At 36.0% G+C, this 68,211-nt stretch overlaps 7 protein-coding genes across 8 annotated transcripts; 6 read left to right on the top strand and 1 right to left on the bottom strand.

Annotated features, from left to right (window-relative positions):
* Positions 1-13,934: 13,934 nt before the first annotated feature.
* LOC144551513 (cytochrome B5-like) lies at positions 13,935-15,784 on the bottom strand. The gene is made up of 3 exons (XM_078299491.1): positions 15,583-15,784; positions 15,409-15,475; positions 13,935-14,395 (listed from the first exon to the last, which is right to left on the bottom strand). The coding sequence occupies exons 1-3, from the start codon at positions 15,664-15,666 to the stop codon at positions 14,124-14,126; spliced, it is 423 nt and encodes a 140-aa protein (XP_078155617.1). The 5' UTR covers positions 15,667-15,784; the 3' UTR covers positions 13,935-14,123.
* Positions 15,785-19,709: 3,925 nt separating this feature from the next.
* LOC144551505 (adenine DNA glycosylase-like) lies at positions 19,710-23,397 on the top strand. Its single transcript, XM_078299481.1, has 7 exons — positions 19,710-20,262; positions 20,628-20,687; positions 20,902-21,018; positions 21,311-21,408; positions 21,922-22,466; positions 22,673-22,779; positions 23,162-23,397. Exons 1-7 carry the CDS (start codon positions 19,840-19,842, stop codon positions 23,249-23,251), a joined length of 1,440 nt encoding a protein of 479 aa, XP_078155607.1. The 5' UTR covers positions 19,710-19,839; the 3' UTR covers positions 23,252-23,397.
* A 3,454-nt stretch (positions 23,398-26,851) lies between these two features.
* LOC144564345 (PAN domain-containing protein At5g03700-like) lies at positions 26,852-28,309 on the top strand. The gene has a single exon (XM_078313951.1). It carries the CDS (start codon positions 26,852-26,854, stop codon positions 28,307-28,309), a length of 1,458 nt encoding a protein of 485 aa, XP_078170077.1.
* A 6,955-nt stretch (positions 28,310-35,264) lies between these two features.
* LOC144564334 (PAN domain-containing protein At5g03700-like) lies at positions 35,265-36,695 on the top strand. Its single transcript, XM_078313942.1, has one exon. It carries the CDS (start codon positions 35,265-35,267, stop codon positions 36,693-36,695), a length of 1,431 nt encoding a protein of 476 aa, XP_078170068.1.
* Positions 36,696-43,252: 6,557 nt separating this feature from the next.
* Positions 43,253-44,662, top strand: LOC144564325 (PAN domain-containing protein At5g03700-like). Its single transcript, XM_078313930.1, has one exon. It carries the CDS (start codon positions 43,253-43,255, stop codon positions 44,660-44,662), a length of 1,410 nt encoding a protein of 469 aa, XP_078170056.1.
* A 2,312-nt stretch (positions 44,663-46,974) lies between these two features.
* LOC144564315 (uncharacterized) lies at positions 46,975-48,393 on the top strand. The gene has a single exon (XM_078313919.1). It carries the CDS (start codon positions 46,975-46,977, stop codon positions 48,391-48,393), a length of 1,419 nt encoding a protein of 472 aa, XP_078170045.1.
* A 7,171-nt stretch (positions 48,394-55,564) lies between these two features.
* Positions 55,565-61,006, top strand: LOC144551489 (phosphoglycerate/bisphosphoglycerate mutase family protein). Of its 2 annotated transcripts, none has more exons than XM_078299469.1 (9): positions 55,565-55,982; positions 56,263-56,368; positions 56,838-57,054; positions 57,573-57,691; positions 58,072-58,173; positions 58,646-58,699; positions 59,175-59,273; positions 59,749-59,856; positions 60,369-61,006. In XM_078299469.1, exons 1-9 carry the CDS (start codon positions 55,687-55,689, stop codon positions 60,729-60,731), a joined length of 1,464 nt encoding a protein of 487 aa, XP_078155595.1. In that variant the 5' UTR covers positions 55,565-55,686; the 3' UTR covers positions 60,732-61,006. The 2 variants fall into 2 exon arrangements, with proteins under 2 accessions (XP_078155595.1, XP_078155587.1); XM_078299461.1 differs by having other exon boundaries at positions 55,566-55,982; positions 60,366-61,006.
* Positions 61,007-68,211: the final 7,205 nt, after the last annotated feature.

The raw sequence follows: 68,211 nt of genomic DNA, 5'->3' as shown, positions 1-68,211 counted from the left end.
CATGTCGGCATCTGTTAATTTTGTTCAGCCAACTGTCAAATTAAATCATTGTTCAAAGCATTAATCCGAACAACTTAATTAAATTGATATTTCGATCACCAGATATTTCATTCAATACAGAAAATAATAATAATTAATGATATTTGATATACCAATTATATTTTCATTCTTATTATCATCACCAGAGTTGTGATTTAATTAAAAAAAAATCATCTAATTTTAATAGCTCATCATCAATTGTTGAATTAAAAAAATATATATACTAAAATGATACAAGAGAGACTATTGGGAAAAAAAGAGGAATGAAGCTAGGCGATCTCAAGGCGACTCAAGGGGAATGGCAAACCGTATCCAGAAGACGCTCCCCCGGCAGCCAACCACCCTCCCCAACCAACGAGCCACGCACCTTCATGCCATTCCTAACTCAGCCTACATATGCAGATGCTCTCAGACGCACCATCCAAGCCCCCCTGCCCACACAGAAGACACCATCCCCCCCGGCCAAGACCCCTTCACCACCACGCACTCTAACCAGTGCATCCTTTTATGTATCTCCTCACAGCCCATCTAACCTCCGCTTTCCACCATCTCCTCACTTTCCCGAATGGAGAGGGAGGTGTTTTCAATGCTGTAGGCAAGGTCACACAGCCGCCACTTGTCGGAACCCTAGGCGGTGTGGGAGGTGCTGGGGGGAAGGGCACACGGGTTTCAAGTGCAACAAACCAAGACCGCCGTGTGCACAGATAGAGGTTACCACGCCACCTTCCTCACCCAAGATACATAAGAAAGAACCTAACTTTGAGGATCTCATGCGAGACCCATTGGTAAGGAAGCCGATGCCGGAGGGCAGGCCTGCGGAGGTTGATTGTTATGTAGAGAGAGATGAGCAGTACTATGATGAGATAGCCAAGCTAGAGGGAATGATTGTCATGTACAATCCGGACCTTGAGGTTGATCTGGAGGTAGAGGAAGTGGCCAAGTATGTGGAGAAGACAGGCTTAGTATTGGCTAAGGAGATCTCAGTAGGTATACTGACGCGATCACGTTATGCTATTCTGCTACCGCATGGCCTGGCAGCTGAGACTTTCATCAAGGCGGTGCCGAGGGAGGTGTGGGATGAGGGCTTCTCATTCACACAATGGAGTCCCCTGGACGACGCGGTGGTCGACAATCCACAATACAAGGTCCTCATAGATCTCATTGGTATACCACCGGACCTGTACCGAGAGAGGGAGGTGATACGTGCTGTGAGTAGTTTTGGCATGTTCCTTGGAACAGTGCCGCAGAGTACACCAGGGGACTTAGCAGTATGGACGGTGGCAGTGGCAACATCTGATCTCGCTAAAGTGCCACATAGAGTAACATATCGAGTGGGTGGTCTCAAACGGGTGGTGGAGGTGGTTCCGAGAAATTGGATACACTCCCCACTCTTCAACAGAGAAGAGATACCCAGGCCGAAACCTAAGATCAGACCGCCACCACCTAAAGTAGAAGAGATTGTGCCGCTACCTAGAAGTGTGCTAAGAGAATTGTGCATGGGAAGAGCCGTAGATACATTGCCGGCGGTCGTGAGAGAAGTACTGGAAGGGGATACAAGGCCGGCAAGTAGGCAGGCCGGAGCTGTGGTAGCGGCGGAGATGCAACCAGTAGAGAGGCAAGGTACACCACTGGTTATACGGCTGCTGAGAAGAGCGGCCACAAAGAATCCTTCAAGCTCTGCTCATACTGCCTCTAACGACAAAGAAGCCCAGGTGCTGCCAACCGTAGGAGCACAGGCGAATGATCTTGGAAGGATGGGGGAACAAGAAGATGGTGTAGCGGGTCACCAGACTCAGGAAAATGACTCATTTCCTATCGGGACTGTCAGGCTGGGGGAAGACACGATCCTAGATAATGGTCATCGGGATCCCCCTCTGTGCATGCAAGACAAGGAAAAGGAGAATAGAAGTTTCCCTGATCCACCTCGAGACAATGGAAAGGGATCTGGGGAGACCAGCTGTCATCGCGCAGCCACTCGTTCGCGGGCGCGGCCTTCAAGGCGGAAAGGACAGATGTCATCGCCCATCCACTCGACACACGTGAGGAATAGGCCTGGTAGGCCCAAAAGGAAAGGGGTGGTGCATGAGGATCTGGACCTGAGTGAATCCTCAAGGAAGGCCCAGCAAAGAAAGCCTGCGGTCCAATTCCAACAAAATAATGAAGGCCTAGTAGAAGTTCAAGTGGAGTATCAGCACTGTGTCAACATGGCAAGGGAGACGGGCTTTCGAACAGCCCAGATTTTAAAAGCATTACAAGAGGACAATCAGGAGAGAAGAAATAAACAGCTTCAGCCCGAGGCCGACCTAGAAGGGAATTCAGATCAATCAAATGAAATGGACCAAGGGGAGGGCCTCTCTGACTTTGACCCAGACTTGGAGGAGGAGGGGGACTCCGACATGGAGTAAGCGGACCTGAGTCCGTTTAGGCAGAAGGAGTAGAGGTAGGCCATTGTTTAAAATGAATTTTACAAAAATCAAACTGTTGTCGTGGAATTGCAGAGGACTTGGGAAGTTGGAGAAGTGCTCGGTGGTTAGGAATGTCATTAGAGCATCGCGATGTGACATTGTGTGTCTTCAAGAGACGAAACTGAGCACGTTGGAGTTTGAACATGTTGCGGCGGTGCTACCGTCATATTTTCAAAGGGAGTGTGTATACTTAGGAGCTAAAGGCTCGGCAGGAGGCTGTATAATAGCGTGGAAACATGAGTTCTCATTAGTGTCCTCTTGGGCCTCAAACCACTCTGTCTCGGCCTTGCTGCAACAACGTTCGGGCCGGCGACTAGTGGTAACCACTGTTTACGGCCCAGTTTTGGATGAGCATAAATTGGGTTTTATGGAAGAATTGAGAAGTATGAGCACACTGGTGACGCAACCTTGGCTCTTGGTAGGAGATTTTAATCTCGTTAGATGGCTCATAGACCGCTCCGGGGAGATGAGAAATTTTGGGTTCATGAGAGAATTCAATGACCTCATAAGCGATCTCGCACTAATGGAAGTCCCACTGAATAATCGGCGCTTTACTTGGTCAAGCAAGCGTCCTTCCCCCTCTTTCTCAAGGCTAGATAGGGTGTTTGCCTCTTCAGAATGGTCAGCTAGCTTTCCACATATCTCACTGGCAGCAATGGAGGTCATAGTCTCGGATCACTCACCGTTGCTCTTAACCTGCAAGCAATTACAACCAAAGCGGAAACCTTTCAAACTGGAGCGCTTCTGGTTTGGTTTTCCCAAGGTAAAGGAATGTGTTAAGGCAATTTGGGCTGAACAATCGGAGTCAAGTGAGGCAGGTTTTCAAGAGAAATCAGATACCTTGCATAAAGAACTACGAAGTTGGCATCTGGTAAATTTCAGCAAATTAGGGGCTGAATTGGAAAATTGCAAGAAGGAGATTTTGGAGCTGGACCTATTAGAGGAAAGCAGAGACCTACATAGGGAGGAATTTGCAATCAGACAACAACTAAGGGAGAAAGCGTACAAACTGTCTTCCATGATTGAGTCCAGATGGTTCCAAAGATCTAGATGTAGATGGCTTGCACTCGGCGATCACAACACCAGATACTTTCACAATTTTGCCTCATCTCGACTGAGGCAGAATATGGTGTTGGAGATTCAAACTGAAGAGGGGAGAATTAGAGACACTGAGCAAATACAGAATGTCTTCTTAGATCATATGAGGCTACTGCTCGGGTCGGATTCGGATGTAGAGGATTTTGACCTTACAACACTATATGCCACGGGTCTGAACCTTCAAAGCTTGGCAGCCCCAATTCTGGTGGAGGAGATTGAGATGACAGTGAGAAGCTTAGCCAAGAACAAAGCATCGGGCCCGGACGGCCTCCCAAATGAATTCGCACAGTTATATTGGGAAGAAATTGGGGCGGACATAGCAGCCCTGGTTGGGAGCTTCTTTAGAGGGGATTTGGATTTCCGTCAACTGAAAAAAGCTGACATTCTAATGATCCCTAAGAGAGTGGGGGCAGAAGAGGTGAAGGACTTTCGCCCGATAAGTATCATCAACCTAATACCGAAAATCATATCCAAACTGCTTGCGTCAAGGTTGGCAAAACATTTACCAGTGCTAGTGTCCCCTAACCAAACCGCTTTCGTTAAAGGTCGACAAATATCGGAGAATTTCCTGGCTACTAGGGAGGTACTGCAGCACATCACCTTTTCGAAGGAGAAAGCGGTTTTCTTAAAAATCGATTTCGCGAAGGCGTTTGATTCAATTAGCTGGGATTTCTTATTCAACATCATGAAGGTCAGAGGTTTTCCTGATGAGTGGCTACAATGGATCAGAAGGATGCTCACGACATCATCATCTAGAATCATTATGAATGGAGGGGCGTCGGCCTTCTTTACCCACAAGCGAGGGCTACGGCAGGGGGATCCCTTGTCGCCCATGCTGTTCATAATTGCCGTCGATGCCTTGCAGAGGATAATAGGGGCAGTAAACAACACCCTCAACTCAAGAATCTCTGCAAAGATTGCACAACCAATACTAGCATTCCAGTATGCTGACGATACTGCCATTATCTCTAACTCAGACACGACTACTCTAATGTCATTAAAGCTAATGCTTAGACTGTTCACTAAAGTCTCCGGTTTGAAGATTAACTATGAGAAAAGCTCATACCTCCCTATTAATCTCTCATCTGAGGAAATCGAGACAGTGCAAATGGTTCTGGGGTGTGGGAGAACGAATCTGCCAATTTCCTACCTTGGTATGCCATTGACAGTCAAGAAACCAAGCAGGCGGGATTTTTTTCCGTTAATTGAAAAATTGGAACATAGATTGCAAGGATGGCAGGCAAAATTCTTATCAAGGGGAGGGCGTATTCAATTGATAAACTCAGTCCTTATGGCAATCCCAATCTACCACATGGCCTGCTTTGCACTCCCAAAGTGGTTGCTGAGTTGGATTGAGAAGATATGCAGAGGTTTCCTGTGGGGGAGTCGAGATAACAACAAGGCAGGCATTGCATTAATCAACTGGGACACAGTAATGTTACCCAAGAGATGGGGGGGAATTGGAATACCAAATGTGGAGTTTCGAAATTGTTCGCTACTGCTCCGATGGTGGTGGCGAGTGTATAGAGAACCACAGTGCCTTTGGAGTATCACAGTAAGGAATATCAGAGGGATAACACATAATGCGCCATTCATTTGGAGCATTAAAGGGTCCTTTTTTTGGAATAGCCTCATCAAAATTAAACATCTCTTTCACTGGTCTGCCATCTGGGAGGTAGGCAATGGGTACTCAATATCGTACTGGTACGATACATGGAGTGATCAACCTTTAAGAGAATGCAGGGATAAGTTGCCGCGCCCATACCAGCAGTTAATGTCTGTCAGAGCAGCGGCGGCTTCTCAGACCCAATCACCTCAAACAAAGGAGATGTCAACTCTCAGATTTACAAGAGAAGAGGATCAGATATGGTGGCGATGGTCACAACAGGGAGAATACTCAGCAGCGTCGTTTTACAAAATGATGGTCTCAGGTGGTAAGGTTAGATGGCACTATATGGAAATCTGGAGTAAAAGAGCACCACCGAAGGTACAGTTTTTTACATATCTCCTGCTACAAGATCGCATTTTAACTCAAGGGGTGATGTTGAGGAGGGGGTTCTCTTGCCAATCAAGGTGTGTCATGTGTAATTCGGGTGAATTGGAGACATCGGTGCATCTTATGTACCAATGCCGTTATGCAGGAAAGGTGTGGACGAGTTTAGAACAGAATTGGGGCCTAAAATTAGCAAAAGTTGCTGATTCCATTCAGGAGTCGTGGGAGCAATCGTAGTTGTACGCAAAAAATGAAGGTGGATTGAAGAAGGAGGAGTGGGTGGTACGATGCATGGCAGTTTTTTGGATTCTGTGGAAGCAAAGAAATGAGGTGATTTTCAGGGGGAAGAGAGTGCCAACTAAGGTGGTTACTGACAAGGCATGGGGGGAGGGACAATTGTGGCTGAGATGCTGTGGGGTGCGCCAAAATGGATAAGCAGTGAGATAAATAGCTGCTTTACCTTGATGCTAGTGTTTAATTGTAATATGGCACTAGAGATGTAAAACAACTTTAAGTTAATGCAAAACTGATAGCTCCTATTAGTATTTTCAAAAAAAAACTAAAATGATACAAAATGAGAACTAGTTTTTGATCTAGTATCAAAAAAAATGTTTTTCGCATAGAAGGTTGCAGATTCAAAATTCGTAAAAAATAATCATATGTAAATATTAAATAGTTGGATTGTTTAACCTCCAACCTTTATTAAAAAAATAATGCAAAATCCAGAATATTCACATTACTAAGGTTGTACCCGTGCGGCTGCGCTTCCCTGCAACTCTATTTTTCTAATATATCATTTGTAAAAATCATATAATTATATACTTATTGGTTAATTGTTTAAATATATTCATATGTTGTGCAAAAATTGAAAATTTAGAAATTAGACAACCAGGTAACTTTAAAAGTTTACTATTTTGATACTTTCAAAATTTATCATTCAATACATAAAGTTAATTAATGTGTCAAGAATAATTTTGCTTATTTGTTTAGTCTCACTTATACTTATTGAAATTTATAGTTGCATACAATATCCAATCTTTTATGTCATATTCATATAGCATAGGTTCTTGAATTTTAAATTCTTGAGCAACACATAATGAATGCTTTAACTACAAATGAAGAGAGTGGCAAAAATAATATTCTTTATGTAAAAGATCGTATGTTCAAAATCTAAATACAAAGTTTCTTAAGAATATATTAAACTAGTTGGATGACTTTATTCTTTCACAAATAAAACGCTAGTAGTATAGTAAAGTATCAGCAAAATATTTTCCTGAACAAGCTATATATACGTCAAGTTTCATTAATTTGACTATTTTATTTTGGTTTCAATTGAACCAACCGTTTGAACATCCCAAATTTCTACATCAATTAGGTTTTGCAAACTTTAATGCTTGAAGTCCTTCAAGTATTCTGAATTTGGTTAATTTAAATATGAAGGACCAAAACAGGGGATAATTAGATTGAAACAATGTAACCCAAAAGATTAATTATTGCGCTACATGTGCAGATATATGTGATTATAAAAAATATATATCAAATAATTCGGTGCATGTTAGCACATCGTGACAGAATTTGTTAAATATTTTTTTCTCTCGTTAGTTCTGCAAATCAGGAGGCATGACAGATTAATAGAGCTTTCATGTTGATCTCCAATGAGACCGAATCCTCTGCCCTCCGGGGGGCAAGAAATTCCTGCCCCCAGAGTCACTGCGGGTGGGCCCTCATTTAAAAACAGTATCAGTAGTTAAACTCTTAAACAGTAACCGGTCCCACCCCGCAGTGACCCTGGGGACAGGAATTTCCTGCACCCCGGAGGACAGGAAATCCGGTTCCGATCTCCAATCCACTTCTCTTAACAGTAGTGTGCAGATGGGTTGTACATTTTTGTGCGGCCACACATATTTGCAAACACTGACCGATTAAAATTATAAATTTTAATATGTGATGAGGATTAAAAAAGTTTGAATTACTCACAGTCACAATTAAATTGAATTTAAAATCATCAATCTCTCAAAAAGAAAATTATCTTAATTTCTCACTAACTTAAGCTGCAAAAAGTAGAAACAATATTTTAGAAAAGAAACATGAATAGGTGTCCGTTAGCAAAATGCAGCCAAGCATTCTCAAAGAAGTTTCCAAAGTTACTGCTTTTAGTGTTTGGTTCCATTTAAAGCATATATTCTTTCATGTCATTAATAGACAGCTAGCTCTTGCATGTTCATTAGCTACAAGCAGGGGCGGAATCAGAATTTGAATTTGGAGGGGTCGAGCCGCCGAAAGACAAAAGAACAACCGCAAATATAAAAGTTAATTAAACAATAACCATCTTAACAACAATATTAAATATTAAATATATTCAAAATTATAACATCTCTATAACAAAAAGTATGTTGTATGTATAACAATTGTTTTTTTGAAATAAAAATTAAATCCTACATTTCTATTAATTTCAATTTAGCCCTACGACTTCCTAACAAATCATACATATTAATAATTTATGTGTTCGCCCGAGACTCAGATTGGGAACTTGTACCAGTTTCGATCGGTTAGAAAAAAATTTCTATTGTTTTTCACTTCATTATTGAAAGTTTTAAATCTGTAAAACAGAAAAAAAAAAAACATACAAATCATAAATTACATGCTTTAATTTATCAAGAACATGAACAAATCAGAAATTAAAATCACTAGTATACATATTTAAAATCTTATGCTTCAAATAGACACGCGATTACGCGAATATGAATTGATTTTGATCGGCCTTGTATTCATATTTAAAATCTTCTATGAAATTTAAAAATGGGCCTCCCTTCATAGAAGATTTTAAAATGGGCCTTCGTTGTATTCAAAAATTTAAAATTAATTATTTGGGGGTGTCAAGTATCCTGGTCCTAAGCAAATTCTGAATTTTATGGGGGGTGCCTGCCCCTGCTCGCACCCCCTTGGTTCCGCCACTGGCTACAAGTTTGTTTTTCTCTTTCTTTGACGGAAGCGGAGCGCTTATGATAGGCATCATACTCAAATCAGACTGATGTTTATTAGGAACCGGTCAATTTACTTCACGAATCATGTATACTGCTTTAATATTCATGTACATTGTTTTAATATTCGTGCATATAAAATACACAATTAAGAGCGGACCGAACCTACTTGGGTCCGATGGCTATTAAACACCCGCTTGCTACAATTGCACTAATTATTGCATTTTTAATTTTCGAGATATTCTTGCTTACGTGATACAGTAAATTAAGGTTTAGATTGTGAGAAAAAAAAAAATAACGAGGCGCAATTCTCATGTCATCATGCGAGAATAATAATAAAAAAAAATGTATATATGAACCGTGACAAAGTTTCACATAAAATAAGTGTCCTTCCAATCAGAAGCAAAAACTGCATTGCAACATGAATAACCATTAAAATAATTATTTGTTCGCCCCAATACAAGTACATGAAAATATCCAATTTGATTAATAGTACTATGATAATGCTTAGCAACTTGATTACTCCAGATTTTCTTAGGACTTAATAGCATCAGATATTATGACTTTTTTTTCACAATCTCAGAGAGGAAAAAGGGCAGGTCCGATGTCTATTATTTGGGATTGATGGGAATCACTTATATTTGATTCGCTTCAAAATTTGTACATATTTGACCCGTATGTATATTAAAGCGGTAGATATATATTTTGAAGTAAATTGAAATGAAGTGTTGTTCATCGAATTCAAATTGAGTCCGATGAGCATTGAATTTACTCGGCTCCCTCTCAAAGGATATTGCACTAATTTAATCTAGTTTAGGGACAATTAAATAAGTTTTGGATAACTGAGGAATGGAGGGGATAAAAGAGAAACTCAGAAAATCTCGTTCAATTGCTTGAACTGTTCCAGTTACAAGGATTTAATTGAATACTTGCATCATCTTCATTAAATTCGAACAAAATCGTAAATCAACAAGAACTTAGGGCATCAATCCACGTCAGCTCTTAGCTTTCGTCGTTAGCATAATGAATCTCGTCAATCCCATTGAGAGATGCCTCCAGTTCAACCTTTTCCAGTTTCTGTCTACGTTTCTTATTCTACAGAATCTGTTGTCACTTGTCAGTGTGTAGCATATAGTTTCTTGACTGGATCCATCGGTCGTAATCTCATAGGTTAGGATTCTTGAGTAAGGCTACGGTGCTATGGGTTGCATAGAGAGTTACGGTGTTACGGCTCAATATTCGAGTTTTTAAAATTCTAACGGTTGATCCGAACCGTTCATCTTGTTCTCCATATTAATATGTGCTTGAAGACCAAACTTTACAATTTTTAGAAATTTTTTTAGATAGATAGAAAATCAAATATTTGAATAGTGTAGAATTTTTTAGATCAAGTAATTTTTTATCTATCTAAAAAAATAGTAAATTTTTTTTTTTTAATTGTAAAATCTGGCTTCCAAATACATATTAATATGAAGAACAAGATGAACGATTCAGATCAACCATTAGAATTTTAAAAACTCGAATATTGAGCCGTAACACCGTAGCCCTCTATGCAACCCATAGCACCGTAGCCTGACTCTAGGATTCTTTTGCTACTGTGGTAGCACAGTTGGTAGTGACATAACTAGCCTTTCAAATGAAAGAATATATGATTGAATTTCACTTGTGAAATGAAAAAATATGATAGTTACAAAATCTATCAATACAACATTTTCTTTTTCATTTTGGTTTTCATTTTTGAGAGGAGAATTTCTCTCTTTTCTTTGGCAAAAAAACCTTTGTAAATATCACTATTTTTATTAATACCAATCAAGCTGTTGGCGACACTTCGCCGCCAACCATCAAAAAAAAAAAGAAAAAAAGAAATTGTATGTATCGTACCTATGGCATTTACTAAAAAATAAATAAAAATAAGAATCCAGGGGGAGTGGTAACGTCTTCCGTTAGTTTCTTAAACCCGACAACTTTGATCCAGTGACCGTGATTCTCTTGCTCGTGACAGTTTCAAATTTGGCTCGCATAAAATAATCAAATCCATATTTTCACCCCTACAACACGAATGAATGTGGTCTAAATTGGACCGAGAAATAATGTTTTAATCTCTTTTAGATATTTTGACATGACATGAGGTATTAATAGGTTATAACCTTGTCATGTAACGTGAAGCGATGTGACGTGTTAAAATGTTAAAAAGAAGACACATTGTATTTAATTATACCGTGAAGTGTCAATTTGTCATGGGGTGTTAAATATTACGTGACAATCATGCTTAACTTTTTTTTTCCAGATTTTAAATTATTTGTTTGTTTTTTTTTAATGTCAAAAGTTATAAAAAAAATTGTAAAATGAAGAGAAAATGTTGAAATATTTTGTCATGCTAATTTTTTTTTTCTAAATTTCAAATTTGACGTGTTACGTGTTGTGGTGTTACATATCAAGATTAGTTTACATGATTTTATGTGATGCGTCAATATAGGTCAGAGAGAAATCACATCACCCAATTATGTCATTTGAGAGTCACGTGTGTTGTGACACTGGTCAAGACGTGCCATTTTAGAATTCAGATCCGTTGAAATTCCAAAGGAAATTTCAGGACCTGCAATCATCTCCTCTCCCTATCTCTCTCCTCTCTCTTCTCTCTCTCTCTCATTAACTCTTTGATGAGAGAGAAAGAAGAGAGAGGAGAGAGATATGGAGAGGAGAGGATTGCAGGTCCCTGAAATTTCCTTTGGAATTTCAGCAGATCCGGATCCGCCATTTTAAGCTTCGTACTTAGAAATATAAATAAATCTAGATCCATACCAATAGTTATTGAACAATAACATATCTAGTTTATTTTGTCACAATCAAATCGAGAACAGATGATCAAGTAAAAATAGTACTTCCAGTTTGGCACATATTAATGTTGATTTTAGAAAACAAAATAGGAATTTCTTGACATGAAATTAGAAAGTAAAATGAGAAGGATACATCAGAAGTCTAAGCTTTGTAATGTTTTAGATATTTATCTTGAGACGAGTGGCAGCCCACTAAAGTTAAATCCAATTGTCAGCCCAAGGATACAAATAATGGTAGGCTTTAAATTTATATATAACCTTAGTTGGGATAGGCCTAGTTCATTCAAAATGTACTTCTGTTATTTTTCTTATGATATACTCACTATCTTTTTCTGAAACAAAAAAATTGGTACTCCTATCAAGAGACCAGTCAACTTATTTAAAATTTTATAGTGTTGTTGTTCAGCAAAAGTGAACTAACAAACTGGTATGAGGTTCTCTACGTAAATTTTGATGTTCCTTGTTCAAACATGTTTTTACATATATAAAACACAGTAAAATCAGGAAAATTATAATAAAGTTAGCTTGATATCGATCAAGACCCACCGAAATTTAAAAACAATCATAGCTATAGACTTCTACTACTTAAATTTTGTTAGCGTCTTTTTTAAATTTCTCCTTGGAATATGTCACATTCATATTCATTTTATTACCAGATTTCATTGTAACCAACTGAAACACTATACCCTTGCAGAATTTGGTTAACTATAGAAAAGGATGTAATTTAACAGTTGTTACTTGCCATTTTTGGTTAACTATATAAAAGATGCCAACTAATTGCGTGCAGGAAACAATAATTAAAAGCTGTTACAAATGTCAACCAACAAATTAAATTAAATGTTATTTCATTGTATTCATACTTTTTTGTTAAAAATCATTTTAGAAAACAAAACAAAAAAGAGAAAGAAAGAAAATTAGCATTTAACCAGTACAACTTGCTCTTACGCAACTGGTGTTTTTACATGCACACAAATCCAAAAACCACAAATCAATACAACCAACTACTATGCACTAAATGAAATTAAGATATCACATATGGATCCCCTCTGTCGAGCGCGAACCCTTCTTATAGGTTAAACCCATTGACTTTCTTTCTCGGCGAAAGAGGTTCTCTCGGAAGCGGTGGCAGGTGTTCATTGACATGCTTTTTTGTGCCACGATTCTCCCTTTGTGGGGTATAGTAGAACCTCTCTTGGTATTGCACTGTCTCATTTCTTGATTTGTAGTCCTCTGGTTGAGGTGACATGAAAAATCGATCAGTTGTAGTTGCACTGGTTTCTGGTTCGGTATCAGTATATAGTTTTGAACCAGATGAAAGATTGGAGTAGTACTTCATTTTTTTCTTTTTCTTCATGGAGTTGAACACCATTGGAATTAGCCCATCCATGAGGAAGAAAGAGAGAGAGAGAAAAGTAAGGAGAGAGAGATAGAGAGAGAGAAAGAATGAAGTTTTCTGGAGGTTAGAAGGGAATAATTTCCGACTTAGTCAAGGAAATGATGTTTTTTCTTAATATTATCATAATTGGGACTATTTCGTGGTTGACCTTCAGAATCAAAATATAAATGAAACACAGTTTTGTATTTTCCGGCAAAAGTAGCGATGACTGAAATTCTTTTTTGGGAAAATTTTCAGTGTGCCCATCTAAATGTTTGAAATAGCCAATTTTCTCAAAAAATCATCTTAATATCCAATATACCCATAAAAAAATTAACCTTATTCCTTCTATTCCCTTTTATTCATTTAATCTTTTATTTTATTATTAAAAAAACTAATCTGACCACTTTGAATTTAAACTGGAGGGTCCATTACCTCTAATTGTTTCTTCCTCTTTTAGACGAAGTACCTCGCGTGGCTCTCTACTAAGATCTGCACTGTGCTCCCCATGGTACTAAGATCTGCCCCTAGGGTTGACTTAGCATTTGTTTTATTTGAGGTCCTCTTCTAATCCAGGAAAACCCTATTCAAGCTTATCATGGAACACCTGTGGAATGTATATGCATGACTTATTGCCCTCGTGAGTACATTGCATCCATAAAAGCTGCAACTATCTACAGACCTTTTAAAAACAAACAGTGGCATACCAATATCAAGTAACCAGTAAACATTATCACACATATCTGAAAGAGAGGTAAAGGCAGAAGATCCCCATTGCCTACTATGTCATATGACCCTAAGCATCATAGCATACTCAGGAAAAAAAAAATACAATGCCCAACAGAGGACTCAAAGTTCAGCGTCAATACAGCAAGTAAAATAAATTGGGATTCCAGTGTTGCAAGCTAAATGTCAAATAAAGGTTGTGGCATTTGGTGTCACTGGAATCCTCCTTGGTAAAATAATTGATACACAGATAGTTATCACAATATGAAACAACAAAATGCATCATGAAAACAACTAGGACCAGGTGCAGACTCAGATCTCCACCTCATTAGAAGATTTATCAGACCCAATTAAACTATCTATCAAAATTCAAAGTAGAAAATTACTAGATACCAGAAGTTCAAACAGTAAAACTCGAGATGAAGTAACTCAAAACCAAAAAATTTGTGAATATTGTCATAAATCGATAATACAAAAGTAAAACTCGAGATGCAGTAACTTACAAAGACGATTATTTTAAAATGACAATTAAAAGGAGAAACTATTGCTCAAATCTACAAGCCTTCCATCTTTCAATAGTACACAAGTACCACCACACAATAAATCTATTCATTTCTCTTCATCCTTGATAATAAAAGTAAGATAATACCAGGCCACAAATGCAAAAATAAGAACGAGCACCGGCAAAAGATAATCAACAAAGGTGGCCTGCTTCTCCTTGTTGGCTTCAGCATAGGAAGTGGGTCTTGATGATGCTTCACCACTGGCCACATAGGGGGGCACATAACCCTCTACCGATCCAATCAGGTAGCTCTCCATCATGCTAACTGCTGCTGTGCTGTGGCCTACATTTTCAAATGCATCTGTGGCATCTCCAGAGGCTTTTTGGTGGATCCAATGTGGCACCAAACAAATAGCATATACATGTAGTTAATACATGCACTCGTGGGAAGTTTATTTTCATAAGAAAAAAAAAGAAGCCCGACTAACAGCAATAGGTAGTAACTACTTGATAAAATAGACCCTTACATTGGGGTCTATTGTTGATGATACCTGAGGTCCTAGGCACAATTGATGCTGGCATATCTGGTACAGCAAAGATCTAGCATGGCATAACAAGCATTGGCTTTGGTTCTACTTTGCTGTTGTTTACTAATTTTGTGACAGGAGTTTCATGCCAAAACACTTGAATGATAATTATGGACCGAAAAAAAAGGGGACACAAATCAGGTTCATACCAGGCATGCACGTGTGGACCAATAGTCATACAGTGCTGAAATATCAGACCAGAATGTAAGGTCGAAGTATATTGAACGTTTGAAATTCACCAATTAATATTTGTCACTTATCACCCGTGAGTACTAGGAAAGTCAAGGTATAGCTTATAAGTGATAGTCAGATGGTAAATGCTGTATAGAACTATAATATAGATGCTAACTCAATAGAGGTAAACTTAGTTCAGTATTGAATAAAATGGAAAAACTACTGTATAACCTATTATTTTTAGGTTCGCAGGAGGGCATAAGATGAATAAGTTATTTATCTATAGAAGAGCCACTGAGTTCGGCAACAATTCCATAGAAGAATCACTGTGTTGAGTGAACCGATGTGGTTTCAATTGAAATTCAATTCAAAATTAAGAAATTAAGGTAGAATGTTGCTGTTAAAATAATGTTAGCCACGGATTAAAACCTCAAGCTTCCGTTACTATAGAATGATTAAGGGCACAAATGGCACAATTTCTCATGATATATCTTATCAAGCCTAAAACTTGAAGCTTCTCTGACCACAAAACTTTTGGGACTCAAAGAACGAGAAATAAAGGACCAAATCTTTTTTAATCTCGTGTTATTATAAGCTAATAGTGCAAAAATAATAGAAGAAAAACAAAAACCTGAAGCATGGAGAAGAACCTCATCCCCTCCAGGGTGATCCTCTAAGAACTTGGTCACATCATAGACCTAAAAGATTTAACAAATAATAAATATCAAATTTTGAAAGCAATAATTTTTAGATAAAGAACAAGAAAGAAGGGAGCAGGGACAAGGATGAGATCTCAGATTTCTACCTTGCCATTGATGAGTAGCCAGCAATCATCCCTTGAGGTGTGGAGTGAAACCTCAGATGCGGGGAATATCTTCAAATCTCCCATATTTTGTTTGCTCGGAGAGATCTAAGAGGAATTGAGGGTTCGTGCGCTTTATGTGCGCGTGTTTGCGCTAATGAGTAGAAGCGAGAAGAGCAGCTTGGGGAGGAGGAGAGTGGAGAAATGGGAGGGTGACCGGAATGCGTTGAAATAATTCATCCTAAGGTAGCAGAATATTTTTGTTTATATATGGACCATCCGATCAGAATCCGCACGATATTAAAGGGGCCCTGGCATTTCACCTCGGACCGGATTATGATCGGACGGTGCAGATATAAGCCGAAATATTATGTTACCTCAGAGGATATGATTGACTGGATCCCAATCAGGTTGGTGTTAGTTGACTGGGAGATCCCTGTTATTCAGTCTGGACCGTTCGATTTGACCAGATGATGCAGATCACGTAGAGGTCGTTCGGCAACAAGGATTAAGAGTGAAGGATTAAGAGCTTAAGGAGCGCTAAGGAACCGATGTTTGGTTGTCTTAATCTGTGAATTTTGCTGAGAAAACTAAAGGAAGGGGTATGTGTGCCTTAAAGTCCGGGTAGATGATTAAGATCTGGGCAAAAGGAAGCTAAAGGAGGTATTTTTAATCCGCGCTTAAGAACAGGGGCGGATCTTAAGTCAAGCTGGGGGGTGCTAAGCCACCCCAAGATTTTACAATTTGTTTACCAAGTACTTGTAAATTTAACTAACTTCTTTTTTATATATGGATTAGCCCCCTTATAAATAATATAATAAATTTGAAGGGCTTACAAGTAACACGTAGAAATTAGAATAGCTGACGGTTGCTCATTCATTTCCAATTAAACGCTTTGATTTCCCAATCCAGCACAGTGAAAATAGGAAAGACATCCATTCCAAATTCCAACGTTTCCCTTTCCAACTTGGAAAGGTCAAATATAGTAGAAAATAAAATAAAGAAAGTGCCCAATGAGATGGAAAAAGAACAATCTATGTAACTCTATTCTCTAGCAAATAGCCAGTGAGAAAAAATGTAACACAAAAGAAAGAAAAAATATCTTCACCGTTCATAGCAAACAGGAAAAAAACAAATGTCCAAAGACAAAAAAAATTTACATTCAAAATTTCTATCTCTATTGCAGCAATGCGAAATGTACGACCTCACTTTTAAAATTGATTTACGTTTTGAATTGAGGTTTTGGTATCTATCTGCAAATTGTTAATTAATACTATTCATTATAATTTTTTGATAAAAGTTGATTTCACTATCATGCCAGATTCAAAAGGGTTTATTTCACTTTCATGCTAAATTGTTAATATGTTATTTTTTTTTATTCATGATTAAAATTTTAGTTTAATTTTGATAGATATGTGTGTTATTGGTGTTAGTAATTTATTGTATATTTTTATGAAATTAAAACGTGAAATATCTAATTATCTTGGGTTATATTATATCATATATTTGTTTTTTTTTTTAATAATTGTTTAGCCCCCCTATACTCAAATTCTAGTTCCGCCCCTGCTAAAGAACCGGTGCTCGGTAAGATTAAGCGGCTAAGGAAGCTAAAGAAAGCAGATTAAGTCTTAAGGAGGCTTAATCCTTTGTTGCCGAACGGCCCCATAAGATGTAGAAGCGGTCCGTCTGTTTTGAATAGCTCCTGGAAAGGATGCAGCGTCCGGATTACTCAAATTTTGAGTTTGGATCCGGACCGTCTGATCTACCATGGCAAGGAACTATGTGCATTTCACTTTTAATTAGATTAATTCAAATTTAAGCTCAAAATTTGATTTATTTTAGGGCGTGTTTGGCGGACGGAGGAGAATAAAAATAGAAATTAGATTGCAAAATTTTTAAATTAATTTTTATTGTTCATGTGGGCAAAAATAATTCAATCTGAGTGAATTTTTTTAGAGAATCCGGACCGTCTTGGAAATACAAACAGGATAGATTCTTTGTCAACAGATGGATCTCGTATTCTCGTGTGAGTTAGAGTGTAATTTTGTAAGGATTGTTTGGCAATAATTTTTTTTTGTGAAAATATGAAAATATATATATATATAAGAATGAGAATATTAATTTGTAAATTCTTAAGATTATTTTCATTTATAGAAAAATTTAAAATATGAGTGTCCGGCGAATACGTTAGATTTGAAATTATTTAATCCTATGTCAATATGGTTATTTTAACTCTTGAAAAAAAAAATTAAAATATGAAACGGTCAATAACCCATTTAACCCTTTGCAAAGAGACATAAAAGTCACAAAACAACCGGCCCATTAATGGTCCAGATAAATCATTGTGAGTGGTGATTATTAACGAGTATGGTTAATATAATATCTGTGTCATTTCAGTGTATATAACACAAATTCTAAAACATATCAAATCGAGTTTAAATGGTGAATCTAAACCGTTCAAACCAATTTACTTTATGAGTGATGCGTTTATATGCAAACTTTTTATATTTTCAAGTTATTTTAGTATCAAATCAAGTGGCGAAAAAATTGAAAAATGAATGTATTAAAATTAACTTAAAAACTTAAACATTTGACCACTTGACTTGATATAAAATAAACTAAAAAACTTATAAATTTTACATGTAAACGCACAACTAATGAAGTAGATCGGTTTGAACGGTTTGGATTCACCATTTGAAATCGATTTGATAGGTTTTGAAATTTGTGTTATGTAGACTAAAATGACACTGATGTTATATTAGCCATACTCATTATTAACAGTCCACATATTATTACATCAATGGTCTATCTGTCTAGAGCAAAATGAATTGATGGTCAAAATCATGGATCTTCAATTCATTCATATAAAAGATGATAACCCATAAATCATCTAATTTATTTATTTCGTTTAAAAAGTTTGAATCATCTAATTTAACTTGAAACTATTTTTAAAATAATATTTTATTTTTCTAAAAAAAAATTATAACAACTAACAACATGTAAGAAGGTCTGTTGCAAATATGAATAAGAAGGTTTGCTGCTACAATTTTTGTGTTATTCATGGTATTTGGTTCTTTAACCAATTCAATACCGGTACGCTGCTGCCCTACCCGATCAATTGCTACCGTACCGATACACTGCCGTTCGAGAAAAGGGGTTGTTGCCCTTACGCATAGTGGATTGAATTCGGGTAGGGTACGGGTACCTCGGGTACGGGTAGGGCGGGTAGTCGGGTAGGGCGGGTACGGGTAGGGCGGGTAGTCGGGTAGGCGGGTACGGGTAGGTCGGGTAGGGTTTTAAAAAAGTGTACCCTACCCGTTTCAAACCCGTGCCCGTCCCGGGTAACGGGTACCTCGGGTACGGGTAGTCGGGTAGGGCGGGTAGGGTACGGGTATTTTATTTATTTATTTATTTTTTTTTAATACTGTTTTTTAGTTTTTTTTTCTGTTTTTAATATTATTTTTTTCGGCGGCAAAATAATTTTGAATTTTGAATTTAAAAAAAACGGGTAAAGGGTAATGGGTAAACGGGTAAAAGTACACGGGTAAAAGGGTAAAGTAGGTCGGGTAAACGGGTGCGGGTACGGGTAAAACGGGTGCGGGTAGACGGGTTTCAGGTACGGGTAAAACGGGTACGGGTTGGGCGGGTTTTTTCCCGAATCATTGAGTCCGGTCCGTCTCAAACCCGTACCCGTGTACCCGTTTACCCACCTATACCCGGACACGGGTACGGGTACCTCGGGTAACGGGTACGGGTCGGGTAAAACGGGTCATACCCGTTCGGGTAAAAGCAAACCACTACTTACGCACTATAATCAGGCCTACCGCATACCGAATCCGTACTTTTGGATATCTTCAAAGAACTTCCAAAATATCAAAGGAGTACAATATAATCGTTTTAATTCAGACAAGCATCCGTTAAGTGTATTTGTAATAGTTTGATATTTGACAACTATTAACGATTAAACAATCATTAAGACCGTTTTTTTACAACACTGACTCCAATTCAATTTATATGTGGTCGAATTTACTGACTTATTACAACAAATTATTTACAATATTATTTATAAAAATCAGGAGACTATATGAAAAAAATATCAATATTTAATATATTAGACTTGAGCGGGACTAGCAATTACTTCAAATTTCGCCGTCGTCTCCGCCACCATTCCCCAGTTACCACCACTCGCCAAAACCCTCCTCCCAAACTAAAATCCCAACCAAAATCCGAATTTAATCTCTTTTTCTCCCTTTTATTTCCATGGAATCCCAATCAAATCCGCAAACCACCATGCAACTGAGGAGGAGCACCCGCTTAACCTCCAAGAGCATCCCGACCTCCAGTCTTCCCTCCCAACCTGTCCCAAAGATAACCCAAAACCACAACCGCCTTCCCCAGACCAAAACAAGAGACATCGAAGACTATTTCTCGCAAGACGAAGACAACTGCGTTCGCGCGCATCTTCTCAGGTGGTACGACCACAAACAGAGAGAGCTTCCTTGGCGAAGGAAGCATGGCGGGGCCTGGGACGATGACGGGGACGCGATGGAAAAACGGGCATATGAGGTGTGGGTGAGTGAAGTCATGCTCCAGCAAACCAGGGTTTCTTCTGTGGTTGCGTATTATAACCGCTGGATGGAGCGCTGGCCCACTGTGCACAGCCTCGCCAAAGCTTCTCAGGAGGTTTGTCATTTTTTTTTTGTTCTGGTTTCTTGCTTGATGGTAGCAAATGTATACTACAATTTTCTCCATTTCCAACCTTGTTTTTGTATACTCCAATTTTCTCCATTTCCAACCTTGTTTTTATGTTTTTAATAAATTGCAAGATAGATCATAGGTAGGACAATGAGGATAACTTGCACTGACCAAAGAAAAAAATACACAGATTGAATGCCAAATGTTGGTAAGAATTGTTAAATCTAGATACTAGTACACAACAGATGGTTAATTGGAGCTAGACGGGCTTAATTTGGACTAACTTCCGGGTCTCATTGTAGTGCTGTATCAATAATGGTAATTTGTCCATATATCCTTCCACACTGTTGCAGGAAGTGAATGAGATGTGGGCTGGCTTGGGATACTACCGAAGGGCTCGATTTCTGCTAGAGGTGTAATGTCTATTAAACCCAAACTCAAAAAGGCTTTTCTGGCAACCTATGTCAAATTTTTCCTATAAGAAATGAGTTTCACTTTTGAAGCCCCAAATGTTCTGGAATACTTCTAAGAGCAAAGTCTATTATTTACTAAAACAACTATAATCAGAGCATGTGAAATTGTGAAATCTTTTATGTACTTGTATATGTTTTTTTTTTGGGCACTAAGGGAGCAAAATCAATTGCAAAACAAGGGCGCTTCCCAGGAAATGCTGCCGAGCTCCTTGGTGTACCAGGAATTGGAAACTACACAGCTGGAGCCATTGCTTCCATAGCTTTCAATGAAGTAACATCTCTTAATTTTCATCTTGGTTCTTTTGCATCCCTTAAATTTTGTCCTATGTTTCTGTACCTGACTGCAATCATACCACAAGAGTGCTTGTTTGGTATTGCAAATGTGATCCAGTTTGCAACTAAACCTCAACAAATCCTGCACTGTGCTAGCAACCACCAACAACCCATCACAAAGCAGGATTGAATTGTGGTTAATATCTGCCTATAACCCTAACTGATTGGTACATTATATAATACATTTCAGCTGCTGTTTTTATTTGACCATAATGTTTTCCCCTTTTAAGGTTGTACCAGTTGTTGATGGAAATGTCGTACGAGTGATTAGTAGGCTCAAGGCAATTTCTTTGAACCCAAAGGAGTCTTCCACAGTGAAGCTTATCTGGTTAGTACCAAACACACATTGTCGGTGACTAATGCGCTTGAGTTTATTTTTGAATTATTTATATTTTATCAGCAGCCTTTTCCATCTCTGGCAAACAGCAACAACTGTTTGTTGTGTTTGCAAAAAAAGCACAACATTTTTCATATCCCCAATAGATGCACAACATATTAAGATATTTACAAACAAATACCTTGACAGGTGGGTCACTGTGATGGAAAATTATATTCCATTGAATGTTAGATATCTACTGGTTTGAAAATATTTAATTGAATTTATTTATAATAACTGGGGATGTCAGCATTTCAGCTTGATCTACTTCAGTCTCGACAGTTGGGTGTTTTTCTGGAAAAAAAAATGGATGCAAACAATGTTGCCATTTTGCAAATATGGTAAATTGAGGGTGTATAGTTACAGTTTGCTCTTGCCTCATATCTTTAGTCTTCAAGGACATATCCTCCCTGATCCTGTGGTTAACAATGATCTATTAATTTATATTTATGTTGCATTCTCTAGGAATCTGGCTGGGCAATTAGTTGATAAATCAAGGCCAGGAGACCTCAATCAAGCATTAATGGAACTCGGTGCAACAATATGCATGCCAACAAACCCTAAATGTACCAATTGCCCAGTCTCTGATCAATGCCGAGCACTTTCTTTGTCGAGATGTAACAAATCTTCTATAAAAGTCACCGACTTCCCACCAAAAGTTATCAAGTCAAAACAAAGGCTCGAATTTGCGGCTGTCTGTGTTGTCATTGTGCAAAATGAGTTGTGTGAAAATCAGAAGCATGTTAGTGGAAATTTGTATCTTTTAGTGAAGAGGCCAGACAAGGGTTTGCTTGCAGGCTTGTGGGAGTTTCCGTCGGTTTTGGTTGCGCAAAAACAAACCGATGTGAAATCAAGGAGAACAGAGATGGATAACTATTTGAAGAACTTAAATTTTGATTTGGGAAAGGATTATGATTTGGTAATTAGAGAGGAGGTTGGCAAGTACCTCCACATTTTTTCTCACATTCGGCTTCAGATGCATGTTGAGCTCATGATGTTGACTACTAAAGGTTACAAATCTAATTCGATTGTGGGAATTTGAACAATCAACTCCATATTTTTTTCCTGTTTTCCATTTTTTATTTGAATACACCTTAAATCAACCTGAAAGTGTAAAGAATGCACAAAATTAAGCAAACAAAGTAGGAATCTCAAATTATGCGTGAGTGAGGCTTAATCTGTATATTTTCTGATGTGTTTTCATGGTTGATTGAAGGTGGCTTGGGCCAACTGGAAAACCAAATGAAAAACTGTCAAGTGACATGGAAGTTTGTCCATGGGAGTGCAATGGAATCAATGGGCTTGACATCTGGCATAAGAAAGGTACTGCAAAGCTTAATATTTCCAGTTCAAAGGAAATCCTTAAAGCTTTACTATTTCACTAAACTACAATAATTTTCTAGTTTGGTGGTTGACTACCTGAGACTCCCTATCAAATTGAACTGACTTATTTGTCCAAGAATATGGATAGGGATTGAACTGGTTAAATTTGGTGCAGTTATACCATAAAGGGTACAAATATTTTCTAAAAAAAAATGAGGCACAAATATGGCTGCTAGGCCTCCATCTAAATAATTTAATTATATGTTTGATTAAAGAAAAAGCTGTAGCTAGCTGTCAATTGAAACACAGATCAGATTGTTCATGTTTTAAGAAGTTTAAGATCTTGCAACAATCTTCATTCCTTCAATTTGCAATTTTGTAGGTCTATAATATGATTGAGGAATTCAGAACAAACCAAATGTTAACAAATATGGGAGAACCTATAAGAAAGCTTAAGAGAATAAGGTCCTAGTAAGCATCAAGTGCTAATTTAACATTGCCTAATTTTGTATATTAGTCTGATTAGATCTTCAGAAGCTAATGATGCTTTGAAGATACTAGTTTTAATTTTATTTTGCAAAATCGTTCTAATGCCTCTTTTTAACCAGCGATATGAACGTACACTTGTATGCTGATTGCTTTTGTTTTTTTTCAAGTTAATTATGTGTGGAAGTTGGGTAGTGCAAGGGTTTGAGGTAATATTTTCTTTCTTTTTCTTTTGTTCTGATCTTGGGTCATAGCCCAAAGTATGCACACTGGTCGTGCGAGACTTGTAGTGACTCAAGCATATTTATTTTGGCATCATTTTTTTCCTGCCAACTTTGTGCCAGTGTGTACTAGTGATGATATCCCTTGAAGCATATATGCGATAGATAAACCCCAATTTATTGCTTCTTCTCCACGAATAATGCCCACTCCTTCCACTCGTTCCAAAAAAATGGGATTCCGATTTATCTAAATAACCAAGTCATAAGAAAACACATTGGATAATAATTTTCTAGATACTGTTAAGTAAACACCTGATATTGTTGAAGTATAGCTCGAACAAAATCTCTTGCAGCAACTTGAACACTACCAAAATAATTTGGGAGAAATTGGTGGTACCTAGTATAATTTTTTTTACAGAGTTCGAAAAAAATTAGGGGTCAGAAATCGTAGTAATGATCTCCTTTTGCAACTGCAAATGGCAAAATATTGTGCAAATCAGAAATGTCATAAATGGAATCATGCTGAATTATTGTATTTGCATAGGATTATGAAAACATCTGGTCTGCTTTTTAAGTAAGCTGATGCAATTCCAAATATAATAGGCGCAGTTGTGGAGAAGACCATTGCCTTCTTCTAATATACATAGACTTGTATTATTGAGTGAGTCTATGGTACTATGCATATTACGATTTGGCACCGTGCTACGGCTCTATATTCGAGTTTTCAAATCCTAACGGTCGATCCGAACCGTTCATCTTGTTCTCCATATTAATATGTGTTTGGAGACCAAATTTTACATTTTTTGAAATTTTTTGACTATTTTTTGAAATTTATTGAAAATCACTGTTTTTGGATGGTCCAGAATTTTCAGATCAAGTGATTTTCTAAATATCTAAAAAAATAGTCAAAAAATTTCAAAAAATGTAAAATTTGGTCTCCAAACACATATTAATATGGAGAACAAGATGAACGGTTCGGATCGACCGTTAGGATTTGAAAACTCGAATATGAGCCGTAGCACGGTGCCAAATCGTAATATGCATAGTACCATAGACTCACTCTGTATTATTTATGATTTTATATAGTTTGAACTTTGAAGATGTCTTTGGGCCTGGGCAGGCTGGCTGAAATAATTTACTGGAAATATTAATTTTAGCAAGAGTTTGTGCATATATAGGACCTAACTAATCTATATATATGCTGTTCATATAAAAATCTTAATTGTTAAATTGAATCGCAATACATGTCTTGATGCATATCATCTTAATACTCTAATAAACTAGTAAAAGTAGCTTTTTTAATTGTCTCGGTCCAGTATTTATTGTAGCTAGAACTTGAACAATCCGTGCATGTCTCTTCAATATAAAATATCCCAAGCTAGCATCAATATCAACTTGTGCATTTTTGTATTTCAGAGTATCTAGGAAAAGTTAACTTAGCAAGATTTGTTTTTCATTTAACCTCTATTTAATTAGTTTTAATATTTTGATATATTCAAGTAGTTCTTATACGGCTACATATATAAACTAGAGTTTATTTTTCGCAAGGATGATGGACGTAATTACGCCATCCGCTCATCATCATGCTTTGGCCTAACTAACTTAATTTTGCCTTGTATCAACAAGCCTTGAGATCGAATATTTTTAACGGGATCAGAAATTATGATGGATTGGTACAAATTTTTTAAGGAGGGACATAATTTTACAATTATGATGGATTGGTACAGATTTGTTTTCTTCCCATTTTTTTAAGGGTCGAAAAAGTAAAGTAAATTTCTAAAACCCAAAATATACAACTTTTAAAAAGTTGGCATGTCCTGATCAATAATAAGTAGACTTTGAACAATAATAAAGTTCCATTAATTAATAAAAATAAAAGTTATGACTCGGTTCGATTCTTTTTTCTTACATGAAAGAACATCTGTTCTGGTTGCCATGCTTCCATTTAATTTTCATTGTCCTCGAACTTTATCATCCGTACATAATGCCTCTATAAAAACCCAAATATTTAATAGTTAATATTCATACGGTGTAGATCACGTATACCGAACCGAACAGATAATGCCTTAAAAAAAACCGAACAAAGCAAATCCAATTTAGCAAACGATGACCATCTGTTCTTATGCTATGATTTGGCGTGGTGAATTTGAATTACCAATTAAAAAACTCGTGTACTTGTGCTGTTGTGCAATGATACATACTTTGTTAGTACGTACAAGTTTTACTATACCAATAAACCTTCCCAAAACGGTAATATTTTTTCATTAAAAAAGAGAGGTATTTACATGATTCACTCTTATATATTAGTCCTTTTTCGAACGAAAAAGAAAATAAACTTTATTTTTTCGCACGGAATGTGCTATCAGGCTACCAGCTAATGCACAAATTAAACTCGCTAAATGGTGCCTCTAGGTTGTAATGGATTAGTCCAGTGCCACATAAATGGAGAGGGCTTAAACTACTCAAGGCATGATGGTAATTTAATATAAATGAAATTAATTATATGATGTGACACCCTCAATTAGAGAAATTTTAATTTAAATTATCTCTGTCTTAAATTTTTATCATAATAATTTATAAATTGTGATTGTAATCCGTGGAACGTTTGAAGGAATCTACAAAAGCGTAGCCTATTGGTTGCCACCTGAACTGCCATGCCGTACAGATATATGGTATGTAGCATATATAACAAACATATTTAGAGCGAAAACATATATAGAATTTTCATTTAATGTCTCAACTCACAAAATATGTGTGTATGTAACAGCAATAGTTGATCACCAAAATCATTGAATTAATCCTCGAAATTTAATCTATATAAGCATTTAAACTAGGACTGTCCATCAATTTCAATTTTTGCTCTTTAAATACTTTGTATATAATTGTTCCAGAATAATTTAGAACCAAATTTATCTGTAATTTTGTATTGACTTTTCTTTCTTCATCTAGTAATTATGCATTTCATGTTGATTATTAGTCAAGTACAACTTGTATTATATAAATATTTTCCCTTTATATATTTTTTTTCCAGAGATTCCTGCCTACTGGTAACGTCAGTTAACCAACTAGAGCCTTTCTCCATGGAGTGGACTTTCTAAATTTTAAATACCTTCAAATAAAACCCCAGGTTTGACTTGAAAAGAAGCATAATTCAGAAGTACTGATCCCCTTCAAATTAAAACCAATTTACTCTCATGAAATAAAAGACTAATTTCCTTTTATCAAGCTTTGACTTTGATTAGAATCATATAAATATACCAACAAACCATGTTCCCTTCTCTTGGTCCGCTCTCATCTGATCTCTCAAACTTTTCCTTCTTCCTTTCTTCTAGGTCACTCATATATTACGTAATAATATTTTACCAATGAAATCAACAACAGAGAAGGGATTTTACATGGATCCCTTCTTTCTCTATTGTACAGCAATAATTCTGTTACTAGTTCATGGGACCGTCGCTGCGTCAAGCACAACCACACAGCTCAGCAATGGTTTCACAGCTACTCCAAGTAAGAATGATGCAGAGTTTGAACCATTTCTAACCGACTCTTCCGGGGTTTTTGCATTTGGGTTCATGCACGTTGGCATGACCAAACTTGACCTGGCAGTGATCCATCTCCCGTCCTCCCAACCTGTCTGGCGTGCCGTGCCATTTAATCAGTTCAATTGGGCAGCCACAACCACACTCTCCTTCGATGGAAACCTAGTCCTAATTGACAGCTCTATCCAGAAGGATCCAATTTGGTCGACTAATGCCTCTCCCATAGGTGATTATGTGGTCCTCCGCAACACATCAAACCTCGAAATACATCGCTTTGGTAATGAGAATGCGAAATCTATTTGGCAGAGCTTTGATCATCCATTCGACACACTCGTTCAAGGTCAAAATTTCACAGCTCTGACTCCACTCTTCACAGCCGACAAGCGTTACACCTTTCGAATTGGTATGGGATATATAGCCTTATACATGATGTTTGGTGGAAAACAAGAGATCAACTATTGGAAGCACACCGCTTTAGAGTCCGAGGGACAATTGTACGGAGTAATTGACCCACAAGGTTTCTTATATTTGCACAAACCTGATGGATCTAAAGCCGAGCAGCTCCCCTTTAACTCATATAACCGCGGCTTTGTAGGACTTCACCGCATGACATTACAGAGTGACGGCAATTTATATGTGTACTACTGGGATGGCAAACTATGGGTCCTAGACTATACAGCAGTCCAAGAACAATGCGGGTTACCAGGGACTTGCGGGTCCTACGGATTGTGCTACCCGGGACAGCACACGTGTTCATGCCTGATCAACGGCACTGATGGATGCCTTCAGACAGATTCAGGCGACTTTTGTGGCAAAGATAACAGTGATTACTCCTTTGTAAGAAGAGCCGGTGTCACTGTAGAATATACAGATCTCGTGTTGTCCATAACAGTGGAGTCATTGGATGACTGTGAGAAGATATGTGATGCCAACTGCAGTTGCTGGGGCACTTTGTTTGCCAATACATCGAAAGATTGTTACCTCATGGATTCCCCGATACAGACGGTTGAGGTGTCAGGGAATACTTATCAAGGGTATTTCAAAGTAAGGAACGGGAAGGGCGGTAAAGGGGACAGTAGCAGTGGTGGCGGTAAGAAGGGGAGTGGCATGACGATTGGATTGGTGGTGGCTTTTACATTAATTTTTGTGGCTTTGGCTGGCTATGGGGGTTACTTTTTTTGGGACAGAAGGCGCAACCAATTGCCACGGGTCCAGCTCGGGGGACCAACACAAGAAATGGCTCAAGGTTCGTATAAGGATCTTCATTCAATGTCGAATACTTGAAAACCAAGAAAATACTTCACTTCATGGAAGCAGACATAGATGTACATGAAATTTTTTTTAGTAATTTTAAGGCAGACAAGGTGATTTTCAGAGGTTTTGTTCATGTGTTGTTTGTTTTTGTTGTTTTTGTTTGCTTTCTCCTTTCGTTTGGTACATTTTTTTTTATTTTGGTTTTCTCTCTTTGACAAGTTTATTACAGAATTGAAGTCAAGATAGGTTCTTAATTGGTTGCTTTTGTTCGTGTAACTTTGGTAGGAATGCTTGTTTATTTATTTAGCAATTATATAGCTCTTAGTTATATTCAACCAAATAAGATCTCTCAATTATATATCATGGCAAAAATTATGCAGTTAAATGCGCAATGGTATCTTCGTCAAAATACCAGTTGCTGGTCTTGCACTTGGACAACAATATATATTTATCACGAGCATTGGAAATATTTTTTATTTTCAGAAGACTTTATTTAGAATTTTGGATGCGTATTGATTGGTACTTAAACAGAATAATGCACGCATGGCTGTTGTTATATAGATCCATTGACATTCAATTATTTACTAGTGGATATTTTTTAGTTTGACACCCGGTATTTTTTATTAACAAAATGTTTTCTTCCCTTGTCAAGGACAGGATTAACATACCTCTTTGTTTACAAAATTGTAGGAATGCTAAGTTAAATTGGAGTAAAGCAAAACATTTTCGAATATTTACGCAGAAGGATCTGGTTGTCAGATATTATTTTTCAAAGGTTGTTTTGGAAAATCTGATCCTTTGGCCTTGATAATAGTTATTAACAACAGGTCAAGTCAAATGCATAGTTTCTGTTTCAGAAGCATTTTCTAAAATTTTATACTTTGAAAGTTAAAGAACCAAAATGCAAACAAGACAATCACTGTCATACTCTTCATCAAACTTGAAGTTTGAACTACAAAGTCAGAACTTTTAATTAATTTTTGCTAATGATTTAAACCGTGGAAATTTCCTCTGTCCCATTTTGGTTTGACCAAGTTTTCATATCCAAAACTATTGCTATACTTTTTGTGGGCATGCCTAGCTAGTTTGGAAACTGAATCGTCTGCCCCCCGGGGGGCAGGAAATTCCTGCCCCCAGAGTCTCTGCGGAATGAGACCGGGGTGGGACCGGTTACTGTTTAAGGGTTTAACTATTGTTACTGTTTTTAAATGGGCCCCACCCGCAGAGACTCTGGGGACATGAATTTCCTGCCCCTCGGGGGGCAGACGATTCGGTCTCGGCTAGTTTGTGCCTTTGTGGTACACGATTTGCTTAATCTCTCTGCAGTAGGTTACAACAGATGACATTGACATCTTGCAGCTTTTTCTCTTTTCAGTTTCTAATTTTACGACCGTGTGGCGCACTTCTTGGTCTTTTTGTTTTGTTTTGTTATAATGTAACTATATCCCTTTTTATTATCTTGTAATTAGTGAAAATTTTGTATTTGTACCACAGTTTGGCAACAAGTTTATATATTATCTCATTCTGTCAATGTAACATACAAAGTTTTTGGGAATTAATTGCAATAACCAAAGTTGAAGAACAGTTTCATGATATCACACTCTTCTTGTGATAATAATAATTATTAAAGGTTGCAGAATCAATGTACAAATCTCTCTGATTTGAGTGTTTCAAAAAATTAAATAAAGAAAATGGAATCATGTTTTGGAATAAGATCCTATGCATTAATGTATTTTTTTCCATCATATAAAAAACTGCTTCTATATTCTGAACAAACATAATAACATAAAATACGCTTTTCTATATGTACATCTTTATCGATTATTGATTTCTCTAATTTTTTTTTTTGAGTAAGAATAGGAGTCATGCTCCTATTTGATTAACCGCAATTGGTTACATTGTTTAGGGGTTTAAAGATTAAACCCCTTGGTGTATTTACAACAACAACAAAAAAAAAAAAAAAAAAACCGAGTACAAAACGTCTCTGATAAAGCAAAATAGAAAAAACCAACAAAACAAAAAGATACATGAGTCTTGCTTATTAAGACATATATCTTCTATTCATCCAATCCCACTGGATCTCAATCTCCTCTAGCAGTTCTTCAATCGTCTTTGATTTCTCTCTAAAAGTCCTAGTGCATCTCTCTCTCCACAAGACAAATATAGCGATTAGCAGTAGCTCTCGTAGCTGTTTCGTCCTTGTTTTATCCAACAAAAAAATTTCAAAATCAATGGTTGTTGTCACCTGGTACCCAAGCTGATGAAAACTTCCATTGAACATTCGAATATAGAGCTGCTTTGAAAAAGGACAGTCTCTAAAAAGATGCTTTGTTGTTTCCTCATTCAATCGACACAATTGGCAAATACTCACAAAGGAAAATCCTCTTTTGTTCAGATTTTCAATAGTTAATATTCTATTTAGAAGCAGGAGCCATGCAAATATTTTGAAACGGGGTGGCACTGAAAGTTTCCATAAACTCATTAATTTCAAATTATGTTGTATATCTCCATTTTTTAAAGTGAAATATGCTGATTTCACCATAAAAGACCCGCCTGCATGTCCCTTCCAAATAGCATCATCTAGTTGATTTCTCTAATTGAAAATGATTATCCTTGTCAAATCCTTCTCTCTCAAGAAAAATAAAAAGCAAACTATGGTGTGCTGAATTCGTATCCTCTGAGTTAAGATCAGGACCGTCCAATTTAAATCTGCATGAATATTAAATGGTCCCATGAGCTACAGGCGTGTGCCGGATTGGTCTGAATTTTGATCAGACGGTCTGGAGATTAACTCAAACGGTGCGTAAATGCAGAGGATGTGATTCATGGTGTGCTACGGTGTGTCTAGGATTTAGGAGTCCTTTAAGTTTTTCCTAGAATCTAGGGTTTTCTTTATTATCTCAGTAGTGTACCTTTTTTTTTTTTTTTTTGTCTTCTAGCTCTAACTGCAGGTATATAGCTGTTGTTTTTTATTTTGTTTAATACAGGTTATGTAGTAGGCCGAGATTTTTATATTTACCCAAAAAAATATATTTTTTATTAAAAATAACCACTGTTCGACGAAATTTTTAAAAATACCCAACCCGTGGACAAAAACAGCGGCCCGGAATTTTTAATTCCGCCCGGTGGAAAAAATCCGCGGCCCGGAAATTTTAATAATTTTTTTTTTCTGGAGATTATGATGTTCAGTTTATTTGGAATTTAGATTAGTTTGAATTGTTAAGTTGGAGGTTTGTATAAATTTTATTTGTATGAATTGTTAAGTCAAAGTGCTTCTGAATTCAATTTTGCACCTCTGGTTAACATAGTAAAACATCTTCAAAAATCATGAAAATTGGCTGACATGCAGTCTTGACATCGTAGAACAAAACTGTGAAGTTTCATACAAAATCTCAAAAGAGATCGCGAGATATCATATCTCAAAAATTGCCTGAATTGCTGAAGGAGTGCTTTTGAGCCCAACTCTGCACCTCTGGTTAACATACCAAAGCATCTTCCAAAATCATGAAAATTGACTGACATACAGTCTTGACATCGTAGAACACGACTGTGCATTTTCATACAAAATCTAAAACAGATCGCGAGATATCATATCTCAAAAATTGCCCGAATTGTTGAAGGAGTGCTTCTGAGCCCAACTTTGCACATCTGGTTAATATAGCAAATCATCTTCCAAAATCATGAAAATTGACTGACATGCAGTCTTGACATCGTAGAACAAGACTGCATGTCGGTCAAATTTCATGATTTTTGAAGATGTTTATCTATGTTAACCAGAGGTGTAAATTTAGGATCAGAAGAACTCCTTCAACAGTTCGGACAATTTTTGAAAGATAATATCTCGCGATCTGTTTTGGGATTTTTTGTGAAACCTCACAGTCATGTTCTACGATGTCAAGACTTGCATGTCAGTCAATTTTCATGATTTTGGAAGATGCTTTGCTATATTAACCAGATGTGCAAAGTTGGGCTCAGAAACACTCCTTCAACAGTTCGGGCAATTTTTGAGATATGATATCTCGTGATCTGTTTTGAGATTTTTTGTGAAACTTCACAGTCATATTCTACGATGTTAAGACTGCATGTCGGTCAATTTTTATGATTTTTGAAGATGCTTTGATATGTTAACCAGAGGTGCAAAGTTGGACTCAAAAACACTCCTTCAGCAATTCGGGCAATTTTTGAGATATGATATCTTGCAATCTGTTTTGAGATTTTTTGTGAAACTTCAAAGTCGTGTTTTACGATGTCAAGACTGCATGTAGGTCAATTTTCATGATTTTTGAAGATGCTTTGCTATGTTAACCAGAGGTGCAAAGTTGAACTCAAAAACACTCCTTCAGCAATTCGGGCAATTTTTGAGATATGATATCTCGCGATCTGTTTTGAGGTTTTGTATGAAACTTCACAGTCGTGTTTTACGATGTCAAAACTGCATATTGGTCAATTTTCATGATTTTTGAAAATGTTTTACTATGTTAACCAGAGGGGAAAAATTGAATTCAGAAACACTCTGACTTAACAATTCATATAAATAAAATTCATACAAACCTCCAACTTAACAATTCAAACTAATCTAAATTCCAAATAAACTGAATAGCATAATCTCCAGAAAAAAAAAATTATTAAAATTTCCGGGCCGCGGATTTTTTCCACGAGTTGGGTATTTTTAAAAATTTCGCTGAACCGTGGTTATTTTTAATAAAAAAATATATTTTTTGGGGTAAATATACAAATCTCGGTGTAGTAGGTTCTAGGTTTCTCGTAGAATACTTCACAAAATAATGAAAATAAAACTATTTATTTATTATTCGAACCATATAAAATATATGAAGTAATAGCCGCATATCTTATCTTTATCCTTTACCTGCACCTCAGATTTGTTTACATTTTAAAAAAATATTTATACTTGATTATAAAAGTACTTATACATTACGTTACTAGAAATAAAAGGTTTAAAATATTTAACTTGAATTTTGTAACTATATACACTTTACAAACATAATGATGAACACTTTACATTTTTTCATACTAGATACAAATAATTGTAAATTTTCATTTAAATTATTTTCAGATAAAGAATAATTGAACAATTTCTCATAGAATATAAAGTAACCAAACGCAGAAGAGCAATTATGTACTTGCTATTAGGTTAATGGAACCAATAAAAAGGGTCAACGGACAGTACCTACCTTATTTAACTAATAGGTTTCCTTTTTATAATTCCTTTGACCAAACCTTACGACACATATTAGCACTCATAAGTCATTAGGCCTCAATAATCTGTCCGATCTATCTTTCGAAGTACTTAATTTGTGGGATTTCAACAAACATTAAATGCAAAATTTAATAAATTTTAAAGTTAATTCAGTATGAAGTTAAGCAGTAAAAAATTAATAAAAAAATGAATACATTAAAATTAATTTAAAACCTTACGTACATTTGATTGATTTAAATTTATTATTTAAAGTCTTATTTGATGAATTTTGAAATCAGTGAAATTAAGATTGAAATAACACTGATGACTGATGTTATAAGTAACCATAGCATTTACAAATAAAATAAAAAACTAATCATGTTGTCAGATATTTTAGAAGTTACATGTTTTAATGTTAATGTCTCCGTAGTCCAAAGTCCGTACCGTATCACGTGTGTATCTACATCTTTGCCACAAACAAGTAACGGATTACGGATAGAATATGGGACTCCTCCAAAACAGAGTCGGATTTCATCAAGTTGATTTCATGTCGTTTTTTTTTTATAAAAATAATAATTGCGAATCTTTTTGCAAATAGAGTATCAATGTAAGCAGGTTGTACATAAGGTTTGACAAGCCAGAGTGGTAGGATCTCGTAATTATAACATTTTTTTTCTTATCAAAGAAAAATGTTGGAGCTTAGTCCTCCTCCAACCCTAAAATAAAAAAATAAAAAAAAATAAAAAATGAGAATCTTAATTTCCAAAATAAATCAAATGATACTTTTTGTGAATTGTAATTATTATGATTATGAATCCATCAGTAGCCGAAGACAATGATTATCATGAACTAAAAAACAGGTTCGCCATGCGATCTTTCCTTTTTACAAAATTATTATTTCAGATCTCCTTCTCTTCTCATTTTTATATAATCCACTATAAAAAAAAATGTATAATGTGGCTCAGAACGCGTTTACCAATTTCCCTGTAATTTATTTTGCAACTTTGCTAATAATTAAATTTAATTCAAACATAAGGATGCAGTTTTTAATAGTAACTTGTATATAATTTATATATTTTTGTTATTAAACTGGTAAGGTTTGTTCTTGGATCAACTAGCACAATTGATGTTGAAAAACAGTCGGCCTATGCAGAAGGTAGGAAGCAGACTGTATTATTGTTTTTTTTTTAAACCGTTCTGACCAGTTGAGGTTAAAAAAACAGAGAGACATATTTGTACATCAGTTGGATAATAAATTTTAAACGAATTAGCATTATACATTAAAGTGATAATGTTGAAGTGTCGTTAAAACAAAGGGATCTGAAAGCATTGCACAGGATTAAATCATTTCCGTTAAGGTAACAGAAGATTTCTGTTTAGGTTCGGATCGTCCGATCAGAATATGGGTCAATTCGGTCCGAGATGATATGCACAGCCTCTTTAATATTCATGCGGGTTTTGATCAAACGGTCCTGATCCAAACAGAAATATTCTTTTACCTTAGATGATATGGATTGAAAATCAAGTGGGACGGCTCTGAGTATATAAAGCGCACAAGAGATTGCTTTTGAATTTAATCCCGGTTACCAATCCTCTCCAAGTTGTTATATTCTATCACAAAAAAATACTCAAGTGCGTCTCATCTCTGACTTTGCTTCAATCATTTAATGTAAAAAACAAAAAAATGCCTACCTAGTTCCTTTCTCTTGATCCGCAGTCATCCCTTCCCTTTCCTCTTCTCCTTTCTGATCCTCAATTATTCATAACTGATACCAATAAATTTAATAAATGACAATTACAGAAAAGAAGGGATTCCAATCAGATGCCTTCTTTGTATTTTACATTGTATCAATACTGGCATTCATCCACACAGTTGCCGGTGCATCGATCAAGACCACCGAGCTCCGTAAAGGCTTCAGTGCCACCCCGGGCCCGGTCAACTCCGAGTTTGAGCTTCTTCTTGCCGATCCAACTGGCCTTTTTGCCTTTGGTTTCATGCGTGTGGGTCCCACAAAGCTCGACCTGGCAGTGGTCCATCTCCCTTCCTCCCAGCCGGTCTGGCGCGCCATCCCTTCCAATCTAGCTAATTGGGGCCAATCAACGACCTTTTCCTTTGACGGAAACTTGGTCCTAACCGACAAAAGCATCCACGAGGGCGTGTTGTGGTCCTCTAACTCAACAGGCGGTGACTCTCTGGTCCTTCGTAACACGTCAAACCTCCAAATCTGTTCGTCATCTGACGGGAATTCAGCTGTTTGGCAAAGTTTCGATCAACCATCTGACACGCTTGTACAAGGTCAGAATTTCACATCCATGACTTCACTCATCACTCCAGACAGGCGGTACAGCTTGCGAATCGTGGGGTCACATATTGCCTTATACATGGAATTTGGTGGAAGACATGAGATTAATTATTGGAGGCACAGTCCGTTTGGAGCCAAGGGAACAACAATTTATGGTGTAGTGCAACCGCTAGGTTTCTTTGGTTTCTATAACAGTGACGGGTCAAAGGCCGAGCTACTCCCATTCGACTCATTTGACCGTGGCTATCTTGGGTTTCACCGTGTGACAATACAGAATGATGGTAATTTACATGCATACTTCTGGGATAATGACAAGTGGAATCTGGTTTACACAGCTGTGTCGGAGCCGTGCGGGCTGCCCGGCATATGTGGGGCATATGGGTTATGTTATCCGGGTAAGCCATCATGTTTTTGTATGGTAAATGGCACAGATGGTTGCCTCCAAACAGACTCAGGTGATTTTTGCAGCAAGGGACATAGCGGTTTCTCGGTTTTAAGAAGAAGTGGTGTCACTGTGGAGTACAACGAACTCATGTCATCAGTACGGGTGCAATCATTGGCAGAATGCGAGAAGATATGCGAGCGCAACTGTACTTGTTGGGGGGCATTGTTCGCAAAAACTATGAATATTTGTTACTTGATGGATTATCCAATTCAAACAGTTGAGGCATCAGGAGACACCCATCAAGGGTACTTTAAAGTTAGGCAACAGGGAGGCGGTGATAGCGGGGAGAGACACAGAGCAGCAACAGCAGTGGTGGTGATCTTTACGCTTGTTTTCGCGGGTTTGGGTATGTATGGAGTGTACTGGTACTGGGACCAGAGACGAAGCCGGTTGTTGCGGCTCCAGCTAGCGGGTTCGAATCAGGAAATGACTCCAATATCTTTCAAGGATCTCAGGTCAATGAGTACATGATTGTTGCAAATTCTTGATTAGAAATGTGAAGAAGAAGAATACCTGAAGATATGGTGTGAGAGGAGGCCTTTTCTGAGTTATTGTTGTGCCAAATTAATGCATTTTTTTACAAAGCAATAACAAACAAATAGAATGTAAACTTAAATTTATAGACAATTAATCAACTAACTGATTGATTTTATTGTGATAATTTTGGATCTAATCATCTTTGTATAATAAATAATGATTAAGTTGAGATTTATTTCTGCTCTGTTGTCAATAATGTACTAGCTGTAATTTTTTTCTTTTCTTTATTATTAATGTATTTCATAAATTGAGACCTTTGCAGTTTGCATACGCTATTAGGTAACAACTATTATCAAAAAGCAACCAGGGCAAATTTGAATTTAAGTCTAAATCCACATGCACATGTTAGTGACTGATATGTTCTTTCCAATCCCTGATCATAGGTGATGATGAATGCTTAGATCCTCCGCCTTAAAAAGCATATTTTGAGTGTTATCTTTGTTTCCTTTATTTTCTTCTTTTGGTGAAATGGAGGAATTTTCTTTCTGGTCCAAACCTTTTGTCTAGATGGGATAATTAACATCTTTTAAACAGGATTTGGAAGCATATTTAATTTGATTAAAATGGATGTCTCAAACTACAAAGAGGTCAATTATGCGCAAATACATAAACAATAATAAGAGATTATAGCTAAAATTTGCTAAAATTATTAAGTTCACAATTAATCGTTTCTAAGCTTACACTTCTTTAAATTTTGACAAGCATCGTAAATTGTAATAATTTTTGAATTAGATCAAAATGCACAGACCAATTTGCACATAACTTTCTATATCCCTGGACCATACTTAGCTTTACTGCTGGGCGGTGCTTGGTTTGTTTTTACTCCTTAAAAAAACCCTCTCCGGCGAAATTTCAGCCAGTTGACTTTTATCAGATATTTTGATTATCTTAGCTAATAAATTACTTGTGATTTCTAACACATTTGGGAACTTGAAGCCAAACAACCGCTTTCCCTAAAATTAAGCGGAAGGGAAACACCTAGAATCCAAATATAATGATATACCGGACAATAGTTTCAGTCTGGTGTGTGTTGGAATCAAATATCTGATTTAAAATAAATAAATAAATTATCAACTAACGACTATTTGGTTTTGTATACAAACTGCAGTGACCTTTCGGAGTCATATTTTCTTTTTCTTTTCTTTTTATTTAACATGGCAAGAGAAAATAAGAGGAGATTGCCAGATTAAACTACGGTGCTTGAAAGCCAAATAGTCGTGATTTTATCATCTAGCAATTAATTTACTAAATTACTATTTAGTTTAATAAATCAAATAAGTCAGTGTCATAAGTCGTAAACCTGGACACATTTTACAGGTCAACCGCTATCAAACAAACTATTTATCTAACCCAACCCTTGATTTGCGCGATACATATTTTTTTATTCCAATTTCATCTTAATCTTTCTCTTGTTAGCAATCTCGCATGCCACTAACCAACTTGAGGGAATAATTTAACTAATCAGTTGCTTATTAATACCACTTTGTGCTTGCGCAAGACTGGACGAGTGGACGTACGTTATGCCTAGAAGACCCAGTAACGATGAATTATAATGGCATATATAATTAAATACTCGATATGGGCTTAATTTAATGTATTTTCGTTTTGGTAGCAACATTTATTTACATATATATATATATATATATGAGTTAGGCTGGGGTGCTATGGATAGCATAGAGGCCTCTATGCTACGGCTCAATATTCGAGTTTTCAAAATCCAAACGGTCGATCCGAACCGTTCATCTTATTCTCCATATTAATATCTGCTTGGAGACCAAATTTTACATTTTTCTGAATTTTTTTACTATTTATTAAGCCACTTTGAAAATCGCTAATCCAACGGTTTTACTGTTTTGTGCAGCCACCGTTGGATCAACAATTTTGTAAAATACTTAATAAATAGTAGAAAAATTCAGAAAAATGTAAAATTTGGTCTCCAAGCAGATATTAATATGGAGAATAAAATGAACGGTTCGGATCGACCGTTTGGATTTTGAAAACTCGAATATTGAGCCGTAGCATAGAGGCCTCTATGCTATCCATAGCACCCCAGCCTAACTCTATATATATATATTAGATTTCTTTCATTAATAGATATTAAAAAAAAATACTAAATCACTATGAAATGAAAAGATACCAATCCTCTCAGTTTATTTTTCTTGTTCAATTAATTCAATCATCTTAATTTGTTAAAATGAGCCACTTTTTCTTTTAACTAAATCACTATGAAATGAAAAGATACCAACTTGCTCACACATATATTAACCTAGCATTTATTATTTAAAAATTAAGTGAAGATTAGTCCTTTGATCAAAATCAATGCACAAGTTGTCTTACATCACGTAAATAAATGTTTTTTTAGCCAGGACCGAATTGACATTTCGGTCCGAGATCCAAAAGTTTTAGTTATAAAATCGCACCACATTTTCACTCTCACACTACACTCGGATTCAGAAAGAAGCTTATTTGTTAATTATAGGGTATTTTATTATTGGGTAATTATAATATCCCCCACCTATCCATCCCCCATTTCATCCCCCAACTAACTTTCTATTTTAACTATAATTATAACTACTATTTCTAACAACCTTTATTTTTTTCCTCTTTCTCCCTTTCTCCCTTTCTCTTCCACCTCTATTTTCCTCTTTCACCTCCATCTTCTTCTCCCACCTCCGCCTCCGCCTCCCACCTCCGCCTCCCACCTCCCTCTCTCACCTTCACCTCACCTCACCTCACCTCCGCCTCTACCTCCCTCTCCCACCTCCGCATCCCACCTCCTCCTCCACCTCCGTTTTTTCCATTGATAAGTTCCCCTCCCTCTCCCACCTCAAAATGATAAATACAATAAGCTCCCTCCCTTTTACACTTTCGCCTCGGTTTTTTCCCTCTATGCCTGCTGCTCCTGCTCTAGCGAACGTTCCTCCGGAGATCATCCATCACTCCATCCCAATCAAGCACGCCTCTGCCAGGAATGAATACTTCAACGTGTATGAATGAATACTTCAATGTGTTTGAATGAATATTAGAGCACGTCTCTACCGGGTCAGATCCGTCACTGTCGATCATATCAAAATAATTTTGTATATGTATATGCAATTAATCTTTTTCATGCTTATGTTCTCCTTCCTCATGAAGTAGTGAGTTTTGCAAAGAACAAAGTTTTATTAATGGTGAATTAGGCCACTGCGTATTAAATAAATGACATAAAAACAAATTTTGAAAAAAAAATTAGAGATATATGAATGAATACTTGATGTCTTAGATATGAATACTTCAATGTGTATAAATGAATACTTAATATCTTATGTGTGAATACTTGCGTGACAAGATATTAATGCTTGTGCAACAGACAACTCGAAAGTATGTCATCATGGATCTCATTTGAAAGATAAAATTGTGTAGAAAACGTTCGTAGTTTTAGATTTGCAAAATTCTTCCCAGATCGTTAGAAATATTGGTTAGATTGAACGGAGAAAAAAAAACCCACCTTTAAAAACATGTAAAAAATGGATGAGTGATGTATCCAGTTTTTATATTTACACTTACACGATGAGGATTAATACTTTCTCGATAAGAGATGAATACTTGTGCAACGGACAACTCGAAAGTATGTCATCATGGATCTCATTTGAAAGATAAAATTGTGTAGAAAATGTTCGTGGTTTTAGATTTGCAAAATTCCTCATAGATCGTCAGAAATATTGGTTATATTGAACGGAGAAAAAAAACCACCTCTAAAAACGTGTAAAAGATGGATGAGTGATGTGTCCAGTTTCTATATTTGCACTTGCACGACGATGATGAATACTTTCTCGATAAGGATGAATACTTGTACAACGGACAACTCGAAAGTATATCATCATGGATCTCATTTTAAAGATAAAATTATGTCAAAAACATTTATGGTTTTAGATTTGCAAAATTCCTCACCGATCGTCATAAATATTGATTAGATTGAACGAAGAAAAAAAATCCCACCTCTAAAAACGTGTCTAGTTTTTTTTTTTTTAAAAACTTGATATATTAGGTATGAATACTTGATGTGTTATATGTGAATACTTGATGCATTATAGATGAATACTTGCGCGCGCCAGTTGTAAAATCTTTCAAATATTATGTGGTCCCCAAATAGTAAGTGGTCCCCCTAGGTAGTTAGTAGTTATTAAAGTAGTTAATGACTGGGGGATGGAATGGGGGATTGTTACGGGGGGATAGCTAGATGCTCCCTTTATTATTTGTTATTTATAGGGTATTTTTTATGTGGAGTTTATGTTATTTAGTTTGTCATTTATATTTTCATTTGGAGTTTATGTTGTTTAGTTTGTTATTTATAAGGTATTTTTGTTATTAGTTTGTTTAAAAAAAACAAAAATAGTTTCTGCCCAAAACAGAATTAGTTCCTACAAAAACAGACTTTGTTCCTGGACGAAACAACTCCGTTCCTGGAAGAAACAAAAATGCAGAAATGTGGATAGTTCGGGAAAGGCCACAACATACTGTTTCCGGCATAAACAGCCTGTTTCAGGACGAAACTCTCTGTTCCCAGCTGAAACAAAAACCCAGAAATGTGGATAGTTCGGGAAAGGCCGAAACAGCTTGTTCCATCCAGAAATAGAGGCCGGAACTGAGGCAGAATTCAGTTTTTTTAGTATAATTTAGCATAATTTGTTTTAGTAGATTAAAATTTAGAACCAGTTTTTTTTCAGTTTGTTTTAGTATAATTTAATTTATTTTAGTTGAATTTAGCATATTTTGCATAATTTAGATAATTTTAGTATAAGGTTGTATAAGTTAGTTTAATTTAATATATTTTAGTATAATTTAGCATATTTTGAATAATGTAGTTTGTTTTAGTGTAATGTTGTATAATTTAGCATATTTTGCATAATTTAGATAATTCTAGTAACTAAATACTAATTCACACTAATCAGGAATTAAAAGTAATTAGATATAAAGCATGCATATTAAAAAATTATAATAAAAAATGAAGCACATTTGGTGAAGTTATGCATTATGGTAGATATAATACCTTTGGTGTCTTCTGTATTGCTTCAAAAGAGAAGGCATAGCCATCCTGCTCATGCTATCTATCTAAAAATCAAGGATAAACTAGAGTTTCACCATGAAGAGATTATTACCTATCTAGAAAATAAAGAATGACCACTGAGAACTTTTGACAAATGGATCATAAAATTTCTACCTTCATGCAGCTGCACTTTACCTCTTATATGTTTTGCTGACTTACAAATCTTAAAATCCAGCAAGAGGACTACTTGCAGATCAGCTGTTAAATCTTCACATTCCTATTGACAGAACCTAACTAAGCAATAGAACAAAAAAAACAGACGAGATATGAAAATATCGGATCACAGAGGATTGCAAGAATAATTCCAACTTGGAATTGATTGAAACATTCCAAAACTAGGTGGAAATCATGAAAATCACAAAATAGAAAACAACACTCTTATCATAAAAAAAGTTCAAATCATTTCAATACAAGATTTCATAAAATAAATAGCCTGTCAATCAAATTACTTGGTATTTTTCAAGCCACGAAAATTGTGGCCGTGTGATGTGCAATAGTCTATTATTTAGTATTCTTTCCTATATTGCAATATAGTATATTATTTATTATTATTTTTGTGTACAAATCAATTGCAAATTTTAACGATGCTAAAGTGAATATGGCAAAATCCCAAAAATAAAGATGGCAATTAACAATCTTGTTGGAGCTGGCCAATTCTCTTAAGATTATTTAATATTAAAAAAAAAAAGACAATAGTCTTAATTTCTTAAATCTTTGTTATAAAAAAGTTCGGACAAACTTCGAACTTTTTTCTTCTACTTATGCACATAATTTAAAAACAAAAGAAAAGGAATTCTGATTTCTGAATAATCTGCTCATCACGTTGTATTATCCATTCTATGAGACAGCAGGCACGTAAATTAATTACCTTTATTGTCTCATAGAAATAGACAAATAATTAACAAGGAACTTGTTCCCAATTTCAGCATCACAATCACAAAAGTGTACAAGTTCGGCTGCTCTCCTTTACTGCAGTTTCTATCAATGTTCTCAGCCAGATCACAGACGTCTGTTTCTGATCTGATCATGCATCAAGATTAATTCCAATCATGCTGCAATGAGATGGAAATAGAGTTTAGTTTAGTACTATCTGCATTTTTATTTTGGAAAACGAGCCATGAATTTGGAATCCTTGAAGGCCATGTAAATGACTGGGGTACCACTCGTAGTCCATTAAAAAACATTAAAGATTAGTCAACACATCTTAATACCCTATCAATCACAAGCTTTGACTTTCTTTTATCCTTTCATATCAGCTTACCACGTTATACTAACATACTTCCTCTTGATCTCTCATTGCTGACCCCCAATTCCTTTTCCTCTTCTCTTTCTCTACTATCTACTACAATACATGCTGAACTTCCCAATTCATTCAATGAGATCAATAAGCCTCTTTGTATGTTACATGTTACTATTGCTTACAGTTCGGTGTACAGCTGCCAACTCGAACATACCAACAAGGATCATAAAGGGCTTCACGGCCTCACCAACAAGCAGCAATGCTCAATTTGAGCCCCTCCTTGCCGACATCACTGGCGTCTTTGCATTCGGATTCTTGAATGTTGGTTCGGCAAAGCTTGATTTGGCTATAATTCACCTACCGTCTACGCAGCAAGTATGGCGTGCTAACCCTTTCAATTTGCCCAACTGGGGCAACTCGACTACCTTTTCTTTTGACGGCAACCTTGTCCTGACTGACGTAACCATCCAAGGTGGCCCGGTCTGGGCCTCTAAATCGGCCGGTGGCGACTATCTATCCCTTAGCAATAATTCAAATCTCCAAATATACAATTCTGTCGGTGCGGATTCTTCTCTCTGGCAGAGCTTTGATTATCCTTTCGACACACTTGTACAAGGGCAGATATTGTCCTCTTCAACCACAGCTTCATTGCACACAGCTGACAAACGATACACCTTGCGTATTGGTATAGCATATCTTGCCTTGTTCATGGAGTTCCAAGGAGGCCAGGAACTGAATTATTGGTCACACACTGCTCTCAAAGCCAACGCTTTGAAGGATATCTATGCGCAAGTGGACCCCCGTGGTTTCTTGGGTATTTATTATGTTAGGGATGGAGCTTATATTGATCGAATTCCTTTTGACTCATTTGAGCGTGGAAATTTGGGTTTTCACCGGCTGACATTACAGCCGGATGGTAATTTGTACGCTTACTACTGGAACAATAATACATGGGTTTTGGTTTACACGGCACAAACAGAACCATGTGGGTTGCCCGGCATATGCGGTGCGTATGGGATATGTATACCTGGATCTCCTTTCCAGTGTTCATGTCTAGTCAATGGCACAGACGGATGCCTCCAGACAGATACTGGAGATTTCTGTGGCAATCAGAATAGCGGTTTCTCAGTAGTGAGAAAAAGTGGTGTCAAAGTAGAATACACCAACATTATGGAGACAATAGCAGTGGAGTCTTTGGATGAGTGCGAGAAAACATGCGCGCAAAGCTGCGTATGTTGGGGCGCATTATATGCTTACACGGCAAAAAATTGTTACATCATGGACTATCCAATACAGACGGTCGAGCAGTTGGGGTCTGCCTATCAGGGGTACTTCAAACTCAGGTCGAATGATTATGGGGTGGTCGGGCATAGAAAGAAACACCAGAATAAGCAAGGGCACCCGGGTGTGATAGCTGCAGTGGTGATTTTTACGCTGGCATTTGCCGGTATGGCCGCATATGGCGGTTACTGGTGGTGGGATAAGAGGCGGAACAGCTTGCCCGTAATCCAGTTGGGGAAAGCCCCAAAAGAAGAAACGGCAGCAGAGCCTATTAAAGACCCTGGTACAAAATGAAAAAAAAAAAAAAAAAAGGTGTAGATGAACATTTACTGATTTTCATGTGGTGTACTGTGTGATTCGGTTGATAAACATTCTTTTTATTTTGTATTTTATAGCGATCATTTCTTTCTTTTATCTTTTTGGTTACTGTAGTTTTGTTTAATACATCTGTTTAATAAAAATATAGGAATTGATTCATTTTAAGACCCATTGCTTGTTTAATTAATGCTAACTGCATAATCACTTTGCCAACTGCAATTTGATTCATTAAAATTAATGCTAACTACAGAAGTATGGGATATACAAGATGCATTGACATGTTCCGGGACAAATATTTTATTTGTGCTTTCTTCTTTATTTTGTTTCAATGTACATTGTACAACCTTCAGCTTTTTAATGGGAAAGGAGAGCTCGAGACTTCATGCAGAAACTACGAATTTTACTGTTTTATTGATCGGAGATGAGTTGGGCTTAAAAGGTTCGAACATGCCGTACCTCGGCCTGAACTTTGTCGAAATTATTTTGGGTCTCGATGGGTTGTATTGGATCTGAGGTGTTCTGGACCAATCTAGTCGTCTTCGATTTTCCCACCTCGTTTTTTTTTTAATATCAGCAAATTGGAACGAAAATGGAAGCATATCACTTGCCCCCTCAGTCACTGCGGGGTGGGACCGGGTTTACAATTTAGAGATTTAGGATTTAGGGGGTCCACCAGCAGTGACTCTGGGGCCAGGAAATTCCTGCCCCCAAGGAGGCAAACAATTCAATCCCAACGAAAATACCCAATATGGTTTGAGTCCGCATCGTCTGCGTTAACTCAAAAGAGCATCGTTTGAGTTAACCCATCTCGATCGTCTGATTTTAAATGGAGTCAATCCGACCACAGCTTATAATTTTAGTGTGGATGTAGTTATCACGAATTTTAAAGCAGATTGGACGGTCCAGATTTATTAACTCAGAAGATTCTTTTTTGAGTTAATGCAGAGGATACGAGTACGATTTTTTTTTTTATTTAGAATTACGCTAAAATAATTCATTCAAACAAGCCTTGTAAGGCCGGATTTTCTGTAACTAGCCTCCACCGATCCCTAGGATCGGTGGAGCAAAAAAAAGCAAAACTACACCGGTCCTAGGGACCGGTGTAGCTCATTTTTCGTCTGCCACAACGGTTACACGGAGGATTACACCAAAACGCACCTGCACCGATCCTGTGGATCGGTGTAGCTTAAAAATTAGTCCACCGGTCCTGTGGATCGGTGTAGGTTCACACTATACCATTTACCCAGCCGCACCCTTCTTCTTCTCTTCCCGATCTCCATTTTTCTTTCTTCTTCCTTCTATTTTTTCTTATTTTGTTTTTTTCAGATTCAGTAGAGGAGTTGTCATATGAACAGATCGCCACCACCATTGTACTCAGCATCGTCTTCTGATTATTATTGTGAGTTTTTTTTTTACTCATATGCTTATATTTAGTGTTATAAAATTGAAAAATATTTAGAGTTTGATTTAGTGTTTATTTTTTACTCATATGTTTATATTTTAGTTTTTTTTACTCATATGTTTATATTTTGAGTTTTTTTACTCATATATTTATATTTAGTTTATTTTTTACTCATATGTTTATATTTATTGTTTTTCTGTACTCATATATTATGTAGTGTTTTTTTATATGTTTATATATTTAGTGTGTTTTTTTTATTCATATGTTTATTTAGTATTTTTTTTACTCATATGTTTATTAATTTAGTGTTTGATTTTTGTTCAGCAAAATGTCACTGCTATTGATCAATGTGTATTATGGTGGTAACCTCCAAAGCACTTCAACAGGTGTTGGTTATGACATAGGGGCTGCATTTACCTTTACTGTATCTGATTCTACCAGTTTTGCTATTATAAGACGGCAAATATACGTTGGACTTGAATTGCTTCCGAGTCGAGTCAAATTGACAATCAGGGTACGTATGAACACAGCACCGCCCGGATCGTACCATTTCTCACTATTTCGGATAGAAAATGAGGAAACTTGGGATGTCATTAAACAAACTGCAACTCAAGTGGCTGGATTTAAGGTTATAGAATTGGTAGCTGAGGCGCACCAGGCTAGAAACCAAACCAGTTATGATCCGTGTCCAGATAGTTTGCCCGGAGGTAGTAACACATCGTCGGTTCAGACCGGCTTTGATCCTAATTCGGGCAGTGTACCTGTACCCACCTACACACATCTGGTTCAGGCCGGTGACGACCTTTGTGAGCAATCAGATCAAGACACAGAATCTGATAGAAGTTCTTTTGATGATGATGATTCGGATGAAGCATGGAACGCAGATATGGACGAAGCGGAAGCTGAAATGAACGACAGAGAAATATTGAAGGATTGGCACAACTCGATCCCATTTCTCAATCGAGGACCTAAGCATCCATGTTCCTCATTCCACGATGATTTGCCAATGCCATACGCGGATCGTGCATTTTTTGCGAACCCCCCCAGGTTAGATGAAAAATTTGCTGAAGGTCAAATGTTTGAATCCAAAGCCAAACTAAAATCAGAACTTGCTGAATTTCACCTAAACAAAAACACAGAGTTAGACGTGCTAAACAGCAGCAAAACCAAGTATAGAGTTAAATGTAAATCTTCAAAATGCCAATGGAAATTGTATGCAATTGTAGTACCAACAGGTGCATGGACAATTTCCACCAACCCGTTTATCCACACATGTTTTGGCAGTGCTGAAAGGTTGGATAGTCATCAAATGACTTCTAGAGTAATTGCTGATATTATTAAACCGGCTTTGAAAGATGATCTGGAGTTAAGCATTAAAATGGTCAAGCATCTGGTTAAAGTTAAATTTGGGACAGTAGTGCCCTCGTATAATAAGTTGTGGAGAGGTAGAGAACTTGCAATTGCGGACTTGTTTGGGAGTTGGGAGAAGTCTTACGAGGTGCTGCCATCGTTTTTGGCTGCCATCAAAGCGTCTAATCCAGGTACACAGTACCTACTAGAAAGTGAACCATCAACCAAGTTTAATATCAATATTTTCAACCGGGTTGCATGGGCATTTGGGCCATGCATTGAGGCATGGCCTCATCTTCGACCCGTTATCAGTGTTGATGCCGGGTTCTTATCCGGAAGGTATAAGGGTAAACTTTTTATGGCTTGTGCTTACGATGCAGAGCAACAACTCTTGCCACTTGCATTTGCAATTTGTGAAAAAGAGTCTATAGAAAATTGGGGTTGGTTTATGAATTGGTTGCGTACCAATGTTGTCGGACCAGGAAAAATATGTGTCATCTCGGACCAGCATCTTGGTATACGAGGGGTGTTTGAGGCTCCTAATCTGGGATGGTGTGAGGAACAAGGTGAAGCTGTACACCGACTGTGTGCACAGCATATTTGTGAAAATATTTGGAAAAGATACCCTCAAAAGTGGATCAAAAAGGTATTCAAGAAATTTGTTGAGAAAAAAAAAATCTGGAGATTTGAAGAAGGGATGGATTTGATTAAGCAAAGAGATGCAGCTGTACATGACTACATTATGAAATTTGGTAAACGGCTCCGCAACTCTGATGCAGAGCCTTTGGCTCTGCATAAGTGGGCACAAGTGCATGATGGATTCCTTAATCGGTGGGGTATAATGACAAGTAATGGCTCTGAGGTACTAAACAGTGTATTTAGGATTGCCAGACAACTACCTGTGTGTGCAATTGTTGATAAGACATTTTATAAGCGTCGACTGGTTTGTAAATAGGCCGGAGGTTGCGATTGGATGGGAGGCAACGGGATTGGATTTTTCAATGAACATTACACAAGTTTTACATCGTCGTAATGAGAAAGCAAGAAAACATGATGTAAGACCGATGTATTATGGCCATAACAACTATGAGGTTATTGATAAAGATGGACTTCTCGAGACAGTATGTTTAATAGAGATACTTACTCAGTCAAAACATGTTAATTCCTTCGTCTGCGCACACGCGGTGGTCCAAGGGCACCAGTCCCGGGAGTGTACGGGTCAGTAGGCTGCCTTGTACGGTCTCCAACAGGTGGATCCCAGTAGGATGGAGCATAATCTGCTGTAAGATTTCCTGAATCTGCAGTGGAAGGAGCATAATTTGAAGTGGATGGAGCATAACCTGAAGTGGATGGAGCATAACCTGAAGTGGATGGTCCCATCATACTAAAGCCTCCCGCTAGTTCATCAATCATGAACTGAGAAATCTGTCCATGCTGTGTGCCGCTCATGAAGTTGTCTCACGTCGGGGGAGGCTCTGTAGCTGAAGGGATATGGTAATGCTGATCAGGGATATCATCATTCAAATTGATCATGTTCAGGTCCGTAGGGATCCCAGCACTTTCGAGTATGCCTCGGAATATGTGAATCTGATCAATGTCCTCCATAATGGCACGGGCATGCTCGAGCATCAGCTTGCCATATGCCATTTGTCCCGGGATCTTCACCATATCTATTGCCTGCATAGTGAATTGTATCTCTCGAGAAATCTGCATAACACATTTTGAACTGTGACATATTGCACATTATTATTGAAAAATCTAATTTGATTGAAAAAATAAATAATGTACGAACCACACGAGAATGCCTATGACCATGAGGAACGTACGCCATTGTTGCAACATCTTCTGTTCGCGGGGGAGGCTGACGTCGTAGAGCTTCCGGAATGTTATCTGATAGATACACCGATCTCATACCACGCGCGTTGAACCAATGCATGTACATATGATGCCTCCCCATGTCATATGGTCTCCGCTCTCTAATTATTATTGCATGCTTCTCGATGAACTCACTATGAGTAATCTTCCAACAACCATCCCTTGTTGCGTTGCCATCGTGATGCCACGCCTCTCTTAAATAACTGATCTCATCAAATGGTAGAGGAGGAGGAGGCGGGATCTCTTGGTACCTACCAAACTGGCGCATGACCCTATCTGCATGCTGATACTCTACCATCCAGAAATGGATTACGTAACCGCAGCTCATCCAATACCTTTTTTGTCCTCGAACATGTCTAGGTAACTGATCATAGTAATCAACGTATGGTCGCCAGTTAACTGTCTCATCAGCTAGTCTGTCGAAGCTATCTCTATATGTGGCTGTACCACCTGTCAAAAAAAATATAAATTTTAAAAAACAATTATAAATCTATCGAATTCATCTCGAATTATAAATCTTTATACGTAAGTGAGGGTTGTGTTTCCACAAATGTCGAGTGGTCCACTTCACACCGAAAGCATTTCTCGTATCCTCATCTGCACCACCGAAGGGAGGTGGCTCTTCGCGGGGATTAGGCCGACCAATAGTAAATCGAGTCCATGACCAAATCTATAACAACAACATCGGACCCGCTATCGTGTCTACTCCTGCAAGGCAAGCACGTGACAACTCCCGATAGAGATGTGCGAGTACGGCACCTCCCCAATTGTATTCTTGTGGAGTCTCTAGATCATTAATGAATTGCAAGTACATCGCAGGGACTCCATCCGTACTAGAATCCGGAAACATAACTGACCCGAATAAATCCATACAAAAACCTCGGGTGTACTGTGCAAGTCTCTCATTACTGTCCCACTCTTGTAAGGGTTCACTAAATTTGGCCCGCACCCATTTCAGTCTAATCGAATAAGCAGAGACGGACAATCGTTCTTTCGATGTGTTAGGATTATAAATCCTATATTTATATGGCATTGTCTCAATGAGGTTATCGTAAAAAAGAGCCGGATCAGCCCCTAGATCATACTCTAAGTATGGGTTCCAATCAGTATCGCTGGTGCCAGTAATCGGGTCACCTGCAAATTAAAAGAATTATACAATCAACAATTCACCTTAAAAAATTAGTTATTTAAATTAACCGATAAACAACTTTAATTAGTTAATTACCCTTAATCGGTAAGCCCCATAGACATGCAATATCTTCCAACGTCACTGTCATCTCACCGACAGGTAGATGAAATGTATTGGTCTCCGGCCTCCACCTCTCAACCAGAGCACTAATCAAATGCGGATCAATCTTGCAATCATTAAGGCGAGCAATTTGATACAACCCTAATCTCTTCATAGCATCTTCCATCCGATTGTTGTAAGTAATACGAGTCTTATGTGAATTTATCTGGTTCAATGAAGAGGAAGGCTGCCAAAAAGAAATAAAACATTATAAACCCTTCAAATACTTCATATAATATTTATTTGCAACAAATAATTAATAGATATAATCAAAATTACCATATCACGAACTTTCCATGCTCTGTGGTTCTGTGGTGCTAATTTCAACAGCTCCGGATAATTCACATTATCCATTGACTCTGTTAGAAAATTTGATAAACAATATTTTTGCAACTAATGAGAGTCATCACACATAATTATATAAACAAACATTTTTTTCAAGCATATGGCTACAATAATCAAAATTTATGTAAAAAACATATCATCTAATTTTGATTTTAATAATAAACTTCATGAATATTACTAATTTTATATATTATAATTTTATCTAATTTTAAACTTCATGAATATTACTAATTTTACACATTTATAATTTTATCTAATTTTAAACACCATGAGAGTCATCACACATTTATCTAATTTTATACAAATTATAATACATATTACTAAAAAGTTACATTATACTACATGAATACTTAATTACACAAATTTATTCTACATAAATACTAAATTACACTAAATTAACATCAAATGAACTATAAATTAACACTACATTAGCACTACATTACACTAAATTAAAATCAAATAAACGCTAAATTAATACTACATTAGCACTAAATTACACTAAATATACTCCAAATTAACACTAAATTACACCAAATACTAATTTCACACTACATTTCACAAAAACAATCTAAAAATACTAAACAAACTAAATTAAATTATTTATTTATTTTAATTCGGCTAAAATAAAAAAATTACAAAAAAAAGAATTTTTACCTTATCAAAATCGTAGATCTGAAGAGTTTCTAATTCTCTTCGACGATCTGAACATTTTGAAACAATTGGATGGACAAATGGTGGAGTATATTGAAAGAATAAAAAAATAAAATAAAAACTCACCGTTTTGGAGAAGAAGGCTCGGACAGGGGAGAAGAAGAAGGAAAAATGGGTGTGGCTGCGGGCGGATTTTGAGAACAAAGCTCCACCGATCCTAGGGATCGGTGGAGGGCTTGCTGGGATCTTCTGTGGCCGAGTAATTGCGGTGAGGAAAAGTGGCCTCCACCGGTCCTAGGGACCGGTGTAGTTGTGATTTTTTTTGCTCCACCGATCCTAGGGATCGGTGGAGGCTAGTTACAGAAAATCCTGCCTTACAAGGCTTGTTTGAATGAATTATTTTAACGTAATTCTAAATAAAAAAAAAAATCTACGAGTACATATGGTTTGATCCGCTACACAGCATAAATCAACTTTTTAGTCTCCTTTCCGCGCGGTAACAATTAACAAGCATATTCGCAAATTCGTTTTTTTTTTATGATGAATAATTAAACACCGTATTATTCAGTTAACTGGACTTTGACTAAATTATTTTTGAATAATTTGCAAATTTGATGAATTTTATGAATTATTTGTGAATTTTTTTACAAAATTTTCCCATAACATTTTTTTTTGTTTTTTTGCTTCCCTGTAGATTGAGATCTCTGGTCCGAATAATTCCAAATAATTCCCGAATTATACCCAAATTATTCCCGAAGCACGAATTTTTGATCTCGCCAAACCAAACCCGAATAATTCATTTGTCACTATGGTAACTAGGCGTGTTCATCGGTTCGGTTCGGTTGAAACCGAACCGAACTAGGCAAACCAAAGTTATAATTTAGTTTCAAAAATAAAACCAAACCGAATCGAACCGAACTAAAGTTTTATTTCGATTTGTTAGGTTCAAACCGAAATATATATTTTTTTATTTAAAGCAATTAATTTATAATAAACCAAAGTATATTAAGAAATAAAATAGAATTATAAAAAATAAATCAAAGTATTTAAAGCAATTAATTAAGAAATAAATCGGGGTATTAAGAAATAAACCGAGGCGGTTCGGACCAAATTCATAATACATAAAAGTTCGGTCGGTTCGTGTATTTCAGTTTTGAAAATTTCCAAACCGAACCGAACCAAAGTTAAAATTTGGTTTTAAAAAGCAAAGCAAACCATTAAACCGAAAAAACCGAGGCATTTAGTCCAAACTAATTCGGTTTGATTCAAAACCGAATAAACTGGACCCAATGAACACCTCTAATGGTAACAAACTACTCTTCCAATGTACATGCTTATATAGTTGCTAATATTGTGTCCATGAGTTGCGATCGAAGTATTTTACAAATAAAATAAACTCATATATAATGACATATGTTTATAAAAAAATTAAATTAAATGATAATAATATCTTTTAAATAATATCTACACATAAATAATATTCTTTAAATGACATAATATTTTTTTAATCTTTTTAACATATTTATATAAAAAAGACTCAAACAAAATGTCATATTAAATAGCAAATAGCATTCCTTAATTGATATAAAAAATAGAAATAAATAAAAATATAATCAATTAATTATCAATCAACTAAAAAGTTTCTTAAATTATCTTTAAAAAAAAATCATGACTAATCAGAAAGATGATACAATTTGGTACATGTAACGAAAAATTGTCTAAATAAAATTTGACTTCTACACATAAAAAAAAGCATAAAAAAGATGTTTCGAACTAGAATATTTGATCAAAACATTGATATTCAATCTGAAATTTGATCTTTAAATTAAAACTATTGGCAGATCAGGACATCTATGTACTTAATATAAAAATGAATTTAAAACATGTGATATAAAATTATCAATTCAATTTCGAACTGATCCAATAAATAACTTACTACTGGAAAAAGCCGATATTTTGATTAATATCCAACTTAAAATACAAATTATCAAATTTACTCAGGTTTTCAAATTTTTATTAAAACTACCCAAACCGCCAATTAAATTGGCGGTTTGGGTTTTTATTTATTTTTTATTTTTAGAACAACATTATGAAATCATAAATATAACCATTATTTTTTTATTCCAAACTAGATGCTTTTGATGATTTTTGAATCATAAATATAACCATAATTCATGGAAACATCAACAAAAAAGTTTAGAACAAGATTGTATAATCTAAGAGGAGACGGTTTTGAATTTTGAAAAAATAATAATAATTACCTTGTAAATGACATATATTGAACAGTCATAGATAATTTCAATGATCTTTGAATAATAAATGAAATCGTAATCCATTAAAAAAATAAGAAAACACACACAATAAATATTAAATGCATTTTAAAATAATTATATGGGTAATTCTTCAATAATATCTTAGGCTTTTGAAAAAAACTAATACTGGTCGTTGTATGTCTACTATTGATAGAAAACATAAACTGAATTTTGAGGCACTGAACTATGTTTTTTGCAATTCTGATTTCGTCCGGTGTTCGAGGATGCTCCCTGGGATGAGTCCTGACTGTCTCGTCCCCTCTTTTCAAATTGGGGTCATACGCGCAAATCCGACTTTCGTAGCCAAAGTTATAGTTGTTTAAAGTTTAAAAAAAAAACGATGCTTCCATGCAAAAACACCGATAACGCACTGATGTTTTATGTTCGGCTTAACGACGACAGAAGTGCATCGATATTTCATGCCAAAACATCGATGACGCACCCATGCTCACTAAATGGCCATAACTTTATTATTGCCAAAATATTGATGACGTCAAAAAATCGATGACGCACCCATGCTCTCTAAACGACCACCACTTTAAAATGCATTTACTACTTATTGTATGTGTTTGCTTATTTTCTAATAGATTACGGTTTCATTTATTATTCAAATATTATTGAAATTATCTATGATTGTTCAATATATGTTCTTTACACGGTAATTTTTTTTTTTCAAAATTCAAAACCGTCTCCTCTTAGATTTCACAATTTTATTCTAAACTTTTTTGTTAATGTTTTCCGTGAATTATGGTTATATTTATGATTCAAAAATCATCGAAAGCATGAATTATGATTATATTTGTGATTCAAAAATAATTGAAAGCATCTTGTTTGGAATAAAAAAAATTATGGTTATATTTATGATTTCAGAATCTTGTTCTAAAAAAAAAAATCCCCAAACCGCCAATTAAATTGGCGGTTTGGGTAGTTTTAATAAAAATTTAAAAACTTGAGTAAATATGATAATTTGTATTTAAGTTGGATATTAATAAAAAGAGGAGGGTTCAAATGTCTTCATTTTTTGTGCCTCCATTTTTAAAAACTTTAATAACTCAAAATTTAAATCTTAAAATTCAAAATAAAACCGTTGGATATGAACTATATCATTTTATCTATACACGTGTAAAAAATTATGACATTTCAACATTGTTTTGGTTTTCATCTTGAACTTGTAAAAATATAAACTAATTTGAATAATTTCTAGACATTGATTTTTCAACTTATTGATTCATATAAAAGTAAAAATCAAAATGTGATAATTTTTTTATGAATACACAGAGAAAATAATATAGATCACATCTAACGGTTATATTTTGAAGTTTTAAGTTTTAAACTTTGAGTTATTTAAGTTTTTAAAAATAGAGACATGATGGAGGAAAAAAAAAATGGAGGCATTTAAACACACTAATAAAAATGTCTGAGAAAAGAGCCGTATCATGGATAGAAAAGTTCACTAAACCTTAGATCGATCTCTACCTTCAATTTCAGATCGGATGATCGGACAGTCTTATAAACTGTACTACAATGCACCTACTGCTTAGTGGGCCAAATCCAATGCGCGGCCTCGTGCCACGTGGATGTCCCTTCTCCAAAGAACGCACAAACAAACGGCGCGAACCTGATGTCTGATGAGTGATGACCATGAGGAGCGAAGCAAACCTCCCGGCCCCACTCTACAGGCTCTCGTCCGAGTTGTCTCCCCTGCAAACGAGCACCAGATATACTGACAAAAAGAACTAGACCAGAATAATTTAACAAGATTAAAAAGAAGAAAAGAATGCTCTCACTAGTGTGCTCCCCTACTGCGGCGATCCCCGCCCGGCGTCGACCTGTTTCCCCGTGCTGCTCGACCCTGAGGGAGGCGGAGGCGGCCCCGAGTGCGGCGGAGAAGCTCCAGGGATTACGAGATGCAAAGAGGGTGGTGCTGGTGAGGCACGGGCAGAGCACCTGGAACGAGGAAGGCCGCATCCAGGGCAGCTCCGACTACTCCGTGCTCACCTCGAAAGGAGTGTCCCAGGCCGAGACCTCACGCCAGATGCTCCTCTCAGATTCCTTCGATGTTTGCTTCACCAGGTTCTTCCCCATTTCCCATTCCCAATCCCCTTGTTTGAATTGCCATGATTTTGGTAGCAAACCAAATGGTTATGATGTAATTGGGCATGCTCCTGGGAACAGCCCAGTTACATCTTAACTATTCCTTTGTAAATGCTTGATCTATTTGGATCATATGATCAAATCATTCCTGGAAGAGCATAATTGCTAGTTTTATTCTCTTTTGTTAATTTCTGGTATATCTGGGTTGGTTATATTAACTGTTCTACTGACTTCATATGGGGTGTCATATGTGATTCAGTCCCCTCATCCGATCGAAGAAAACAGCTGAGATAATATGGGACAGTCGACAGGAGGAGATGCTTCCGGACTCTGACTTGAGAGAGATTGATCTCTACTCTTTCCAAGTGAGTATAAATTAAACTCAATATCCGAGGGCCTTTTCTACTTAAAAAATTATATTAAGTTTTCGTAATAGTGATCGCAAAAGAAAATATATACCATGGCACCGCCAGAATCTGGACAGATCAAGGTAAATTGATAAAGTGGGTATGTAAACATGCATGGATCAGAAAAGTTGCTCATACTATATTATATCATAAACGATCTTTATACAAGCAAAGGATGCACCCAGGGTTAGATCATTCTTACATCATCTTTTGTAGTACAACTCCGCCTCAAAAGCAGAAAAGAGCCCCATGTTTCAGTAGACCTCTTTGTTTCCTCTTCTACTTTTTATTGTTGTAAAGAAAACAAGAAAACCAACATTACAAACTAATTTATTGTTCTTACAAAAATTAATGTCGTTTAGAAGCGGTAACATTTGAAGCCCTACCTATTTAAAAAAGGGAATAAACATTGTAACTGATGCTGTAGGGTTTACTGAAGCACGAAGGAAAGGAGAGGTATGGCAGTAATTTTCTTCAGTGGCAGAAGGATGCACCAAATTTTAACATAGATGGACACTACCCCGTGAGGGAGTTATGGGACAGAGCCAGAAATTGCTGGAACAGAATCTTGGCTCACGAGGGCAAGTCTGTACTTGTTGTAGCCCACAATGCAGTGAACCAGGCTCTTGTTGCAACAGCTTTAGGTAATGTCCATTTTCCTTTTTTCCTTTTTAGGTAAATAATTTAGTCTATTTAATTCAGGTTCTACATCCGGCTGGGTTATGGTGTTGGCTGTCAAAGGTAAATAGTTTTAAATGATTCATTATAATAATTATTGGCAAGCAAAAACTAAATTGAAGAATTGGTACCACATTTTTATGCTGGCCTGGGGATCATCCTTTTGGCAGGGCCATTCTTTCTTTTTCCTCCGAGCCATAATATCTACAGACCCATTTAAGCATTGTTGTACTGGCAATTCCATATGACCATACAAGTATAAATTTTATAGAAGTTCTAACCAAATTTTTTTTTTTAAGCTAGAATATCTGCTTGATATGTTCTTCTTAGACCCGCTCATTACCGCTTAGTATGTTCTTTGATATGTAAATTTTGGTCTGACAATGTAATGCTTGTTGTACAGCTTTGTTCGCTTCCGTACAAGTACCAATTGTAGCTTTTATATGCAACTTGACGTAAATATGTTTTGTCTCTTCCTGTTTAGGTCTTGGGACGGAGTATTTTCGGATTCTTTTGCAGAGCAATTGTGGAGTTAGTGTGCTAGACTTTACTCCACAAGTTCAAGGTGGAACTCCTAATATATGCCTCAACCGCTTAAACCAGGTGCACAACGTTGGATGTTCTTTCTTATTACAACATTTCTATTTCTATATTTGTTTTGTTGGCTTATTTGTTTGTTTGATGCATTGATTGTTCGTGGAGCTTGTTAGTGCTTAATTTGCATCATGCTTTCTCTTTAGTTAATACTATAGTTCATTCATGTGCTTGTGAGACAAGTTTGTTTTTTGCGTGTAGACAATAAAATCTATTTCTTACTGGCCTGGAAATTATTTTCAAATTTTACTGAATTTTTTCTTGAATTTTAAAAATAATCTTGTCCAGTCAGGGTTATTTGGGTAATCTTCCTTGGAATTAAGTTCTCTTTAATGGAAAATCTTGTTGTTGTTTGTTGTCAATTATAACAATCAGTGAATTTGAAGCAGACTCCATATACTCCAGTGGCTTCTGGAGCTTCAGCTGGAAGAAAAGCACAAAAGAGGATAATTTTAGTCTGTCAAGGTGCCACTCAAAACTCTGGTTCTGAGGTACTGAATCTCTCTCTCATCCCCACACATTGCCGGAGCTAATAACACTGAAAATACTATAATTAGATGAAAAATGTGTGGGTGGGTGGTGGTTGGGGGGGGGGGGGGATATTAGCAAATTTTTTTACCACCTGGAATGTATGTTCATTTGCGCCTTATCTTTTTGTGACATGTGTATTGGTAGGTCTGGTCTGGGTTATCTCCCTTAAATTGTTTTAATAATAGTTTAGTTAACTAATTAAATAACTTTGCCAAAGGAAACTACCATGAGGGTGTACTTGTTTTTACTGAGAAAAAGAGGACCACATTACAAAATTGAAGAATTGTGGGGTCTATATGTAAATTTTTTTCCTCACTTTCAATAATGTATTTGCAAAACAGCTTGATTGCTGAGTAGAAAAATGAGAATTGTAATAATGTTCTAATCCTATTGCCACTTTTACCTGGTCTACTAACAATTCAAGTTTTTCAGTTTGGATTAGGTGGAATGGGATACGAGGCCTTAAACATGCTTGGGATTATTCAAGTAAGCACTCTTGACTCCTCTTTTCATGGTTAATAATTTGAGCTCAGATAGGCTCTAGTATTTGTTTTGTAAATCAAATCAATGAAATAGTGAACTCTTTCAGAAAGTCGATGGTATTTAATTTCTATGACAGGTGTCCCTAGCTACTGATATAGGTAAGGTTGTGATTTTGTTGGGGACCAGAGCAGGTTGTGTACTAATCACTAGTTCATGGTTTAGAACTGGAATGTTTTCATTTGAAATTTATGCTCGTCTTCTAGTATGCTTTTATGATTTGGTTTGTAATTTTGTGCCTGTCCTCTAGTATGGTTTTATTATCAAATAAAAGTAGGTGGCAATTTCCCCTGTTTACCGAAAGAAAAGAAAATTAGTGAATAATCCAGCATTGGTCAAGATATTCCGTGCTGGCTTGCTTCATTTACAGTGGATAAGGACATGACAATTTGGCCATTTGTGCGGGTCTCGCAAAAAACAGTCCCAGAAAACAGCAGAGCTTCTCCTTGACATGAAAGTGAATTGCATTGTTTCCAGTCCTAGGGTACCTGCTATTGATACTGCCACTGCTATTTCTGAGGTGAATAATTTTTTGTCTTTTCTATATACAACGGAACAGCCAGATAAATGAAAATTTTACAAGAAATACATCCGTTTTAGTTATTTGGGACACCCTACTTTACTGGGAACTATTGCAGTTGATTCATTTTGACCAACTATGAGACAATGGCAAAAGAACCCTTATAAAGCATTTATTAGTCACTTGCATTTATTTATTTATGCACTATTTTGAAATACAATGACCACTTAATTATCACTACTTTGAGCTATTGCTGTGCAAATGATTTTGAGATTTTACTACAGGATTGAAATTGATTTGAATTTTCTACCATTGTTGGGTGCCCTTCTGCAAAAATTGAAATAGGAGGGGTTGCGGGTTTATTCCTTTCTAAAAAAAAAAACAGAGAAGTCTCCTGAAAAGTGTCCTGACTCACTAAAATCCAACTAAAGGTGTTAATTTCTTTTGAAATTTGAAAAGCGTACAAAATTGGCAGGTTCAAGAGGCAGCTGATTGCTTGGGTGCAGATTGTGTGCCTCGTTATGTTCAACTGAAGCAATTGTTTGACCTCGAAGTGGAGCCCATTTTCCAACAAGCCAGAAAGGTTACTTGTACCTTTTTTTTGAATTAGGGAATGCTTGACATGAACAATGCATATGGACTATTTAATATTTAATGGTTCCCATGTAATCGGTGGTACTCTAATTCAACTATTTTAAAGAAAATAAAGGCCAATCAAGCTAACTTTTTAGGTTCAGCCTAACAAAGCTTAAACCCTCTTATAAGCTGGTTAAAATTTAACACAAGCAGGTGGTGGGGATGAGTAAAATTAAAACTCATTGTTCTTTGCCTGAAGTTTAAAAACTAGTACATTTAGGGAAAAATGATAAGTTATTAATACTGCTGTCGTAAGCTAACTTCATTCGTTACTACTTTTTCTTAAGCTAAATTTGACTCACACTTAATACTCAGATTTAAAAAGTGTATCTTAGGTACTAGATTATTTCCTTTTTGTCCATAATTACAGTTAGTTTCATACTTGTGGAGTCTCATCACCACCAAATTAAGTTGCTATTAATTTGTAAAATCTGTTTCTCTTTGTTTTCCTGGCAGAAGGCAATGGCATATCAATCAGGCTGGTTAAGCTGCTTCGACCAATCAGTCTTGAAGGAGCTATGTACCAAGTCAGTAACCGCATGGCAAGCATTGCTCAAAGAGCTCTCCAGTGAGTCCGAGGCAGAGTATAACTTGGTAGTGGTCGGGCACCCAGCCATACTAACAGGTCTATTATGCCAGTGCCTCCATTTGTCCATGGACTGGATGCCGTCTTTTCATTTAGACTCAGGCAGTATTAGTGTTATAGACTTTCCTGATGGACCTGCCGGGAGAGGGGTAGTGCGTTGCACCAATTACACTGCACACCTAGGTAGATGGTCTATACCAATTACTAGGTCCACTGTAGATGATGAAGCATTCTAGATTCATAACTTCGGCTCAAAGGAGTGGATAGAAGTTGAAATTCATCCCGTCAATCTACTCTTGTAATCAGGTTGAGGCTATTGGGTTGAGTACATTGAAATATTATATTCATGTGAATGTGTTAAAAAATGTATCTCTTCATGTCAATATGTGTAGATGAGCAAAAAAAAAAAAAAAAAAAAAAATAGAAATCAGCAATTTTGTGCTTCACCCTTTATAATTTTGGTAAGTGTTAATACTTCTTAGCATTTTTCATAAAATAAAATTACACTACAATAGCTTATTTTGCCTTCTCAAAATGTACACAAGTTAACCAGTTAGTCTTCGTGTACGAGGGACTAAATTCAATGCACCACCACCTCTCTAACCACAAATTGAGAAAGGTGATAAAATTTTGATTTGCTACTAAATTACAGTAACAGCAATACCTTGAAATGCATGTCCATTAGAATTGTGGTGATAAAGTTTTGTACGTAGTTAAACGGCTCAATTTCTAGCCGTCGAATAGTTGCACTATCTGCACATCATATAAGATCAAAAAGGTCGTTCGAATTCTATATCATCGTGTATTAGTTATGAGGCCTAAATTAAATTAGTTGGCCAGTCTGTTTCTCTGTCAAGAATGAGTGCAGTTATTGAAATTGTCAATTAAACAGGAACACTTGTAGCTATCCAGGCATGTGTAATCAATGAATGCTTCTTTCCAGCTTACTTATAGGTATTTACACTTGGATCATAATTAGTCTTATGATGGAATTTCAAAATTGAATGAAGGAAAAGTTTAATGCATAAAGTTTAGTGTCAGGCAGCTAAACTATTCAAAGTTAGTATGCCCTTTATTTTGGGCCATGTTGTACCTACTGCTCTTTAATGTGCTCATCAATCAGATAAGAACTGCCGCAACAAACAATAGAAAAGGAGTAATTATAATACAACGTAGTTCTTGGCCATGATTTTTAATGCCTCCATGTAGGTATTCAAGTCATAAACAGTGACAGAATTTCATTCAAATCTACAGAAACCGATTTTTATTTTTTATTGCAATTTTACCTTCAACTGGAGATATCCATTCAACTATAATTTTACTAAACTGGTTCGCTGATCCCAGCAGTTCAATTGAGGCTAGACAAATACGAATCTGATTATCATGCTAATTGGAAAAAATAATGGTACCGGAGAATTAATTTTCTTGCAAAAAGTTGGTACACCGTACTAATTCGGTTGTTCTTGGGTAGCTATCCTTGTATTGTTGCGTGCCACTTCTAGCCCAAACATATAAACGACAACATAAAACAAGGAATTTTTATAAGATTTGGTTGAAGTATTTATTTTTTTAAAAAAAAAAAAAACTGTATTACGTTCGATGTTCTAAGTAGTAATAAAATTTGTACGTGCTCCATTTTTTATTTTAAAACATCGATGCTGACTCAGGAGCGGAGTCAGACTTTCGAACTATGGGGATCAATCATATGCAATTTTTCTGCAGAGAATAGGGATCAATTATACAATACCGTGACATTTTACTCTAAATTATATAGAAAACTATATATAAATACAAAAAAAAAAAAAATTAATGGGGGTCAATTGACCCCATTAAGCCTTCTTCAATCCGCCCCTGTGCTGACTTGTACAGGAGCATAATTTCACAAGCTGTCCTTGGGAATAGTTACCGTATATATTTAAAATTAAATGGAATAGAGTCTAATAGCGATGAATAAAAGGTGGAATAGTGTAATTTTTATGTCAAACTCTTTCGTTTTGCACTAAAGCCCTTCCTTATTTAATTTCATACATAATTTGAAATTAGCTACTCCATAGGAGATGGAGTTTTTAGAAGTTGGTTCCATGAAAGTTACGAGATAGCAAACAAAAAGCATCTCAGTGCTATTTCATATGTAAATATTTTGGCTTTTCTGGTTTTTTTTTTTTCCTATTTCCTATAAAAGCTTTGTATATATTAATTGACATCTCTACCAACCATTTAGAAAAAAACAAAAAAAAGACATCTCTGATGTCATCTTAATGAAAATTATAGGCTAGACCTCTATATTTTTTTTCCCAAAAAAAATGCTACTCCATAGATATAGAAGAGGTGAAATAGGGACGATTTTACAATTGAATTTATTTTACCGATCATAATTTGAATAAAATATACAAGTTCCTAATTCCTATTTTCAATTCCATTATAGCCGAACAACAATGAATAGTTTCTTCTTGCAAAATTTTTTTTTTTTTTTTTGAAGGTTGTCGACAATTCTTCTTGCAAAAATTGGGCATTGCTACTTTGCTAGTGACGAATTCATGTATATAACAAACGGTCCCGGAATGTTTGATTGGAAGGCACGTGTGTTTATATTCGATTGAAACAAGTGGGCTTGTTGCCAACTAATAGGAAGTTTCTCTTTGGTCAATAGCTTCAAAGTAAGACAAATTTAAACAGAGAAGAGATGGAATAATTGGCTTCTTTAACATGCTTTTGTTATCTTGTTTAATTTGTACTTTTAAAGAGGCATAATGAAGATGCAAGCAAGGCATCTGAGTCCAGCCAATTTTTATGGTCATGAATTTGCATCAGTACACATTGGATTCACTAAAACCCAATGCATTATTTCACACAACATAATTCAATTTGGATAATCATCAGTATTTATCCATGCTTCAGAACATCTCCATTTATAATTAATGCATACGGTCAAATTTGGTTGCTACTTAAATTTAAATTTAAGGAGGGTTAAATTGATTATTTTAGTTTACTCCTGTTCTGCACTACGTTTTGCACAACTTAAGTTAATTCATCTGAAGGAGCAAGATGTTAAAATATGAATCTTTATCTATGCTAATGAATCCTACAAGTGAAGTAGGTGTGTTGTAAGTTAATTCACCTGAAAATGTGAAACACTATATCCCGAACTAGCTCACCTCTTATGTCACCTTACTTTTTCTATTTTATTTCTCATTTGACAAATTAAGTGTAACGTGATTTACGCGATGAAGAGAGAATCAGAACCATAAATTAATTTTTTTTAAAAAAGCGAAAAAAGAATAGCAAAAACTAAAAATATATAGATAAGAAGTACACAAAAAGTACAGAAGTAACAGGAAAAAAAAAAAGACAACAGAATCACGAAAAAGGGGGCAACACAACTTGGTTCTTGGGGTCTTGCATGCTTTTGCAAAGACCAAGTCCTAAAACATGAAAAGAATGGAAGCATCTTTTGGTACATGAATCCGTTTTTTGTCAGTTGTTCACTTAGCACAGGTGAATCGTGAACGACTTGTCATCAATTTATTATTGATCCAAAGTCCAAACCAATCGCAATAAATCATTAGTTATTTCAAATACGGCCTAATACAAAATTGGGACCGGAAAGTAGAACGGAGGAATGGAAGGAGAGCAGAATCAATGGAGCTAGACTGATACCGCTGAACAGGTGAAATCAGCGGAGCAAGCATGATAGTCACATTTTGGGTTTATCAGGGACTTTTGCAAATTGTGTTTTCTTTATTTTTAACCCTTGTTTTCGTGAACATAGTGACAAGATACTCGAATAATTCTTTTCTGGGGTCATGCTGAACTGAACGCCGAATTATTCGGTTGACCGAACTTTGACCGAATTAAACCTGAATAATTCGCGAATTTTATGAATTATTCACGATTTTTTTCCGAATTTTTTCAAGAACAAATTTTTTTTTTTTGCTCCTTTGCAGGACTGAGATTTCTGATCCGAATAATTCTGAATCATTCCCGAATTATACCCGAATTATTCCCGAATCACGAATTTTTGATCTCGCTGAACCGAACCCGAATAATTCATTTGTCATTATATTCGTGAGTTGGACTCTTTTGTAATTTTACAGTTATAAGACTCTTGTAACAGTTTAATGAAATCAAATAGAAGCTAGACTTCTATTTTTTTCTAAAAAAAAAAAAATACGGCCTAATAACTTATCAGTTTGCTTTGAAGAAAAAAAAAACAATTAAAGATTAGAACATGGCCTGTACGAAGTGGTAAACAATTACTTATGTGGAAGACGTAAATTCAAAATATAATACAAACTACTAAAAGTCATAAAAACCACTAGTAGATATCTTTTGAAATCAAGGAAGCAGAGAGATGACATGAGATTAAATCACTGAGGTAGAAGTGTTGTGGCCAATTTTAGCGCCTATAGTGTTGTTTTGAAGGTTGGAAGCATAAGCTCCAACTAAGAATGTCAATTGGCATCTTTTTATCCATTTATCCGATATGTACCATATTTGATAAGATGTGTATAGATAATTTTTTTTTTTTGATAAACTTATCGGGTACGGGTAAAAAAAAATCGTTGTCTAAATAGATAAGTGTACGGATAAAGTCTATTTCGTATCCGTTTTCCGATCAGATAATAAACATTGAAAAGAACACTTTAATTGGTTTACTTGCACTAAGCATAATCAGATTTTTTTTAAACAAAGTACTATATATGTGTGAAATAAATATATATGTTTTATTCAATAAATAATAAAAACTATTATTATATTAGTATTATCCATTATTTAACCGCTACCGTTTTATTATCCGACAACCATAACGGATAAAATAATTTGTGGCAGATAAAAATAAAATACAAATAAAGACAATTTGTAACAGATACGAATATAAAAATACTTTCATCCGATCCTTACTGTACCCGTTCAAACCCCTAGCTCCAACATATATATTTATAAAAAAGTTATATACAAATTTAGCGTCTATAGTTATTCAAGCTGTATTTCCCTCCTCCCGGCTAGGAGTCCGTGTCCCCCCCAGGTACATGAGGTACAATTTTAAAAAATGAACCGTCTAGATTAATTTCATCCATATCCAACTCAATCCAGTGTATATTATGACTGTAGGGGGTCTGCTTTGTGATTTGCGCCAAGCTAAAAGAACGGTTCAAATTTTCTACTTGCACCTCAGGTACCTGGGGTGATACGGATTCAAATCATATCATCTAAGGTACCTCACGTTTGAGTTTGAATTCAGTTTGTTCATTATATATTAGCACGAATTTTAACGGAAGTCGGTGTATTACAGGTTTGGACCATATCCGTATTGGTCCGAAATCTAATTGGATGGTCCGTATTCAAAACAAACGGTGAGGTAATGGAGAGGATTCGGAAATGGGTGATGATTCATACATGGATTTATGATTATTTGAGTTTGCTAATTTTGAGAATTATTTTGTCCTTTTTATTCTAACATAAATCAAAATTTATAGTGTAGCTAACTTTTGTAATACATATATTTGAAAATTAATATTTAGATTATTTTATTTTAATTGTAGATGTGTTTTTTCTTTTCTTTTTTGGATATGATGTGTTATGTTTATCAAATTTAAGTCAACTTAAAATTCAATTGGCCATTCATCACAAAGTCATTAAAACTTCGTAGGTTAAAATTTAAATTATTTGATCAAAAGCTAAATTTTAATTTTTTATCTGGATAATTGTTTTTCAAATATATGTATAAAAAACAGTTGGATGTACTTTTAAAAATTGAACATAAGTTAGAATTATCCTTTTTACAGGAGCTATTTTGTAAGTTTCTTTTTGCATCAATTGTAGTATTGTGTGTACTTTAGATTCAATTTATAATATTTTAATGGAACCGGACTATAAACCTAAACATTTTAAAAGCAAACAATAATGCTGGAATTTAGTAGGCAAAAGTTTACTATTTCAAAAAAGAATTATAATTTGAGATTTTGCTTATGAATTCTCCTTTTCATATATTAAAAAAGAATGTTCAATTGAGCTTTCCAGTTTAGCTACTGTTCAGTTTGATATTACTTGTCAAATAAAGGTTTGTTTTAATTTTCAAGCTAAAGCTTGCTTTTATAGTTTTATCTAAAAGTGCACACTAAGTACAAGTCGGGCGAATAATAGACCATTGAAATTTGGAGGTTTAACTTGGCTTGTCTGCTTTCCAATTTTTGTGTCCACTAACAAAACCCACAACAGGGACAAGTCCTTGATTACAGATTCAATTTAGATCCAATTCTTGAAAGAAAAAAAAATCAATACATGTGAACAGAAGTATGTATGTGTGTCTATATATATATATATATATATATATATAGTTAGTTAGGCTGGGGTGCTATGGATAGCATAGTGGCCTCTATGCTACAGCTCAATATTCGAGTTTTCAAAATCCAAACGGTCGATCCGAACCGTTCATCTTATTCTCCATATTAATATCTGCTTGGAGACCAAATTTTATAATTTTCTGAATTTTTTTACTATTTATTAAGCCACTTTGAAAATTGCTAATCCAACGGTTTTACTGTTTTGTGCAGCCACCGTTGGATCAACAATTTTGTAAAATACTTAATAAATAGTAAAAAAATTCAGAAAAATGTAAAATTTGGTCTCCAAGCAGATATTAATATGGAGAATAAGATGAACGGTTCGGATCGACCGTTTGGATTTTGAAAACTCAAATATTGAGCCGTAGCATAGAGGCCACTATGCTATCCATAGCACCCCAGCCTAACTCTATATATATATATAAGATGGGCTACGGTGAGCCATGGAGTAAAATGAGTTGGTGCTCTATGGCACTATATTTTTTTTATTTTGAAAATCCAAACGACCGATCCGAACCGTTCAACATGTTCTCCATATTGAAATGTGCTTGGAGACCAAATTTTATATATTTTGGAATGTTTTTACTATTTATTAAGCCACTTTGAAAATCGCCGATCCGATGGTCCAGAATTTTTTACTGTTCACAACAAAACAGCAATTTTCAAAATTACTTAATAAATAGTAAAAAAATTTCAAAAAATGTAAAATTTAGTCTCCAAGCACATTTCAATATAGAGATCACATCTAACGGTTCGGATCGGTCGTTTGGATTTTCAAAATGGAAATATGGCGTGGAGTACAAACGTGTTTTACTCCATGGCTCACCGTAGCTCATCTCTCTCTCTCTCTCTCTCTCTCTCTCTATATATATATATATATATATATATAGGCACTGGCTAATTTGCTGCCGGCATTTTTTTTATTTTGTGATGTCCAAACAACAAATCCAAACCGTTAGATGTTTAATCTATACTATAATCTGCTTGGAGACCAAATTTTACATTTTTTGGAATTTTTTTACTATTTATTAAGCTGGTTTGAAAACCGCTGATTTCAATGCTGCAGAAATTTATTTAAATCAGCGGTTTTCAAACCAGCTTAATAAATAGTAAAAAAATTCCAAAAAATGTGAAATTTGGTCTCCAAGTAGATTATAATATAAATTAAACATCTAACAGTTGGATTTGTTGTTTGGACATCACAAAATAAAAAAAACCCGGCAGCACCTCCGGCTAAAATGCTGCCAGCAGCAAATTAGCCGGACCCTATATATATAGAGAGAGATGGGCTATGGTGCATTGCAATTCATGGAGGAGTTTGTGCACTGGACCATAAATTAAAAATTCATAATCCAATTGGCCGATCCAAACC

This window comes from Carex rostrata, chromosome 1 (genome assembly GCF_964058835.1).
Source record: "Carex rostrata chromosome 1, lpCarRost1.2, whole genome shotgun sequence".
NCBI classification, from domain to species: Eukaryota; Viridiplantae; Streptophyta; class Magnoliopsida; order Poales; family Cyperaceae; genus Carex; species Carex rostrata.
Note: the sequence above shows the minus strand (reverse complement) of the source record. Positions and strands in the feature narration are given on the sequence as shown.

What these genes read in the sequence shown, in the direction of transcription:
- LOC144564325 (XM_078313930.1), top strand. Translation starts at nt 43,253, where the DNA reads ATGTTACTATTGCTTACAGTTCGGTGTACAGCTGCCAACTCGAACATA.
- LOC144564345 (XM_078313951.1), top strand. Translation starts at nt 26,852, where the DNA reads ATGAAATCAACAACAGAGAAGGGATTTTACATGGATCCCTTCTTTCTC.
- LOC144551505 (XM_078299481.1), top strand. Translation starts at nt 19,840, where the DNA reads ATGGAATCCCAATCAAATCCGCAAACCACCATGCAACTGAGGAGGAGC. An exon ending in CTTCCATAGCTTTCAATGAA is followed by an intron (nt 21,019 to 21,310) that starts GTAACATCTCTT and finishes TCCCCTTTTAAG; the next exon opens with GTTGTACCAGTTGTTGATGG. An exon ending in CATGATGTTGACTACTAAAG is followed by an intron (nt 22,467 to 22,672) that starts GTTACAAATCTA and finishes GGTTGATTGAAG; the next exon opens with GTGGCTTGGGCCAACTGGAA.
- LOC144551513 (XM_078299491.1), bottom strand. Translation starts at nt 15,666, where the DNA reads ATGGGAGATTTGAAGATATTCCCCGCATCTGAGGTTTCACTCCACACC. An exon ending in GGCTACTCATCAATGGCAAG is followed by an intron (nt 15,476 to 15,582) that starts GTAGAAATCTGA and finishes TAAATCTTTTAG; the next exon opens with GTCTATGATGTGACCAAGTT. An exon ending in GGTTCTTCTCCATGCTTCAG is followed by an intron (nt 14,396 to 15,408) that starts GTTTTTGTTTTT and finishes TCCACCAAAAAG; the next exon opens with CCTCTGGAGATGCCACAGAT.
- LOC144564315 (XM_078313919.1), top strand. Translation starts at nt 46,975, where the DNA reads ATGGACGAAGCGGAAGCTGAAATGAACGACAGAGAAATATTGAAGGAT.
- LOC144564334 (XM_078313942.1), top strand. Translation starts at nt 35,265, where the DNA reads ATGACAATTACAGAAAAGAAGGGATTCCAATCAGATGCCTTCTTTGTA.
- LOC144551489 (XM_078299461.1), top strand. Translation starts at nt 55,687, where the DNA reads ATGCTCTCACTAGTGTGCTCCCCTACTGCGGCGATCCCCGCCCGGCGT. An exon ending in CTCAAAACTCTGGTTCTGAG is followed by an intron (nt 58,174 to 58,645) that starts GTACTGAATCTC and finishes CAAGTTTTTCAG; the next exon opens with TTTGGATTAGGTGGAATGGG. An exon ending in CTGCCACTGCTATTTCTGAG is followed by an intron (nt 59,274 to 59,748) that starts GTGAATAATTTT and finishes CAAAATTGGCAG; the next exon opens with GTTCAAGAGGCAGCTGATTG.